General features: G+C 33.6%; 2 protein-coding genes across 3 annotated transcripts; one reads left to right on the top strand and one right to left on the bottom strand.

Moving 5' to 3' along the window:
- The first annotated feature begins 43,588 nt into the window (after positions 1-43,588).
- Positions 43,589-51,871, top strand: LOC140880734 (beta-glucosidase 13-like). Its single transcript, XM_073285427.1, has 13 exons — positions 43,589-43,902; positions 45,851-45,920; positions 47,396-47,454; positions 47,703-47,778; positions 48,074-48,151; positions 48,250-48,337; positions 48,537-48,795; positions 49,455-49,570; positions 49,771-49,985; positions 50,688-50,719; positions 51,040-51,142; positions 51,224-51,326; positions 51,587-51,871. Exons 1-13 carry the CDS (start codon positions 43,744-43,746, stop codon positions 51,756-51,758), a joined length of 1,530 nt encoding a protein of 509 aa, XP_073141528.1. The 5' UTR covers positions 43,589-43,743; the 3' UTR covers positions 51,759-51,871.
- A 638-nt stretch (positions 51,872-52,509) lies between these two features.
- Positions 52,510-56,366, bottom strand: LOC140884804 (uncharacterized). 2 transcript variants are annotated; one of them, XM_073291664.1, is made up of 4 exons: positions 56,287-56,366; positions 53,196-55,612; positions 52,863-53,048; positions 52,510-52,758 (listed from the first exon to the last, which is right to left on the bottom strand). In XM_073291664.1, the coding sequence occupies exons 2-3, from the start codon at positions 54,331-54,333 to the stop codon at positions 52,873-52,875; spliced, it is 1,314 nt and encodes a 437-aa protein (XP_073147765.1). In that variant the 5' UTR covers positions 54,334-55,612; positions 56,287-56,366; the 3' UTR covers positions 52,510-52,758; positions 52,863-52,872. The 2 variants fall into 2 exon arrangements, with proteins under 2 accessions (XP_073147765.1, XP_073147766.1); XM_073291665.1 differs by having other exon boundaries at positions 52,510-52,707.
- Positions 56,367-72,089: the final 15,723 nt, after the last annotated feature.

The following is a 72,089-nucleotide window of genomic DNA, read 5'->3' as shown; positions in this document are numbered from 1 at the left end:
TTCGATGACAAATATGGGATACATTTTTAGGAGTGGGAACGGGCCATAAACCAGGCCCACTTTTATTACATATGACAATCATATTGGGCTATAAACCAAGCCCATTAATAAACACCAACAACAATAAGACAAATGTAAATCACCTAACATACACCTAAAACATTGGTCATGGCAATCGATCATCCTTTATCCATTAATTAATTCAATAATTAAATAATTAGATAATCATGCAAAAGCATCATAATTTAAAAGATAAAATCATATTTTATCTTATCCATCCATAAGATCATATCTTATCATCAATTGTACCAAAATAATTAATTTTATAAAATTTAATTTAACGGATAAAATTTATAAATTTTCCAAAAATTCAAATTTATCCAAAAATCAATTTTAAAATTTTCGGACTCGAACAATTCGATCCGATGCCTCGTGAACCAATCAAAAACAATTTTCGATCGGATCAAAAACTAGAATTTCAAAAAATTAAAAATTTTAATTAAAATTAAAAACAATTTTTTCCGGGCTGCCCGGGACAATCCCGGGCAGCCCGTCGCTGCCCTGGGCAGCGATGAACTTGCTTCCCTGGGCAGCGACGTTCGCTGCCCATGGGCAGCGATCCAATCGCTGCCCTTGGCAGCGACGATCGCTGCCCGATTTGCCCATTAAAATTTAATTTTAAATTTTCGTTTTGTTTCAAAAACCGAGGCTTAAAAATTTTGTACAATCGATTAATTTAATCGTTTGATCTGAGCAACCTGGCTCTGATACCACTGTTGGAAAACGGTGTTCAGATCAATTAGAATTGATACCCGGTGCAGCAGAAGTTTAAAAATTTTATTTTTCTAATATGGAACGATTCCATATCTGGGTATCAAAACCTTTTACGATTAAATTTGTTCAAGTAAAATAAATAATCACAATTAAATATTTTACCTTGTCAAGCAAAGGCTTGATTGTGGACTCCAACAGAATTTAATCTGCTCTTCTTGTAAATCCCGGGAACCGATGACTATCACGATCTATCTCCGGAATTAGGTCCACGAACGAAAAACAGAAACCCTCTGATTGATTGCACTAGAAATCAATCAGAAGTTTTACGTAGAGAATAAACATATATGATCTGTTAATCTGGATTATAATTTTTCACAAAAATCACAAGACCGAATTTTCTCCGAAAGGGACAGAGAATTCGAAAATCCTCTTGGATAATATAGACTGAAATTTCGAAAATTGCTAGACTGAAAAGCTTGTAATTTTCGAACACTGCAGTCTTATTTATAGATAATTTTTAGACTAGATTAAGTTATAATTGCATTATGACTCTAACTCCTTAAAGCCCACAATCCATAACTTAAGCCCAACAAGCCAAGCCCGTTGTTCTAGAAATTAATATAAAATTCATCGTGACTCTGATTGATAAACTGATTTCACCAATGTGCACAGAAACCATTTCTGCATCTTTTAGAGTCAAGATAATTTTTCTGAATCCGAATTCAGTGATTTCCAAAAATGCCCATCCCTATGTCATTTTAGGAAATCTCACTCCCTTTAGTTAAGAAGTCCAACTTCTCTTTCATTAAATTTAACTCTTTAAATTTAACTATCTCTACGGGGTTTTAGTAATCCATTACTTGTGTAACCCTTAATGGTTCAGGAATACAGCTAGCCGTGGGCTCACAACTCCTTGTGACTCGGAACAACAATTTCCGACTTACCCATCGAATCATGGTAAGAGCGCCTAGCAACATCGCCCCATGATTCCCTAGGTATTACTAATAGTGCCTGCAAGAATCAGTAGATTTTGGTTAGCGTACAGTACGGTCCCTTCATCCATATGTCCCGATCGAATCAACAACTATTGATATATCGAGAGTTGTTCGAGATTCGATAACTATGCATAACATCTTGGAGATCTATTAGTGACATCGCATATGTTACTAGGAAAACCCATTAACCTAAAACACATCATGTACTCTGGCCAGAGATTCGTCACACTAATATCTCCTCAGATTGCATAGGATATCCACACTCGCAAGTATGTGGTGAATCCTTTACAACAAAGCATCGACTTCTATATGTTTCATAACTGTACCCAATCCCGACACCTGATGACCCCAATAGAGTCGGTAAACGAGTCAAAGTACAGTACTAGCATATAGAGTCTCAATGATGTTTCAAGTAATAAGGACTAATGGTGACAACCAAAACCGCGGACTTTATCCACTCGATAAGTGATAACCACTTGGAAAGTCCGAATAGGGTAGTTCGATCATTCATCATATGAATATCCATTTGCATGCTTTGAACATCTCTATGTTCCATACCAATAAAACGTGGTACTCGGCATCACAAATGCTAGTCTCAATCTCGAGCGATCCTTATCCTTATTTGCGGACGGCTCAATTGACTAGGAACAGTTTAGAATATACAGTGACTATAAGATGTGTTTCATGATAGCCATCCCCATGTGCTACCACATCTTACATAAACTATAGTATATTCAAGGTCTTTATCAAAACAACAATAGTATATCATAATATAACAATATGAAGAAAGATAAAGTCAATGACATTATAAAAGTGTACATTATATTAAACAAAAGATTGTTTTACATAGAGTCATAAAAGCTCTTAGCCACAAGTTGGCTAACCGGGCACCCACTCTTTCATCTTCTTTCATTTGAGCAATACATGCAGCATTATCTTCATATAACGTCACAGGATTCTTGTTTACTGATAATCCACAAGAATTTTGGATAAGTTGTGTCATTGATTTTAGCCAAACACATTCACGACTTGCTTCATGTAGCGCAATAATCTCGGCGTAATTTGATAAAGTTGTTACTAGTGTTTGTTTCTGTGAACGCCAAGAAATTGTTGTGCCTCCACGAGTAAATACATATCCGGTTTGGGAACGTGCCTTATGTGGATCAGATAAATATCCAGCATCAGTATAACTAATGATACTTTGATTGGTGTCTTTTGAGTACAAAAGTCTCAAATCTGTCGTTCCTCGTAGATAACGAAATATATGTTTAATTTCATTCCAGTGCCTCTTTGTTGGATATGAACTGAATCTTGCTAATAAATTTACAGCAAAAGATATATCAGGTCTAGTACAATTTTCAAGATACATAAGGGAACCAATGACACTTAGATATGGTACTTCTGGACCAAGAATGACTTCATCATCTTCACATGGACGAAATGGATCCTTTTCTATGTTTAATGATCTTACAACCATTGGAGTACTTAATGGATTTGATTTATCCATATTAAAACGTTTAAGGATCTTTTTTGTATAATTTTCCTGGTGAACAAAAATTTCACATTCTTTTTGTTCAATTTGCAAACCCAAGCAATACTTGGTTTTCCCAAGATCCTTCATTTCGAATTCTTCTTTCAAGTACATCATAACTTCTTGAATTTCTTTATTCGTTCCATTGATATTTAAATCATCAACATATACAGCAATAATTACACATCTGGATGTTGTTTTCTTGATGAAAACACAAGGGCATATTGGATCATTTACATATCCCTTTTTCATCAAGTGCTCACTTAGCCGATTATACCACATTCGGCCGAATTGCTTCAACCCATATAATGATCTTTGCAATTTTACAGAATAAAATTCTCTGGGTTTTGAACTTTGTGCTTCAGACATCTTAAATCCTTCAGGGATTTTTATGTATATATCACTATCAAGTGATCCGTATAAGTAAGCTGTAACAACATCTATAAGACATATTTCAAAATTTTCAGACACGGCCAAACTAATCAAATATCGAAACGTAATTGCATCCATAACAGGAGAATACGTTTCTTCATAATCAATTCCAATCCTTTGAGAAAAACCTTGTGCAACAAGTCTGGCTTTATATCTTGCTATTTAATTTTTCTCATTTCGCTTTCGAATAAAAACCCATTTCTATCCAACAGGTTTTACACCTTTAGGTGTGAGGACTATAGGTCCAAAAACATTACGTTTATTTAGCGAATCCAATTCAACCTGGATGACATCTTTCCATTTGGCCCAATCATGACGAGTTTTACATTCACCAAAAGATTTTGGTTCATGATCCTCATTTTCATTTATGATGTCACATGACACATTATAAGAAAATATCTCATCAATATCTTCTATATCTTTTCGGTTCCATATTTTTCCAATATTAATATAATTGATAGAGATTTCACGATTCTCGTCAGTTTGTGGTTCGGACAGAATATTTTCATCATCAGGTATTTCTTCAGGAACACCATTTTCTATTTTATGATCATCGTGTTTCTCTATGCCTTTTATTTTTCGATGATTTTTATCCTTGGAACCGACTGGCCTTCCACGCTTCAAGCGTTTTATGACATCATGAGTGTCTTCAATTTGTTTCTTTGGAATTTCAATTCGAGCAGGGGTATTTACAGCATGTATATATGATTTTGTTACCCCTTTTGTGTCTGCAAATGCATCTGGCATTTGATTTGCAATTCTTTTCAAGTGCACAATTTGTTGTACATCTTTCTAACATTGTTTGGTCCTTGGATCCAAATGTAACAATGATGGTACATACCATGTGATTTCCTTTTCGATGTGTTTCTTTTCTCCCCCTAACTTTGGGAAAATTTCTTCATTAAAATGACAATCAGCAAAACGTGCTGTAAACACATCGCCTGTCTGAGGCTCAAGATATCGAATGATTGATGGGCTATCATAACCGATATAAATACCAATTTTTCTTTTAGGACCCATTTTTGATCGTAGAGGTGGTGCAATAGGCACATACACCATACATCCAAAAATTTTCAGATGAGAAATATTTGGTTATTTACCAAATGCAAGTTGCAATGGGGAGAATTTATGATATGCACTTGGTCTGATGCGAATTAATGCTGCAGCATGTAAAATTGCATGTACCCATATAGAAATAGGGAGTTTTGTTCTCATAATCATTGGTCTAACAATCAGTTGTAGACGTTTAATCAATGATTCAGCTAATCCATTCTGTGTATGAACATGAGCAACAAGATGTTCAACAGTGATTCCCATTGACATACAATAGTCATTGAAAGTTTGGGAAGTAAATTATCCAGCATTATCAAGTCTTATTTTCTTGATTGTATAATCGGGAAATTGATTCCGCAATTTTATTATTTTAGCCATTAATCTTGCAAATGCCACATTCCGAGTTGACAATAAGCATACATGTGACCATCTGCTGGAGGCATCGATCAATACCATAAAATATCGAAATGGTCCACATGGCGGATGAATTGGCCCACAAATATCACCCTGAATACGTTCAAGAAATATGAGTGATTCTTCTTGGATTTTAGCTGGTGATGGTCTTATAATAAGTTTTCCAAGAGAACATGCTTTACATTGAAACTTATTATTCTGAAAGATCTTATGGTCTTTCAATGGATGACCATGTGTATTTTCAATAATTCTTCGCATCATTATTGAACCAGGATGTCCCAATCGATCATGCCAATTGGTTAATATTGAAGAATTATTAACCACCATATTTGATTCGATTGACCTTATATATGTATAATGCAATACACTAGGGAGCATTGATAATTTTTCAACCACATATTTCTTTCCTGATTTATATGTGGTAAGACACATATATTTCTGATTTCCATCAGTTATCGTCTCAGTATCATATCCATGAGAATATATGTCATTAAAACTCAACAAATTTCTTTTCGATTGTGGTGAATATAAAGCATCATTTATCCGAAATTTTGTACCATTTGGTAACAAAAATTGTGCTTTACCACAACCTTCAATCAAGTTTACAGGACCTGATATGGTATTCACCATTGTTTTTGTTGGTTTTATTTCCATGAAATATTTTTCATCTCGCAGAATAGTGTGCGTTGTACCACTATCCGGTATGCAAATTTCCATGATATTATTTCCATGTTTGCTCATAGCATTTTCCATATCAAACTTCATAAAAATGCAATAAAGAAAAATTAAGTACAATACAAATGCAAAATATAACATGCTTTATAATACAAGAATGCATGAAAAATACAAATTTGTTACAATCTAGTTCCACCAATCTTTTAATCAATATCTTCGAAATCATTCAAAAAATATGCAGCATTGAAACTAGTTGAACCAATTAAATGGTCACTATTTTCAATAAAATTGGTCTCTTTTCCTTTCCCCTTTGTCGATTCTTTATAGAGCTTACATAGGTGCTCAGGGGTTCGACAAATATGTGACCAATGTCCTGGAGTGTCACATCTATAACAAACACTCTCAGATCTTTTTGAGTGATTTTCATTTTCACTCGTATTTTCATGCTGCCTTTTTTGTGGGTGGTTCGTGATGTTCTTTTTAGATGAGTTATTGAAATAACTATCTTGATTATTTTCATATCCACGGCCATGACCACGACCACGATAATTTTTACGTCCACGTCCACGCCCACTTCCTCGACCTCGTCCACGACCAAAATATTGTCTATGCCTTTGATTTTGGTTTTCATTTTTAATTATGACATTTTCTTCTGGAAATGTCGTTGAACCAGTGGGTCGAGATTGATGATTTCTTACTAACAATTCATTGTTCTTTTCTCCACAAGAAGACATGCGATGAGTTCAAAATATCTCGAAAATCCACGCACTCTATACTGTTGTTGTAGAGTTATATTTGATGCGTGGAATGTGGAAAATGTTTTTTTCAAGCATTTCCATCTCAGTAACAACATGCCCACAAAATTTCAATTGCGAGACTATTCGATACATCGCAGAATTGTAATCACTGACTTTTTTAAAGTCTTGGAATCTCAACGTATTCCATTCATCATGGGCGGTCGGGAGTATAACTTCCCTTATATGCTCAAATCTTTCTTTCAGCCCTTTCCATAAAATCATTGGGTCTTTTTCTGTGAGATACTCACATTTCAATCCTTCATCAAGATGTCTACGTAAGAAAATCATAGACTTTGCCTTTTCTTGTGAGGATGATATATTATTTTCTTTGATGGTATCACTTAGACCCAATGACTCAAGATGCATCTCTACATCGAGAGTCCATGACATATAATTCTTTCTAGTGATATCGAGCGCAACGAATTCAATCTTTGCCAAATTTGACATGGTGGTACTAGAAAAATAACAATGCATTTTATTAGTTAATTTTTATTAGTACGACAATACAAAATAATGGAATAACGAAGATTACAAGTGCATGTACAAATAGAGAAAAAATATGTGGTGGAAAATCGCTGGTGAGTACAAGACTCGTGAGCATGATGATCATAGTCGTTATGAAAAATAGCCTTATAAATGTCATCATCTTCATCTTCGAAAAATCGAGGAGAAATTATTTTGAGAGAAAGAGTGAATTTGGTGTGATTGAAAATGAGTTTGAGTGAACATATTTATAGGGCAAAAACTAGTCGTTTGTTACCGTTGGGGGTAAGAAAAAATCGAGTATGTGTTGAATAAAAATTCGTGATAATCATGTGATGCATATAATGATAATCATAATTAAATATACGCAATAGAATATATATCATATCACGTTATTATAAGGTCAGTGTCCTAGACAACCTCCTATATAATAACATGAAATTATATATTGATATAGTTAGTATATATACATAATAAATATATATCATATCACATTATTATAAGGTCAGTGTCATAGACAGCCTCTTATATAATAACATGAAATTATACAAATATAATTAAACAATAAAATTATATAAGCAGTAATGTATAATCATATCACGTTATTATAAGGTCGGTGTCATAGACAGCCTCTTATAATAACATGAAATTATACAAATATAATTACACAATAAAATTATATAAGCAATAATGTATAATCATATCACGTTATTATTTAAAAACCTTAGAGACTTTTATACTTGTCGTATCCCTTACTGGGAGTGTGGGATGTCATCTTAACATCCTCCCAGGATTTATAACAAGTTTTTTAAAAAACTTATTATTATTATTATTATTTTTTATCATGTCTGATAATAACATGATATTATATATTAAATATATACACAACAAACAAATAACAATAAAATAAATATACTTACTTGTTAAATATTTTTGTCTTCTCTTTGTGTTTTGGAGCGTCGAAATTATAGAGAACCTTCGAGCGATCGTGCTGATAACGTGTTGTGAAAAGTAAAAATTTATGGTAAAAACTAAAAACTCTAAAACTCAAAATATATATCAAACCAAACACTTATAAAATCTTCTCTCTAAACTTGTGTTATTTCTTCAAAAATGTTGAGGTCTATTTATAGATCCTCAATTGAGAAATGTCCAAAAATAAATATGTCATCCATTACATAATCAAAAATTAAAATATCATCACATCACCATCACAATAATTTTCAATCTAATTTTAATATATAATTTCCAATAATATATATATATATATATATATATATATATATTAAAACAAGTAAATGAAGTTAATTTTCTTGATAATTAAAAATATAAAGTGGGATATAATGTTAATTTTTTAATAATTAAAAAAATTTATTACGTTTACTAATGGAATAAAACTTATTGTATGGTATGAATGATCGCTTGCATATATGTATTTATCAATGAGAAAAAGTAAAAATGAAATTATTTAACAAAATTAATTAAATTTCAAGAAAAACCTAACAAAAAAATATTTATATTTTACTAATATATCCTAGTTATGCTTATAATTTTACATAATTATTAATTTATGATATTGACGTGATGGGTCTTATTTTTTTTTCCCATTAAATAAGAATTAATACTCCTAATTCCACGTTTGACAGCAAGAACTCAAACCCCTAGCTCCTCCAATTATCCAATTATTAACAATATATAAAATAAAAGGAAAACTGTAATTTTGGTCCTTTATATTTGTTACTTTGCGATTTCGGTCCTCTATGTTTTTGTATTTCAATTTTAGTCTTTTATGTTTCGATTTTTGGCAATTTCAGTCATTTTTATTCGAAAATGCTTACGTGACACTATACACGTCAGTTCCATATCTGATTGCATTGATGCCACATTAGTGCCATATCGAAAAAAGAACTAAAAATGCCAAAAAATAAAGATAGCAAACTAAAACTGAAATCTGAAAATATAGAGGACCAAAATCGCAAAATGACAAAGATACGGGACCAAAAAGCAATTTTCCCTAAAATAAATAACCCAAAAAGAAACAAAACTTCCTTGATTCTCTGGGTAGTTGATTTACTAATATTCATATACAAATCATTAATATTACTTGAACAATGATGATAATAATATGCATGAAAGCCAAATTGTACAAGGGAAATTAAAGCTTCATTAATATTAACGAAAACAAAATTCATTCGATATATCAAGAAAAACATCGTCCATCGATCGACCCCGAATCGCCGTGCTGGATTTGTCTTGGATCAAGCATGAGGAGGATAAGTGGGAAAGGGGCTACTTTGAATCGGAGGATAGACCGGATTCTGAGGTGCCGGCGGCAGATTATTCGGCATCGGCATCGGCATGGGCATGGTCATGGAAGCACAAGTAACGTGGAGATCGAAGTCACACTCGGAACAAGAATATGAGAAGCCTTCACCAGCAAGATGGCAAGTGTTGCAAAAATATTTATTAGACTCATAAGTGGGAAATGGAACCAAAGTCAAGGGATGCATGGGGTGAGACGGGTGCTTGATCGAGCGCGCGGCGCGATAGCATTGGTCGTGGAGGAAGTATCGGCATTGCCAGCACACGTAGACGTCGCCTTGAGCCGGGGTCCTGCACCCCGAGCAATCGGTGCTCTCGTATACTCGATGTAACACCAGAGGGTGATTGTGGCTAAAATGTTTGAAATCCATGGGATCAATTTTTTGATGAGTTTGGATTTTGTGTTGATTTGATGGGATCAATTTTTGATTATTTATAAAGAAAATTCTTGTCAAATGAGTTTAATTCAGGCTGGGACGATTAAACAAATGTGAATACATGGGGTGTACCATTGCCATGTTACGAGTTTGGCGTTGAATTTGTCGAGGTTGACTTGTACATGATCATTTAATTTCTTGGTTTTTAATTTCTTCGATCGAGTCCTTTAGATCTGTTTTTATTGTTATGTTTGCAAGGCATCATGCACGTTCAATAGATGAATGACATTTCACCAAATACTCACATGAGTTTTCACGGTTGTTGCTCACCATATCATATCTTTATATATATATAACAATCTTAAATATAAAATTATAAACTATATATGAATTTAAAAATCAGGGTTTACTCGAAATTTGAGAGTGGACTGACTTTACAACGCGTAGTCGTCGTGCTTGAACCATGGATGATGAAGTTTTAATTATTTTTTGATTTATTTTTGGTGATCCAGATTGGCTGTAACTTTTGACTTTTCTACCGAAATTTCGGAACAAGCGAATAAAATCGCTTTAAAATAATGTCTGAATTAGCTAGGACGAAGGTAGGTTGACTTTTTTTTAAAGTTGACTTTTAGTAAGATGCAGTCTTGAATTTAAAAAAAAATATTCGAGTAATTATTTAAATATTTCTGGACTGAATTTCAACTTTTATTTTTTAAAATAAAAAATTAGAAAATTTTATATATTTTTTAAACATTGTATTGCAATTTGCATTAGAGCTCTCAAAGTGGGTTGAGACAACTGGATTGGCCCGCTTCGCCCCGCTATATAGGCGAATTGGGTTGACAAATTTTCAACCCGCCTAAACAGTGGACCGGCCCGCCCCTCCCTACCAAATGGTGGGTTGTGGTAGGTTGCGGATCATCCCGCCAAATAAAACTAAAAATTGGTGGGTTAGCCAGCCCGTTCCGCACCGCCAAATAGGCGGGTTGGGTTAATAATTTCCCAACCCACCTAAATGGTGGGCCGGCTAGCCCCGCCCCTCCAACTGGCGGGTTTTGGTGGATTGCGGTTTGACTCATCCCGTCGGCCCGTTTTGATAGCTCTCATGTGCATGCATACTCCATCCGACGGGAAATACCTTTTTATTCTTAGATGTTTGACAATTTCTTTGATTTTGTCTAAGATATATGTTTCGGTATTTTAGATTTGATCCAATTTATAAATTTTATCAAGTTGGTCCAATTTAATGGTTAAATCTAACGATAGAACATGTGAATGGGAAAAACTTGGTTTAGTCCCATATGTTTGGTATATTTCCAAGTTTGTTGTCAAATGTTTTTGGATTTCCGATTTAATCCTAAATTTTAACAATTTTGATTTGACCGAGTCAGTCATTTCATCAATTTAATAGTAAAATTTTAAAATCGGTAATAGATTTGATATATGACAGTCATGTCCCTAAAATTTAAAACTCGAATCAGATGCTCGAATGTATAATTTTATATTTTTTAAGGATATTGTTGGGTTTTGAAACACAAGTAATCTTGATTTTGATGATAACAAAACTTTTTATTGTATTTCTAACATATTTACTTAAGTGTGTAGTTCATACATCACATTTTGGAAGTGATAAGCTGCTGAACAAAGTTCCATAACACATTCGTTTCTGGCGAGTAAAATTGTTTTGATAATATCTCATAGCTCGATAATCCAAATGACCAACAGCCAAAACTACTGGACAGCCAACTCAAAAAGCTTCAAGTCATATTTCAGACTAGTAGGACTAGATCGGAAGTTATCTAGATCAAACAATTGTCTAAAGACGCTACTGGAGCTGAACCGGATGAGCAAAAAACAGAAACCAGTAGCCGTTGAGCAGTTCTGGTAAATGAGCCATATCTTGCAGCTCGTTTATCCAAATAGAACGATACAGTATGAGTTACGAAGATAAGACAAAATCTACAAATCATATTCAGAATTCAAAGTCTGAATCGGAGCATAAAAAGTTGATAAACTGCATTCATGAATCTGGTTCTGCGCTGAAATTCTACATAGCAAAATTTCGGACATAGTTGAGTATTTTGAGCATATCTATATCATAAAAACTTGAAATGGAGTGATTCTTGATTCTATGGAAATCCAAGACAAAGGACTACAAATTTCATGTTCATCACGTTGCCCAGAATTTAATGAATCAAGAGATATAAGCAAGAGAACCTACTACTGAAAATAGCAGTGCCGAAAACAGAAGTGCAGAAAAGCAGTAGACTCCGAAACGCAGCAGAGTCCAAACCACTAGCCGCTGAAAACCAGTAGCCGATCAAAACCAGTAGCCGAGGCAACCAGTAGTGGATGAAACCAATAGCCGAACTGTTGAAGTGTGCTTCTATCAGCTCCACTGGAAAATAAAAGATAATGGTTCGGATCGAAGAGCAGTGGTCAGATGAACTTAGTGCCAGATAAGTTCATGGTAATATCAACTATTGAGATCTGGTCGAAGTTGATGGACATATGAGTTATTTTAGCATATCGATTGTCCATGGAGTTTGGATCTTGGCGCAAGGAAGCAGATCAAAGCAAATCAAACTGTGAGGGCAGATCGATTGCTTCAAGACGCAAAGAACTTATCGGGTTTGGGCCATGTTGATTAAAGAATGGGCCAAGCAACTAACAGACCTAAAAGCCCAAGAATAAAGTCGGTGGTTTCTCTATATAAGCAGATGGAAGCTGGAGTAACAGAATTACGAAAAACACAAATGATTCTTCAACCTCCATAGTTTGATTCGAGAAAGAAAAGTGAGAAGAGAATTCATAGAGAGAGAACTGAGGGGCAGATTGTGACGGTAAAATTCAAGGATTTGAGTCTTGAATTGAGTCTGTATTTAGCGTTAGATTTGGTCTGATCTGAATTGTAAAAGCTCTGTTTCTGGGCTTGGATTTCTTCTTGTTCGTGACTAATAAAAGTGTTGTGTTTCTCTCTCGTGGACGTAGGCAAATTCATTGCCGAACCACGTAAATACTTGTGTTGTTTAAATTGCTTTCGCGTGAGTTGGTGATTGATCTTTGTGTTGGGTTTTTATCGGATTTTTGGGATTGTGTTCTTGTTATTGCTGTGTGTGTTTGTTTGGTGAATTTCCGGAGAATATCAAATTTGTCCTTTCGATCCTAACACGACCATGAGCTACTGCACCAGTAGAGCTCAAAATTAGCAGAAGATCAAGAAAGTGCCAGAAGCGTGAATATGACTGTTTCAATACCAGAAATAGTACAAGACCTTTATTAAAGGTCATATTCTCGTGTCTAACGTATATATCTCTCTTGGAGACTATAAATACAACATCACTAAGAAAATTAAAGAGAGAATAAGGGCGTCTAAACAAATTCATCAGCTAGTTGAGAGCTTTCCCTTGGTGTGAAGAACACAACATAATTCTTGAGCCTTCAAAGTCAAGTTCTTCACACCCCAACTCATTCACAAACACATGATAGATTATTTGTAAACATTAGTTGAGTGAGAGTCTTCACACAAAGACATTAAAGATTGTATTTGTGGTCTTGGCATAAGAGACGTTAAACATTATGCAGATTGTGAGGTTGAGGCCTACAATCGAGAATGTGCTAGGAGTTTCGATTAGGCAAGTGATAAGTCCTAAGTCGAAATGGATTTGTACAAAGTTGTGTACTAATCAAAGTCTTCTAGTGGATCTTTTCGTGGAGAAAGAAGGGGTGACGTAGGAGATTGAGCTCCGAACTTCCATAAACAAATTCGTCCATCTTTACTTTATTGCATTTACTTATTGTTATTGTTTTTGGATGATTTTTTGAAGCATTTTATATATTCTTTAAAGTACCAAAATATTGCATACAAAATGTTTGATAAAATGCTTCAACCAAACTGTTTTTTATTATCTCAAATTTCAATATTTTTAAACGATTTGGAAAATGCTTAATCGGTTTTTATAAGATTATGTTGAGTGTCTTCCGTTTGGTTTTGTAACCAAACTCAATATAATATCTCGGTACTCGGTTCCTTTTTTAACATTTCAAGAACGAGTTATTATAACTCAAAATATTTAAAAGTTTGTATTCACCCTCTCTACACACGGTTTTCGATCTTATAAATTGGTATCAGAGCGGGTCGTTCTTGAAAGAGCATTTGAAACTAATTTTATCTTCAAAATTTTGATTTTGAGATTTTTCTAACATATATATGTCTAGTTGAGTTTTTGACATCTTGCAGCAACCTTGGGAAAAATGGCATAACTCCTTGCTCGAGTGTCCAAATGACAATCCGCTTTTTGCTTTGCAAACTAGACTCGTAGAGGATCGCATTGGTGTAAAATTTCAGCCTGGAGATACATGAGTAAAATCATTTTATTGGTTTAAGTCAGACCATGTGTACTGAGGCAGAAAACATGGCATGCCCAAAAGTTGATGTTTTTGCCAAGAAACTCAAGGATGTTGCACTCATCAATAGAAAGGACAAATTAATTCGAATTTGAGCCACACATCATCAAGAAAACTCGATACACTCGTTATAAAATTAGCTTTAAGAGAGCTTTTGAGTTTGATTGACATCTTTATGTTCTACTCGTACTAGCATGTCTTGAATTAAGAATGTCTAGTCATTAACTTATAATTGTAAATGTGCTTAATGACTAAATGGATGCTTAAATATTTTATGAATATTTCAGTTGGTATGTCAATCTTTATTTTGTGTTGCTTGCTAGTTCGAGCTAAGTTGGTCCAAACTTGATTAAGCTTGCTAATTGTCAACTTGATTTATTTGTGTTAGTTATATATTTTGCCTTATTTGTTGTTTAATAAAGTTGAGACTGATTTTCTTGTGCATTGCATTCATATTTTTAATCATTAAATGGCATTTAGCAAGGGGGAGCAAGAATGGAAAATCGAGTTGAGTACACTAGATGTATCCTTCTATTTTTTACAAACTTCATTTACTTAAAATTTGAGGGGGAGCACATCGTTTCACATATTTTTGAACCTTTTTGATTTTCACAAAAAAAAGAAGAAATATGTTAGATAAAAATATGATTTTCACTCTTTGCATTTCTTGAGTTTAATTGTGCATATTTTCATCCAAGTTTTGTGATCATTAAAAATGAGAAGATTGTTGGGTTGTGAAACACAAACAATCTTGATTTTGATGATAACAAAACTTATTATTGTGTTTCTAACATATTTACTTAAGTATGTAGTCCATACATCACATTTTGGAAGTGATAAGCTGCTGAACAAAGTTCCAGCATACATTCGTTTCTGGCAAGCAGAATTGTTTTGATGATATCTCATAGCTCGTTGATCCAAATAACCAGCAGCCAAAACTACTGGACAACCAACTCAAAAAGCTTCAAGTCATATTTCTGACCTGTAGTGCTAGATCGGATGTTATCTAGATCAAAATGCAGTCTAAAGATGCTACTAGAGCTGAACCGGATGAGCAGAAAAAAAAAAAACAAGTAGCCGCTGAGCAGTTCTGGTAAATGGGCCATATCTTGTAGCTCGGTATCCAAATGGAACGATTCATTATGCGTTACAAATATAAGACAAAGATCTACAAATCATATTCAGAAATCAAAGTATGAATCGGAGCATAAAAAGCTGATAAACTGCATTCATGAATCTGGTTCTGCACCAAAATTCTACAGAACAGAATTTCAGACATAATTGAGTATTTTGAACATATCTCTCTCATAAAAACTTGAAATGGAGTGATTCTTGATTGTATGGAAATCCAAGACAAAGTGCTACAACTTTCATGTTCATCGCTTTGCTCAGAAGTTAATAAATCAAGAGATATAAGCAAGATAACATGTACTGAAAACAGCGGTACGAAAAACAGAAGTGCAGAAAAGCAGTAGACTCCGAAATGCAACAGAGTCCGAACCAGTAGCGGCTGAAAACCAGTATCCGATCAAAACCAGTAGCCGAGGCATCCAGTAGCGGATGAAACCAGTAGCCGACGAGTAGCTACTGCACCAGTAGAGCTCAAAATCAGCAGAAGATCAGGAAAGTGCCAGAAACGTGAATATGACTGTTTCAATATCAAAAACAGTACAAGACCTTTATTAACAGTCATATTATTGTGTCTAACGTATATATCTCTCTTGGAGGTTATAAATACAACATCACTCAGAAAATCAAAGAGAGGAGAAAGGCGTCTAAATAGATTTATCAGCTACTTGAGAGCTTACCCTCGGTGTGAAGAACACAACATAATTCTCGAGCCTTTAAAGTCAAGTTCTTCACACCCCAAGTCATTCGCACACATATGAGAGATGATTTGTAAAGATTAGTTGAGTGAGAGTTTTCACACAAAGACATTAAAGATTGTGTTTGTAGTCTTGACATAAGAGACGTTAAATATTATACAGATTGTGAGGTTGAGGCCTACAATCGAAAGTGTGCTAGGAGTTTCGATTAGGCAAGTGATAAGTCCTAAGTCGAAATAGGTTTTTACAAAGCTGTCTACTAATCAAAGTCTTCTAGTGGGTCCTTCCGAGAAGGAAGAAGGGATGATGATGGGCAGTCGTCGAGCCAATAACAAGCTTAAAAATTTCTACTCCGTAACAAAATGAGTGTAATGGCGAGCAGGGTCGAATCCACAGGGAACAAATATTTATTTCTTTCAAGTGAATGTAACTGAAAGGGGGGGTTTTTTGGTATTCAATAAAAAATAATAAAAATAAATGAAAATTAAATAATTGAGAAAAACAATTAACTAAAAGTGAAATTCAATTTTTTCCAAACTCTGATTCAAGGGGTTCCCAAATTCAATTATATCACTGGTCATCGGCTTACAAATAATTCATTCATGAGATTTCAAGCAATTAACCTTAGAATAATAGGGATAACCACTATAATTCTTGCGTTTTTCAATTTTAACTGACCAAACCCAGCATCCAGTCAACACTTATCAATAATCAAATGGACACGATAGCGTTCCATATTGATTAAAAATAACTTTTCGATTTGTGAAAACAATTAATCCTAAAATCTAACAATCGAGATAGCTGCAATTGTTAAATTTAGTTTCATTGATTTATTTAGATCAAACATGCTATGATAGCACAACTCACCTAATCTATCGCTACTCAAATACCAATCATTCATGACAATTACGGATCACTGAATTCATAGATAGCGCTAGAAAGTCGAGATCCAATTAATTTGTCAGATTAATCATCCAACTACTTTCATGAAAATAAAACATAAATCAATGAATACTCGAAACTAAACAAGAATATTGATTTAACACAAACCTCAAAGTGATAAAATTAAATTTAAAAAAATATCTCTTGAATCAAAAATAAAACCTTAGTCAATCATAGTTGGCTTCATAATCTCCAAAAAATAGAAAAGATCAAAAATAGAAATTATAAAGAAGAAAAGAAGAAAATCTTGACGTCTTCTTTCCTCTCTGGCCGTTTAGAACGTTATGCAGAAAATCAGAAAAAAAAAAAAAACTAAAACTGAGTGTAGGAAAAGCCCATTAAGAAAAGATAAAACTCTATCTACAATTTAATCTAGAGATTTTAATGGAACAAAAAATCTCCAGAATATCTCTTTATCCAAAATATCTTCGCTCTTCAAAAGTCCTACATATTTTAAATATCATAATTAGGATTCCTAAAATATGGTATTTTCTTCTCAACTTTCGCAAAGCAGACGCAGAGCAGTCACAAGACGTGCCCACGCCTTGTTGAAAATCATCTTTTGAATTTTTTTCACTTTAAGTGTTTGTCATGTGTCTTCCAAATATAACCCAAAATCATCTTTTTAGCTCAATTTTGCTCCAAGATCATAAAACTACAAAATAACACAAATGCATCAATTAAGCATATTAAAAAGAGAGAACACGAGGGATATGATAATAAAAACATAAACTATTACGAGTATGTCAGGTGACGTAGAAGATTAAACTCCGAACATCCATAAACAAATTCATGCATCTTTACTTTATTGCATTTCCTTATTGCCGCTGTTTTTGGATGATTTGTTGTAACATTTTATATGTTCTTTAAAGTACCAAAATATTGCATACAAATTATTTGATAAAATGCTTCAACCAAACTGTTTTTTATTATCTCAACTTGCAATCTTTTCAAACGATTTCCAAAATGCTTAATCGGTTTTTAGAGGATTATGTTGAGTGTATTCCGCTTGATTTTGTAACCAAACTCAATATAATATTTTGGTGCTCGGTTCATTTTTGAACATTTTAAGAACAAGCTATTGTAGCTCAAAATATTTTAAAAGTGTGTATTCACCCTCTCTACACACGGTTTTTGATCCTATCATACATATTATTTGATTTATCACATATTGTCTCTAGAGATGAGTTAAGGCAGTTTTGTGCCATTGCTTGGGGGATTTGGGGTGATATCTGCAAAAGAAAGCATGATAGTTCTTTGGTGATTCCGCCAATTGATGTGAACTGGGTTTTGAGATCAATAAAATAATTTTGCAGTTCTAATGCTGTTCTTTATTTGCCAAATTCGAGTTCTAGATGCAAGGTTATCAAGATGAGAGAAGTTTAGTGTGGGACATTATAGATTGGATGTTGATGCTAGCTTTAATGAGCATAAAGGAAGATTCACCATTGGATCTATTATTAATTCGAGATCACCTTGGGAGAACTATTGTGGCAACCTCTGATAAAATTCGCAACCCAGTTTTGGTAGTTGGTGGAGAGATTACAGCGATTTGGAAGGGAATGTTGTTGTGTAAAAGATTTGGTATAATCCATTGTCAGTTTTTTCGGACTCTTTGATGGCGATCCAAGCCGTGATCGGATCAGAGGAGTTCTTGGGATTTCATCATGTGCCTCGTTCCGGAGTTTTGGTTGCCCATTTGTTAGCAAACTTTGCTTTTAATATTCCTACTGATGTGGTTTGGAATGTTAGTTCTGGATTCCCTTCTTGGTTACAAGAAGGTGTATTTGTTGATATCAGTGTTCTTAAAGGTGGCGCCTAGGACCATCTAGGCTCTAGGCGGTTACCCACCACCTTGAATTTTAGACAGTTGAAGCTTTTGGGAGCTATTACATTAATTGACCGTCTAGACCGCCTAATCGCCGCCTAAACGCCTCAAAATCAGCCTAGACGGTCGCCTAGATTAACATATATATAAATTTTGTATTTTACTTTTTTCAAAAAATATTATTTGGCATATTTGTCCATCAATTTGTAGCAGATGAAGACGAGAAATATGTCATATATTTCAAGTTTGAATTCGATAAAAAGGAATTATTGGAGAAATGTTATGATGAACAAAAATAATTAGATATTTATACTAAAAAACACCACTTAGAAAAATGAATTCGATAAAGACGAATTATTGGAGAAATATTAAGATGAATCGAACTAAAATAATATGATATTTAGCCTAAAAAAACCGTCTAGGCCCCGTCTAGGCGGCCCCCTAAGCGTCTAGGCGGTAGGCGGTGGGTGACCGCCGGCCTACTGTCCAACGCTTTTTAAAACATTGATTGATATTATGGAATGAATTAGATGTTTATCTAAAAAAAAATTATCAGACACTCTGTACTTATATGTTACCATTTTTTATTATTGAAAACACTTCAACTGGGAACATCATTATATAAACGATTGAGCTTTTGTAAGAAAATTGATCCATATTTATAGTAAGGGTGAGATCGGGTCGGGACCCGTCCCGTAACCTTCTTACCCGATTCCCGTCCCAATAAAAATTGAGATATTTTTTCTTCCGATCCCGCACCCGAAAAGTGTCGGGACCCGAATGTTCGAGATCCCGAACATTCGGGATCCCGTCGGGTCGGAAAAGGGTAATCCTGAACAAAATTTTTTTAAAAAAAATTCTATGAAATTTTTTTTAAAAAAAAAAATTATGAAGAAAATCAAACAATTTCTTAGTACATTACAAATAAATTAAATTTTTTTTGTATATAACCATTAAAAAATTAAAATATCTTCTTAGTACATTACAAATAAACTAAAACAACTACTTGATTAATACAATAAAAACATATAATTATTCATAATAATAAAAAATAAATAAAAATTTATAACTCAATGTTAATATTAAAAAATATAAATATAAATATAAAAATAATTATATGGTAGATAATTATAAAACATTAATATTAAAACAAAAAATTATAAAAAAATTTATTTTTTTAATTAAACAATATTATTTAAAAAAATATTATTTATTTATTCGGGTCGGGTCGAGAATCCCGTCGGGTAGAGTTTCCTATCCCGATCCTGAAATTGATCGGGTCGAGAAAAATCCCGACCACTCGGGTCGGAAAAAGTTCGGGACGGGAAAAATTCGGGACGAAAACGGATTGGAAATCGGGAAGGGTCGAGATTTTTCTGAAATTTGCCAGCCCTAATTTATAGTACTGAAAAATAATATTTTTTATATAAAAAATAATATTTATTTATGTGTTAGATTTGATAGAATATTCGTCTCACAAAATTTTTACGTGAAAATTAAGTGTGATATAAAATATTCTTTTCTATATAATAGTTCTTGAGAGAAGAACATTTTGGTCTTGTTATTTGTATTTTTTTTTTCACTTTTGGTCATGTTAATAATGAATTTGTATTTAATTCTAGTAACCATACTTGTATGTTTTTTTTTTCATTTTTGGTCCTGTTACGGTAAATTTTCATTTGTATCTAGTCATATAACTTCTATATCGATCGTTTGTATGTTATTTTTATTTTTGATTTTTTTTATCGAAGTTTATCGTGTTTTATAGTTATGACCAAAAATAAAAACAAATACAAGTTAAATATTCAAAAATAAAAATAACATACATATTACGCACAAGACTAAAATTAAAAATTCACCATAGCATGACAAAAAAGAGTTAAAAGCCATGCAATTTATAGAATTGAAATACAAATTCACTATTTCCCAATATATATATATATATATATATATATATATATATATATATAAATTCACTGTCAACAAAACTAAAAATGAAAAAAAAAATAAATAAAAATTGTCAATTATAAGACTAAAAATATATTCTCTATGTGTTCTTTGTATTAATATGTTAAAGTTTAGATACATGCATACATGTATATAGACATACACACATGTATATAGAGGTGTCAAAATATGTTAGGTCTTTTGGGTTGGTCCGCTCCGCCAAACAAAATTGGTGGGTTGAATTGACAATTTCTCAACCCGTCTAAAAGATGAGCCGGCCCGGCCCGCCCGCCTAATGGTGGGTTGCAGGTTGGCCCGCAAAAACCTACCAATTTATACGTGAGCCCGTCGGGTTGGCCCGTTCCGCGACCTAAAAAAGGTGAGTTGGTTTGATTTTTTCCAAACCTGCCTAAAAGGTGGGTCGCTCTGCCCCACCTAATGGTGGATTGCGACGGATTGTGGGTCGATCCGTCCCCGTTTCCACACCTATATATATATACTCTTACTTATAAAATGTCAGGGACTCACATGGCCTGCCAGTTTATTCACTTCTCTTTAGGCAACATGATCACGTGAAAAATCTCCCTTCATTTATATATGAGAGACAACGTACTCTATATATGGGGACAACCTTTTAACCATTGCTAATGATTTAGCACACTTTACAAATTGTTGTTACATAAATTTTATCTTAGTGATATTAAATATTTTAGCGGAATTTTATCATTTGAAAAGATTACTAATATTAATATTAATATTAAATTTGAAAAAAAATAATACAATTGGTTTCAGACTCGCGGATGTTTTATATATGTTTTTATTTTATGAGCGTTAGAAGGCACGTTCTTTTAGATTTGATCATTATATTTATTTTATTTTTGCTCTCAATTAATTATTGTTATTCGGATATGGTGATGGGATTCTACCATGCTGTTCATTTTTCCAAAGCTCATATATAATATAAGGTTCATGTCTTGCCTTTACGTGAAAAAAAGTAAATTATATAGTGATGATTAGAAATATGTATATGATCGGGGATTAAATAATATACCATTGTAATTTTTTCTAATATAGGTAAATTTTATTTAGAAGTAAAATCATATAGGTTGTTATCTGGTATTTGATTTTTTAAAATGTTTGTTAGTTATTTCATTATTTGTAAAATTTGAAATACATAGTACATAAATATAATATAAAAGCTAGAAGAGAATAATATGTACGTAGGTTAGTGAAAAGATAACGATTACATAATAGGGGTGAATCGGTTATGTCCGGTACTTGAGAGCTATTTTTTTCTCTCGATCTGGTATTTAACAAGTGTTTAGGACTTTAATGTTCGAGATTTCATCAGAAAAAAATGAACTCCATAAATTTTTTTAAATCGATGGAAGTTCTCCAAACACAGATTGAATCACACGCAAAAGTTCTTGTTCGGATTCCGTCAACTTATTTTTGTGACTAAATATTTAAAAATTGATTGATCTTAAAATTTGGTTTGCTAATCGGAAACACAATAATAGTTGTCAATATATATGTACACATTTTTACATAATCAAAACATTTTAAATTTCAATATCAGACTGAAAAGACGATCGCTTGCGAACATATTTGGACGGGGCCGTTGGGACGAGGGCTGCCTTATTCGCTCTGATTCACCTTCCGAATAGGTTTGGAGTGAGTTTTCTAGTCTCCAAACTCCTTCTTCGGCTTTTTAAGAGGAGGCAGCCCACTCCATACCTATAATTATCCGATATTGATGTTAGTGACGATATTGATGCTACTGATGATATCGATCTTGTCCTTCCAATTAGGTAGTTCTAGATATCATTTTTGGCCCTGGGCTAGTCGGCCGGGTCTTTCTCTATTGTTATGTTTCTGCCACGAGAAAGACGCCAACCTAGGGAGGTGACACAGACTCTGAAGCAAAATTTTCTTTTAAAAAAAATAGCAAACTCAAAAAACGAGACGATAAATGAAAAAAAAAAAAAGACAAATTCCTCAAATTTTTTGTCATATGATAGGATTTTATAACCTGGTCAGCGCTTTCCGATTGAAACTGGATATTTAGATTAGAATAGAACAAAATAACTAAAATTTAAAAGTTAGCGCGTGGTTCAATATCCAAATTTTGACTTGTTACAAGACTAAAAGAGAAAATGAGTAAAGTTATCGGACTAAAAGTTAAATGACATAAACATATAAAATATATGTTTTCACTTGCTTTGAAGGTTAAATGCGAAAACAAATAAATAATAATCATTTTTATATTGACCAACTTTTGGTTTATCTATTTTATCCGGCATTGAATGGATTAATTAATATACGGAAATTAAAGATTTTTAGCTCAATAATATTTTAGCAACTTTTAAGTTTCAACTTTGTACACGGGCTTCGGCTAGATAACATTTAGGGAATGTTTTGGAGATTTTTATCTTATTTAAAAATGATTTTTTTAGAAATTATTTTAAAGTTGGTGAAAAGTTAAAGTAGGGGGTACTGTTTGAAAATATAAGTTTAAAGCTAATACAAGCTAAATTTTGAGTGTTTGAAAAATAATTGCTTTCAAACTTAATTTTTAGTTAAATGACAAATATGACATATCCTTTAACTATATAAAATTGATCTTTTAATTATTTAAATTAAATTTTGATACTCACACCATCAAAATTGTATTTATATAATTATTATTGTATTATGATTATTGTATCAAAATTAATTTTCTTTATAACATGAATGCTTGAAAAAATATATAAGATTAATAAAAATATAAATATAAAAAATTACAAAATTTTTATGAACACAAAAAATATGTATAAAAAATTTTTGAAAATGAAAATTATATAAAAATGTAAAATATTAGTTAAAAAGTAAATGCTTGTAATAAAATATTATTGAAAATTTATAAATTTTATTAGAAACTAATAAAAACTCACATGAGAAGTGAAAATTAGGCTAAATGAATCAAGGTATATAATTATGTAATATGATAAATATTTTAAGTATATAAATGTCAACTTGTAATTTTAAAATCTAAACTAAACGGCAGAAGCAGAAAAAAAGACATCAAACTCTTGCATCTAGCTGGTTAAAAGTTATAGAAGAAGCTAAAGTTGACATTCACAAACACTCAAAAGCACTTCCATACAACTAGAATCTAATAAGTGTTTCCTAGAAGTTTTACAAAACACTCTCTTAGCTCGATTGATTAATAAAATTAATGTTATTACTTTGGATCGAGTCAAGAATACCATCTGGAGGAGATTGATCCTTCTTTCGATATTAATCGAAACGGGAAAATTGTGAAAAATCGGGTCGAGAAACTATCAGGTTGGGAATCTTTTGGGATAGGAATGTGTAAGGAGTTTGGGAGATTTCAGCAACCATATTATATATATATTTTGTACTGTGTAAATTTCCGAAAAAAAATTTTATGTGTTGAGGTGTAATAAGTGTCCCTAGTAGATAGAATATATCGAAACGTGGCGGTTGAGCTACTTTACGGTTTAAAAGATTAATTTGAGTTGTATTGTTACCACTATTTATAGTTTTTGATAAAAACAACAAATATTTAGTCATACAATCAATATCAGAACCAAAGTCACATGTTTGGTTCTTATTGATCATTGCAAAGAGTGTAATATTTATTAGGAAGAAAATTGTTGAGATGCAGTAATTATCCTATTATAAAAAACAATCGAAATGTGACGCTTGAAATGCGTTACCATTAAATATAACTATTTTTATTAAATTTTGAACTATAAAAATTCAAACATTGCATTTTATTTATGATATATTTGGAACTTCTGTAGATTTTTTTACAAAAAAAAGAAAGTAGACTTATTTTAGGCAACCTTTACTCAATACGAGGTAATTACTAAAAACCACATTGTTAGTGACCATGTCACGCCCCGCATTCGAAACTTATGTCACCGACGTTGTTTAAGAAATAAACTTTGAAGACTAGCATGAGATTGTCGGGAGAAAAGTCAAGCCTCATAAATGAGGTGGTAGGTGGCAATTCATTAAGCAAATATTGAAGCCAAGTGTACGAATTGAGAATTTTCCTTCTGATGTTTATGAGCGAAGGGGGTTCTATAAATAGAGCTCCCCCTCCTTCAGAATAAGTATCCACAATCAGTTTTTTATCTTGTTCTAAGAATTCAAATAATTTTGAGTGTATTTCTATATATATATTAGTGAGATAGGTTTTCTCCTGTATTAATAGAGTCAGTGTCTCTTTGAAAACACAGAGAGAGGTTGTAATTTTCCAAATATTATAGTGGAATATTTTCATCCTGCCCGTGGTTTTTACCCCAATAATTTTTGGGGTTTTTCCACGTAAATCTTGGTGTCTATTTTATTCTTCAATTTTCATATTTTCTATCTCGCAATGCCGCACCTGGGACCAACTAGTGGTATCAGAGCCTTGGCATAAAATTTCTTAAAATTCTGAGTATGCTCTGTGGTAGCAAATTTGACTGATCTTCCATATCAAAAAAGATTTTTTGAAGATTTTATAAGGCAGGATTATTGAAGTAAAGATGACGGCAAAATACGAGATAGAAAAGTTTAATGGGAGCAATTTTTTATTGTGGAAATTGAAGGTGCAAGCAATTCTAACAAAGGAGCGTTGCTTGGCAGCTATTGGAGATAGACCGGCGGATATCACGAATGATCAAAAGTAGATTGAGATGAATCATAATGTTGTTGCCAATTTGCACTTGGCTATAGCGGATGAAGTTTTGTCAAGTATCTCTGAAATAAAAAATGCAAAAGCTATTTGGGATACTCTGGCAAAACTGTACGAGGTCAAGTCACTACACAATAAAATTTTTCTAAAGAGAAAGCTTTATATTCTTCGGATGGCGGAATCCTCATCGATGACCGACCATATCAACACATTGAATACTCTATTTTCACAGCTCACGTCTATGGGGCATAAAATAGAGGAAAAAGAACGTTCAGAGCTTCTACTTTAGAGTCTACCAGATTCATATGATCAACTCATCATCAATGTTACCATCAATGTTCTTTCGGATAATTTAAATTTTGACAACGTTTTAACTGCAGTTCTTGGAGAAGAGAGTCGTCGAAGGAACAATGAAGATAGGTTGGAAACATCGAAGCAAGCAGAGGCTTTATCGATGACCAGAGGAATATTTACGGAGCGTGACTCTAGTGGGAGCCACAGATATGGTAGATCCAAGTCAAGAAGTAAGAAGAAAAATATTTACTGCTTTAAATGTGGCGGTAAAAGGCACTTCAAGAGAGAGTGTACGAAGAGCATCGATAAGGGATCTCAAGGAAATGTGGCCAGTACTTCAGGCGGTGGTGAAATATTATTCAGCGAAGCAGCAACAGTTGCAGTAGGCAGACACAAACTTTGTGATGCATGGATTGTCGATTCAGGAGCGACGTGGCACATGACGTCAAGGAGAGAATGATTAAATCAGTATGAACCAGTCTTAGGAGGATCTGTATTCATGGAAAACGATCATGCCTTGGAAATCTCTGGAGTTGGTACCATCAAAATAAAAAAATTTGATGGTACTATTCGCACCATACATGAGGTATGACATGTGAAGGGCCTGACAAAGAATATTTTGTCTTTGGAGCAATTGGATGATATTGGGTGCAAAACCCGGGTTGTGAAAGGGATCGTGAAGATTGTGAAATGAGCGCTTGTGGTTATGAAGGCGAAAAAGGTTGCTGTAAATTTGTATGTACTTTTGGGATACATACACAAAGAGGCAGAACTAGTTGTTTCATCAACTGGTTCGGGAGAAGAATCAAAGTGTTGTGGCATAGAAAGCTCGGGCATATGTCAGAATGATGAATGAAGATTCTCTCTGAATAGAAGCTGTTACCGGGGCTTACAAAAGTGACTCTACCCTTTTGTGAGCATTGTGTTACCAGTAAACAACACAGATTAAAGTTTGGCACATCTACCAAAAGCAAATGCTTATTGGAGCTGATTCATTCTGTTGTTTGCCAAGCACCGATGGTATCCCTAGAAGGAGCAAGATATTTTGTCTCGTTTATTGATGATTTTTCTAAGGGATGTTGGGTGTATCCAATCAAGAAGAAATCAGATGTTTTCAAAATATTCAAAGTTTTCAAAGCGCGGGTTGAACTTGATTCTGACAAGAAAATCAAGTGTTTGAGGACGGACAATGGATGAGAATATACCAGTGATGAATTTGATGTATTTTGTCAGCATGAGGGCATCAAAAGGCAGTTCATGATGGCTTGCACGCCTCAGCAAAATGGAGTGGCAGAGCAGATGAACAGAAATTTGTTGGACAAAACAAGGGTCATGTTGAGTACTACGGGTCTAGCCAAGTCATTTTGGGCAGAAGCAGTCAAAACCGCTTCTTATATCATCAATCATTCTCCTTCAGTGACGATTGATTTGAAGACTCCGATGGAGGTGTGGACTGGCAAGCCAGCTGATTATTCTCGATTACATACATTTGGAAGTCCGGTTTATGTTTTGTACAATGAGCAAAAAAGATCAAAGTTGGATTCAAAATCCAGAAAGTGTATCTTCTTGGGTTATGCTGATGGAGTAAAGGGGTTTCTCTTGTGGGATCCCACTGTCCACAAGCTTATCATCAGCAGAGATGTTATCTTCGAGGAAGATAAAGTGAAGGGAGACAAAGGCACATTGAATTCAGAAACTACTATCATTCAGGTGGAAAATAATACTGACAAAGATCAAGTTTTTTGTGAAGCAGTACCGGAGCATGAGGAACAAGAAGAAGTTGAGTCAGCAGTTTTCAAAGTGAGGCAGTTAACTCGAGAGAGAAGACCACCAGGTTGGCTTTCAGATTATGTCATTGAAAGCAGCATTGCATATTGTCTATTAACAGAGCATGGTGAGCCATCGAGTTTCCATGAGGCTACTCAAAGCTCGGATGTATCCCTGTGGATGACAGCTATGCAGGAAGAATTGGAAACATTGGACAGAAAAAAAACTTGGGATCTTGTTACACTACCACGAGGGAGGAAATCTATCGGTAACAGATGGGCCTATAAGATCAAGCGTAATGACAATAACCAAGTGGAGCGGTATCGTGCGAGATTGGTTGTCAAAGGGTATGCTCAGAAATAAGGCATTGAATTCAATGAGATATTTTCTCATGTGGTTCGACTTTCAACAGTAAGAGTATTATTGACAATGTGTGCGGTGTTTGACCTACATCTAGAACAGCTAGATGTGAAAACGGCATTTCTTCATGGCGATCTTGAAAAAGAAATCTATATGCTCCAGCCAGAAGGTTTTGCGGAAAAAGACAAAGAAAACTTAGTTTGTAGGTTGAAAAAATCTCTGTGCGGTCTCAAACAGGCGCCAAGGTGTTGGTACAAGAGATTTAATTCCTATATCATAAGCCTTGGGTACAACAGAATCAGTGCAGACCCTAGTACGTATTTCAAAAGGTCTGGTAATGATGATTATATCATTTTGCTGTTGTGTGTGGACGACATGTTGGTAGCAGGCTCCAACAAAGATCGAGCCCAAGAATTGAAGGCACAGTTGGCTAGAGAATTTGATATGAAGTACTTGGACCAGCAAACAAGATTCTAGGGATGCAAGTTCACCGAGACGGAAGCAATAGGAAGATTTGGCTTTCCCAGAAAAATTATTTGAAGAAAGTCTTGCACCGCTTCAACATGCAAGATAGTAAGCCAGTTTCAACCCCTCTTCCTATTAGCTTCAAGTTATATTCTGATATGTGTCCTAGCAGTGAAGCAGGGAGGATGGAGATGTCTCGAGTACCGTGTGCATCAGCAGTGGGAAGTTTAATGTTCGCTATGATCTGTACAAGATCAGACATTGCACAAGCAGTGGGAGTAGTCAATCGGTATATGGAGAATCCTGGACAAGAGCATTGGATCATGGTTAAGAGGATCCTTAGATACATTAAGGGTACCTCGGATGCTGCATTATGTTTTGGAGGATCAGATTTTACACTCAGGGGCTATGTGGATTCAGATTGCGCATGTGATCCAGATAAAAGAAAATCTACTACTAGTTATGTGTTTACAGCTGCAGGAGGTTCAGTAAGCTAAGTTTCAAAACTGCAAATAGTTGTAGTGTTATCTACAATAGAGGCAGAATACATGGAAGCTACTCAAGATTTTAAGGAGGCAATATGGATTAAAAGGTTATTGGAGGAGCTTAGGCACAAACAAAAAAAGATTCCTCTATTTTGTGACAGTCAAAGTGCCTTGCACATTGGAAGGAATCCAAAATTTCATTTCAGGACCAAACACATTGGAGTTCAATTTTATTTTGTTCGATAAGTAGTAGATAAAGGAAGTGTGGATATGCATAAGATCCATACGAAGGATAACATAGCTGATGTTCTGACCAAGCCAGTGAATACTGATAAGTTTGAGTGGTGTAGATCATCATGTGACATAGCAGAAACGTAAGCAGTGGGAATGGCAAGATTTAAAAGATGTATGGAGATGTGTTTGATTTTCAATCAAATCTCCAAGTGGGAGAATGTCGGGAGAAAAGTCAAGCCTCATAAATGAGGCGGTAGGTGGCAATTCATTAAGCTATTGAAGCCAAGTGTACGATAAATATTGAAAAAAATTCAATTGAGAATTTTTCTTCTGATGTTTATGAGCGGAGGGGGCTCTATAAATAGAGCTCCCCTCCTTCAGAATAAGTATCCACAATCAGTTCTTTTCTCTTGTTCTAAGCATTCAAATAATTTTGAGTGTATTTCTATATATATTAGTGAGATAAGTTTTCTAATGTACTAAGAAAGTGAGTGTCTTTTTGAAAACACAAAGAGATGTTGTAATTCTCCAAATATTATAGTTGAATCTTTTCATCTTGCACGTGGTTTTTACCCCAATAATTTTTGGGGGTTTTTCACGTAAATATTGATGTCTATTTTATTATTCAATTTTCATATTTTCTATCTTATGATGTCGCACCTGGGACCAACAGAGATTCATATAAATCATTCTATATCATAAATTTAAGATGTCTTTACGATGAAAATGATACCATCGGAAGCCTACATCATTCAGCAACATAAGTCTTAACAGAATTAAAAGGTACGTAACAACAATTAAAACATAATGTTTTCATCAGCCTCATAATTGATTATGTTATTCTTCATCAAGTTCATCTTTGTTTTTATTTGGGGTGAGAATGGGATGTGTGTTGCGGAAATAATCAGTAAATAAGGACCGATCTAACACGACACATAACATGATTTGTAAAATATATGTACTTGTAATTTTAAAAAATCACATCACATCATAACATATTCTTTATGCATGAAATTTCATAAGCAAAACATAGTCGCATAACACTGAAATTTATTCTAGTTTCATCATGGATTACTGTTATCATTCTCATATATGTTACTCCTATAAGAAGTAAGGCCATATTAACGATTAAAATTTCAATGTATCGGGGTCATGAACATATATAATACGTACTCCTTTTCCACTTAGATTTCGAGTTCATAATAGAGAACAGAGTTCTTGTTTCAAAAAAATTGTAACAAAATTCATAATTCTCAATCACTTTAAATTGGACATATAGTTTAAATTTAAAATAATAAAGTCAGTTGCAGAAATTGTTTATCAAATATTTAGATTGCAATATAATGGTGAACAAGCCACTAATTTTGGTTCTAATTAAGGTGGGGAGTTAAAAGTATATTCAAATTTTCAAAAGGATAATGCTATGTGTACATAGAATGTTACATAGAAGGCTACACATTACCGTTAAATTAGAAAATTATTCCACAACTTTCTAATAATTGTTTATTTCAAACTACAATTTTTTGTAAACAAATACTTTTATGAAATTTTTTATATTTTTCTATTATTTATTGTCCAATTTTACAAGTATCAAATTGAATGTCTTAATTAAATGATAGAAATTTTCACTTTTTGAATAATATTTATGACTTTAATTTAATATTTTTTTCTCGAAATTTTTTTCCCCATACTTGGCCAATCAAGTTGAGTTATTTGAAAACAGTAAATTTTATTTTTTTTCAAATTTTGATGAGAAATATTGTGATATCTTAGTGATTTCATATAACTATAATTAGTTTAATAATTTTCTCTCGAACTTTTCTTTGTGTACATGGCCAATCAAGTTGAGCTTCAATTTTTTTAAAATAATATATATTGTTGTATGCAATCACAAAGAGATCACAATATTTCTCATCAAACTTTGAAAAATTAAAATTAAATAATATATATTGTTGTATGCAATCACTAATGAAAAAATATTACTCGAAACGAAAAAATTATATATTGTTGTATGCAATCACTAATGAAAAAATATTACTCGAAACGAAAAAATTTATATCATATAATTAAGACACTCAATTTAAATCTTGTAAAAAATCATTAAAGTATTTTTTTTAGCAAGACAAACAATTGTGTTTTGAAAAAAATAATTTTTAGAAAATTTTGGGATAATTTCCTAATTTAACAAAAGCATGTAACTGTTGCGAAATTTTACGCTCGCAAGAGCACGGTTGTCAAGTTTTAGTAAAGAATGAGCAAAGTGTCGATCCCACGAGGAGTAATATGACAATATTCAATACTTGTAATTAAAATAGTCCTAATTTTATTTAGAAAATTAAACTTTAAAGATTTGATGAAAAATTAAATAAATAGTAGAAATTATCAAGCTCACGCACACACAATTCTTAAAAGATTATCAATCAAAAAAAAATGGTCTAGAGGTTTTTATTTCATCTGGTCTCGACAATATTCATTCCTAAATAATCCATTTCATGAATTTCTTTCAATTAATAACCAAGAACACTTAAATTATTCTATTTCCCTCTCCCGAGAAACAAATAGAGTATATCGACTACAGTTCAATTTTAATATCCCTATTAAAAATCTAGCTGTAATGATATGTGTAGCACGATTTTCCTTAAAGGTTCTATTAAAGTTATATACTCTCTCGAGCAATACAAAAAACTAATAGTGTAGTTTCTATTGATCCTATTTAAAATCCCCTCTTCCGAGTGCCGGATTTTAAATAAATATAACAAATCAATTTATGGCCAGTAAATTGAGAAGACATTCAATTTTAGAAACACAATTAATCTGCAAAAATTCAATTCAATAAAATCAAAGATTCATGAATATGTCTCAACCAGGCTACATCAACCTCTAGACTAGAAAAGTTTAGTTCATACTCAAATTCATAACCAACCAAATCATGTTTAATAATTCAAACATAATTCCACAATCAAAAGAAAATAATAAAGATGAAATAACAAATCCGTAGTGTTTCTTCCGTGTCCGGTTGAAAAGCTCCGTCTTCGTTCCAAGTATTCTTCAAATCACGATCACCAAAATCTCACAAAACTATGCTCTCAAAAGTGTTGTGTGTATGGCAGCTAGATAGATCCCCATATGACCCAGAAAAACTCTTTTTATCTGCCCTAAAAATCGTCCAAGATAAGCCTAAGAAAAACCCAAAAGTTTTCATAAAAACTCGGACTCTTCAATTCTGAAAATACGACGGCGCGGGCACTCAATAACACGCGCGGGCGCGCCTTCAGTTCGCAAAAACATTCTTCAAAATTCCCCAGACGGCGCGGGCGCGCCTCTTCCTAGTACTTTCTCCCTAATTCTTCTCAGTTGGCGCGGGAGCGCCTTCTTCTGCGCGGGCGCGCCTTGTCCTCGATTTTGGCCTTTTTCTTCTCTTTTTCAACTCTTGATTTTTCCTTTAAACTCCCATCTTTTAGGCATAATTTCACTTATCTTCATCAAAGTCCATTATTTCCTACAACTACAAAAACAACAACAATTCACGCAATATCTACCGATAAATCACAAAAGTCAAGTAAAATCATATACAAATTAAGTGCACAAAATGCACTTATCAAATTTCCCCAAACTTGAACTTTTGTTCGTCCCGAGCAAAACTAACACAAAACCCAAAACTCATAACACATATGCATCAACAAAAACCATCAAGAAATACTATGGATTAATGGTCTTAGCGTTAATTTCCAAAAACAATTCAAATCCAAACATAATCAACCTACTAACACTTGAAAAATTGTTTATCAAGAAAAACAGCTCAACCTTATAAACTCATAAACTCCGCAACTCACATTTCAAAATACTCTTCTCTAAACTCAATTCAAAAATTCACAGATCATGAGAACTTTTCAAGGTAGCACAGGATCAAAGTAAGGGTATCCAATCAAAAACACTCACAATAGGTAATTCAAATAAAACCAGTGTGTGCGTGTTTCAATAAAAAAATTCATACTCATTAAAAGTGTCAATCGACAATCCATAGGCTAGACTCTCGCAACCCCTCTCTACTAGTATATTGGGAAACTGTGACTCGGTCAATAGGACTTAATCGGCTTATAATATGAGGTATGGCTCATGGCTATAAACGAAGGAATAAGAATTCAAAAAAGAGAGTAAATAATGCTCCATGTCGAATTTTCACTCCTTTTCATTCACACTTTTCACTTTTTCTTCACCTCATTGATTTTTTCATTCTTTTCTTTTTCCACAACATTTTTTTCTTTCTTTTCTCAACTTTTTTTTCTTTCTTTGTTTCTTTTCACTACTACCTTCTTCTTGTTCAATTTTTTTTCATCACACCATTCCATATTCACAAATATAAACTAGGAGCACATAAAATTCTAACGTTCAAATTACTCCCTTAAAGGTAAGAAATAGTGTTTAGGCTATTCATAGGTAGTAAATGTAGGACCTTGAAACGATTTTGAATGGGGGTTTGTCACACGTTTACACGCATGTCATTCGCTTTTCAATAAAGCTCAAACAAGATACTAGGGAAAACATGCATCAATAGGTAGCTTGAAAGGCACAAACGATTTTCGAAAAAATTGCCTAAATAATTCCTAATCATAGCTATGCCCGTATTTCGTCTCGAGGGGTGTCTGAACTAATTCTAGACAAGTCTCAATCCACAATTAAATCATACAAAAATTCCAATCAGTGCAGAATAAACATTCATCAACAGTAAACGATGATTTTCAACAAAATCTCAGCATGTACCTCAAGTACTCATATAATTCGTGAAAGCTTAAAAGGCAACTAGGGATAAAAAAATTTCAACAAAATCTGGCCCAAAAATCCAAACAATGCCTCAATCATCTCTATGTTTGTATGTTTCAAGATTCAGATGCAAGCACAAATCACAGAGTATATAAGAGTTCAATCGTTCACTTGGTTCCATAAATTCAAAATTTTGGTAAGATAGGTAGACAGTCATGGATTTCAGTTACACAACAAAAATTCTAACATCATTGGCCATCTTTCCCTTTCATTCTTGATTTCTAAAAGAATTCACCAAAAACTAACTCACAACGCAACATAATGTCATCTAACCACCAATACAACACAATAATTCCTAAAAACCAAAACAACTAACAGAAAATCAACAAAACAAAACAAAAGCAACAAATTGTCAAATTTGACCACCCCTCACCCCCCCCCCCCCCCACAAACTTGGTACATTCATTGTCCTCAAGGAATAAAACAAGAAAACAGAAAGGACATGTACCTCAAACGACGACAGTCAGTGGTCGTCGCCATCACCAGCATCATCATCATGGGTAGGGTCAGAAGGGCCAAAGGTGGGTGGCCACTGTGGATACGGTGGGAACGGGTGAGTAGAACTAGCAGCATGCGGAAACTGATGGCTCAAAGAATCGGTGAAGCCCATCACATAATCCATAAATACACCAGTCTACTGCTGAAAACTTTGGAACTCTTGATGGTGCTGGCGCAACTCCTCCTCCAAAACAACAACACGGTCAGGCGCGACAGGGGTAGGAGCCGCAGGCCGGGGTGCAGGGCAACTTCTTGCGGCGGATCTCTCATTAAACTCTCTCCTTTCAGCTCGCTCTCTCTACTCAGAAGTAGATACCATCCGGAATGATGCATGACAAACAATAGGAGCGATACGTTTTTACAATTCTTCATTTGGGCTCCACTCCACCCCTGCCTCTTCACATAGATCAGTGATCAGTGCCGACAATACAAACCCACCAATCGTTTTACCAGCCAATATTCCTTGAATTGTTTCTTGGAAAATTAGCCCCAAGTCAATTGCTTTTCCCTCCAAGATACAATACACTAAAATAGCTAGTTCCTTTGTAACCTCATGCTCGTGATCTGTCAGTTTGAGTCGAGCACAAACAAAATTGTACCAGAGATTAGCGTCTGCAATCAGCTCAGTTTTCTTCAATTTTGAGGGCAACTGATCACGACCCAATCGCCACTCTGCTCCTGGAATACAGATTCGGCTCAAGATAGCCGCATAATCCACTTCATTGGTTTTGTACTCCACATACTCGTCATGGAACACTGGCAGAATGTTATACATGGTATTGATGGTATGAGCGTCAAAGGGAACCAACTTCCCATGAACTAGCACCTTGAATTGCATATGTTTTACCTTCAAGTTCGCATAGAATTCACGGACCAATGGGACAACTGCATCCTGTGGTGGCTTAGCAAATTTCTTCCATTGACGAGTGACCACAGCCCGATAAATAGTACTCATGAAATTATCATTCTCAAATCCCATTGACATGTCAAAACCACGCTCTGATAAAATATTCTTCCCTAACCAGCGTTGATTTTGCTCTTCAGCAGTAGCGTTCCAAAAACGCTGGGGTTACCGTATCATGATAGAAATAGATACAAGGCAATATCTTCAGCCTTTAATCGACAGAAATCCAAGTAATCCTCCTAGCGTCCTTGTGTAACTTGGTAAACACCGACCCGCTTCCAGAAGATTATGGGTAAGGAGATGGAGGCTTGATGTTTGAGAGGATGAGAAGGGATAGCCGAGTTGCGAATTAGGAGAATCAGAGGGACCGACGACATTAAGATGGAATAAGGAGGGAGAGAAGTAGAGAGAGGAATGGGGTCAAAGTGAAGAAAGGTAGGGCATGAAATCATCAAATATACGATTGAAAAGAAACGGGGCGGGCGCTCAGTGAGATAGGGCGCGCGCGCGCGCCTTTTTTTGCAGAAATAGGGCTAGCAGTCGGGGCGGGCGCTCAGTAAGATGAGGCGCGCACGCTAACTCTTCGCGAATTCAGAAATTTTATGGGACAACATGGCGCGGGCGCGCTGAAAGCTTGAGCAGGTGCGCCGTAGGCTCGCATTTTATGCTAGAATGGCATCAGGGAGAGCGCGGGGGCGCTGGTAGATGGGGCGGGCGTGCCATAGGCTCGAGATTCTTGAAAAAAATTCATCAAAAAGTATCAAAATTAATTCCAAAACTCACAAAAATAATTTATTAAACTGATAACCAAAAATAAACGAAAATTAAACTAATGTAAAGGCTAAAAACAAAAAAGTTTTGGTTGCCTCCCAAAAAGCGTTTGGTTTAGAGTCGTCAGCCCGACTTGCAATAGTGTTTATTTGGGGTCCTCAAGCAATGTGTTGGGCGCATGTTGTACTTCGTTGCCAAAGTAATGCTTACTCTCTGCCCATTCACCTTGAAAGTTCGTCCATCTGTACATCTCAGTTCGATGGCACCATGCGGATAAACAGCCTCCACGAGAAATGGCTCGGACCATCGCGATTTCAACTTCTCTGGAAATAATTTCAAACGAGAGTTAAATAACAAAAATTTCTGACCCGTTTCGAATTCCCTACGCACAATGTTTTTGTCATGCCACTTCTTTGTTTGCTCCTTGTATATCTTGGCATTCTCATGAGCTTCATTTCGGAATTCGTCCAATTCATTCAACTGTAATTTCCGCAAATCCCCGGATACTTCGAGATCCATGTTCAGCTTCTTGACAGCCCAAAACGCCTTGTACTCCAACTTCAATGGCAAATGACACGTCTTACCAAACACCAACCTATAGGGAGACATCCCAATAGGTGTCTTGAACGCAGTGCGGTAGGCCCAAATAGCATCATCTAACTTGATTGCCCAATTTTTGCGATTCGTCTTAACCATTTTCTCCAAGATTTGCTTGATTTCCCGCTTAGAGATCTCCGCCTGGCCATTGGTTTGGGGATGGTATGCACATGCCACCTTATGCCTGACACCATACTTAGTGAGCAAGGTAATAAAAATTTTATTGCAGAAGTGCGTACCTTCGTCACTGATTATCGCTCGTGGAGTTCCGAACCTTGTAAAAATATTCTTTTGCAGAAATTTTACTACAACACGAGCGTCATTAGTAGAGGTGGCAATTGCTTCCACCCATTTCGAAACATAATCGACTGCTAGTAAAATATAAGTGTAACCAAAAGAAGGGGAAAATGGACTCATAAAATCAATACCCTACACATCAAATAATTCCACTTCTAAAATATTTGTGAGGGATAATTCATGCATTCTAGATATATTTCTCGTTCTTTGACACTTATCGCATGATTTCACTAAGGTATAACTATCTCTAAACAACGTAGGCCAATAAAAACCTGATTGTAGTACCTTAGCAGCAGTCCGGGTTGCTCCAAAATGTCCTCCATATGGCGCTGAATGGCATTGTTCTAGGATTTCATGTGCTTTTTGCCCCGCCAAACATCTCCTAATTACTTGATCATTGCATCTTTTGAACACATAAGGATCATCCCACAGAAAGAACTTGATGTCATGAAAAAATTTCTTCTTCGGATGGATATTCAAATCTGGAGACATAGCACCACAAGACAAAAAATTAGCAATATCAGCAAACCACAGAATAAAGAAACTTATCTGAAAGATCTGTTCATCCGAAAAAACTTCTTTTATGCTTTCCTCCTCCTTTACTTCTTCTAGCTCCAGCCTCGACAAATGATCTGCAACCTGATTTTCGCTCCCCTTTTTATCCTTGATCTCAAAATCAAATTCTTGTAGGAGAAGAATCCACCGTATCAGGCGTGGCTTGACATCCTTTTTAGCAAATAAGTAGTGTATAGCTGCATGGTTAGTGTAAACAACTACTTTAGTGCCAATTAAATATGGACGAAATTTATCAAAAGCAAAAACTACTGCAAGCATCTCCTTTTCTGTGATAGTGTAGTTTTGCTGTGCAGCATCCATGGTGCGACTGGCATAATAGATGGCTCGAAATATCTTATCTCTCCTCTGGCCCAAGACAGCCCCTACTGCATAGTCACTAGCATCGCACATCAGCTCAAAAGGCTCCTTCCAATCCGGTACATCCATGATGGGTGCTGTGATCAACGCTGTCTTGATCTTCTCAAAGGCCTGCAAACAATCATCATCAAATATGAATGTAGAATCTTTTTCAAGCAAATTACATAGGGGTTTAGTGATTTTTGAAAAATCCTTTATGAATCGCCGATAAAACCCCGCATGGCCTAAGAAACTTCTGATACCCTTGATATTCTTTGGAGGTGGAAGCTTCTCAATGGCAACCACTTTAGCTCTATCCACCTCTAATCCATTTGATAATACTTTATGTCCAAGGACAATGCCCTCTTGAATCATAAAGTGACATTTCTCTCAATTAAGAACTAAATTCTTCTCTTGGCACCTCTGTAAAACAAGAGAAAGATTATGCAAGAAATGATCAAAAGAGGAACCAAAGACTGAAAAATCATCCAAAAAACTTCCATCACACCCTCCATCATATCTGCAAAAATCGCCATCATACACCGCTGAAAAGTCTTCGGTGCAGTACACAATCCAAAAGGCATTCTCCGAAAAGAAAACGTGCCATATGGACACGTAAAAGTAGTCTTCTCCTGATCCTCTGGTTTTATCGCAATTTGATTATACCCTGAATAACTATATAAGAAACAGTAATAGTAATAACCAGCAAGTTTATCAAGCATTTGATCAATGAAAGGAAGTGGAAAATGATCCTTACGAGTAGCTTTGTTCAACTTCCTATAATCTATACAAACTCGCTAATCAGTTACTGTACGTGTGGAGATTAACTCATTATTTTCATTTTAACCACAGTAATCCCACCTTTCTTAGGCACCACTTGAACAGGAGATACCCAACTACTGTCAGAAATCGCATAAATCACACCTGAATTCAACAATTTTAACACCTCTTTCTTAACTACTTCTTTCATGGCGGGATTCAACCGCCTCTGATGATCAACATAAGGGGTATACGACTCTTCCATAAAAATTTCATGCATGCAGATTGTTGGACTAATACCCTTAATGTCAGAAATTGATCATCCTAAAGCAGTTTTAAAATTTCTCAAGACTCTCAACTGCTTATATTTTTCGACTGCAGACAGATGAGCATAAATAATGACAGGACAAGTAGATTTCTCACCAAGGAATGCATAACATAAATGTGCAGACAATTCTTTAAGATCATGAATTTTAGCAGATACCTCATGTGCACTATTTTCCATTGCTTCAGATCTCTTAGTACTCACCATTTTTTCTTTTGGAGCTCCCTCAAAGAATGCTTCTTGTTCATGTAGCTCCCAATCTTCTTCCTTATCAAATGCATCATCCGCCACCAAACATCTCTCGAGTGGATCAGTAATTTTTGCACATGAAAAAGATTTATGAGAACCAATAACTTCAATACTTTTACATGTACTTACCTCGTTTGGTCCCCTCATGGTGTGATAAATATTGAAAATCACAGCTTCACCACCAACTCGAAGTTTAAACTCTCCCTTGTGGACATCGATTAACGCTCGTGCAGTAGCTAAAAAGGGTCTCTCAAAAATCAAGGGAGTTTCTTCATCCTCATCCATGTCTAAAATCACGAAGTCTGTTGAAAATATGAACTTGTCGGCTTTCATCAAAACATCCTCCACAATACCCCGTGGGTATGTGATACTTCGATCGGCTAGCTGTAATGTGATGGTGGCCGCTCTGACTTCTCCAAGATCCAAAGTCCTGTAGACAGAAAAAGGCATCAAATTTATAATTGCTCCTAAATCACATAAAGCTCTATTTACTTTAGAACCACCAATAAAACAAGGGATAGTAAAACTCCCTAGATCCTTAAGCTTTTGTGGCAACTTTTTCTACAGGATTACGCTGCACTCTTCTGTCAGATTCACCACTTCATTGTCTTGTAGTCTCCTCTTCTTAGACATCACATCCTTGATGAACTTGGCAGAGTTGGGCATTTGTTCCAAGGAATCTACAAATGGAATATTGATGTGTATCTTCTTGAAGATGACTAAGAACTTGGAAAACTGCTCATCAAGTGCTCTCTTATTGAACCGCTGTGGGTAAGGAAGCTAAGGCTTGTACATTGGTTTTAATTCAGATTCTTTCTTGGGCTCTTCAACAATAATTTCTTCAACCACTGGTTCTTCAACTTCCTTTGCTTTTTTCTGACCCCTCAATCTCTAAATTCTTACCACTTCTTAACTCTACCGCTTTGCATTGCTCTTTTGGATTCACTTCAGTATTACTGGGAAACTGCCCTCGATTATGATCCTTCAAAGCAGTTGCAAGTTGCCCAATCTGTGTTTCCATGGATTTCATCATAGCCCCCAAACTACACATATGTGTCTCCATGCTGTCAAGTCGATTCTCAGTCCTCGACATCCTCTTGCTAGATTCAGTGACAAATGTAGACACAACATCCTCTAAAGACGCTTTCCCTTCACCCTTGTTTGTATTGAATCCTGGAGAGGGATTCAGCACATTTTTGTTGTTGGCATAGGAAAAATTTTCATGGTTACGTAAGCCAGGATGATAAGTATTGGGCGAAGGGTTACCTAGATAATTTCCATAGCCTCTGGGATTTATGTACTGAGCTTCCTCAGGTGGATGAGATTCTTCTATGGCAACCGACACACCTGATGGATCTGCTATACTCACCTTATTCATCGCAGCAATCTGTGTAGTCAATGCAGATAATTGTGCAGTGATGAAAGTGAGAGGATCAACATTGTACACTCCCTTCTTGACTCTCATACGTTTAGATGGCTATTGATAACTATTGATGGTAATTTGTTCCAGCATCTCATAGGCCTGAATGGGGTCCTTGGAAAATATGGTACCACCAGCAGCAGAGTCCACGGACATTCTTGTAGGCGTGTTCAACCCATTGTAGAACAGCTCAATTTCTTCCCAATCTGCAAAATTATGATTAGGAAAACGCCTCAACAAATCTTTATACATTTCTCATGCCTCATATAGTTGTTCTGAATCATGCTGATGAAAGGTGTTGATCTCAATCTTCAGCTGGATGGACTTGGCCAGTGGAAAATACTTCACTAAAAATTTCACAGTCATGTCCTCCCAAGTTGTTATGCTTCCTAGCGGCAATGACTGCAACCAGCTCCGTGCCTTATCTCTGATCCCTGAGAGAAAAAGGAAACAAGCGTAAACGTATAATATCCTCAGAAACATCATTCATTTTTACCGTATCAGTAATCTCCAGGAAAGTGCGTAAGTGTAAGTGAGGATCAGCTGTGGCGCTTCCATTGAACTGATTCTGCTAAACCATGTTGATTAATGCCGACTTCAACTCCAAGTTGTTGGCATTTACCGTCCCTCAAGCAATTCCAGAATATTGAGTCTGGATCGTCGGTCTGAAGTGATATCTGATTGGCACCAAGGGAATTTCATTAATATTTTCTTCAGCCATGTTTTGTTGTTCTTCTCTACTTGCTCTTCTCAAAGCACGTGCAGTTCGTTCGATCTCTGGATCAAAGAGTAAATAATTCGCGCTTTGAGATCTTCGCATAAACTGCAGTTAAGAACAACATCAATTTATTAGTAATAATTCAAGCACAAAATGCACTTATCAGTAACCCTCTATATATGTAACACTCTATATATGTACATATATCATTATTTTTTTTCAAAATTATTACTCGACAACTAAATAGATTTTTTAATTCAATATTAAAAATATGATTTTCAGAGCATCTACAAAGGTCAATGGAGCTGAGCGATCAAGCCAACTTCATTGGCCCTATTCATTCTCACTAAAGGGCGACAAAACTTCACGAGGAAGTTTCTGCGTGCGGTGAAGTTGATGGTCTCCGCACGGAGAATCTTCGCACAGTGAAGCCCACCATCTTTTTTTATTTTTTTAAAAAATAATTATGAACGGCCAGATTGATCTGGGCGTTATAAATATTATTTTAAATTAATTTAATTTTTTAAAAAAAATGAAAAAATGTCTAATTTTTTTTAAAAAAAATTTCCAACATGTCATTTTTAATTATTTGTACTTTTTAATCATGTGTCATTTTTAATTATGTGTATTTTTAAAATTGTGTGTGTGTTCTTAATTCAATTGTGTTATGTTTTGAAAAATTATGTGTAAGTTAATATTTAATTATGTGTAATTGTATTTTTTTTTTCAATTATGTGCAATTTTTAAAATTTTAAATTTAAATACAAATTTATTAAATTGAGTAAAAAAACTTTATAGTTTTTAGAAGTTTCATAACTTTATTTTATTATATTTGTGACAATGCAGAGCCCATATTAAGCTACGAGTGGACATGAGGGACTGCATTTACTTGGGTGTCAATTGATCGGTCTGTTAGGTTCGTAAGTCCAGAGAGTGACGTACCTCATAAGCGGTCATGTCTCATATCATCTTATAGATATCAATCTTATTCTTTAATTTTTGTTGTTGGTGTATTCTTCGATAAATATTAATTAGTTTTATCCATTAATATTTAACGTTGCTCCTTTAGGACTCACCCAACCAACTGAATCATACAACAGTATCAACTATCAAGTTGTTAACAATTCGATTAATAAGTCACCCATCTCAATACTCATCTCACTCAAGCCCAAGCAAATTTAACCTAACAAACAGAATAAAATAAACTTCAAATAATAACTTTAGAAAAAATAAAAAAATATTTACTTCGACCTTATTATATCTCACACTATTATATAAAATATTAAAATTTAATCTACGTGGGAAGAAAATAGAAAATTTGAGATTGTGTTTTAGTTTTTTGTTTTCCTAAAAATAAGAAAATAATTTCTAAAAGGTTTCGGAGCCAAGGAAAGAGTAGAATTAATTGATACGAATAGATTCGTTGACCAATTAATTAATTAGTTATCCTCTCTGTCTGTTCAGATAATAATATCCACAATAATAATAATAATAATAATAATAATAATAATAATAATAATAATAATAATAATAATAATAATAATAATAATAATAATAATAATAATAATAATAATAATAGTAGTAAACCAACTTGATGGTTTATTTATAAATTAATCACCATAATCAACAAGCATTAATTAATGGATGTAGATATTCTTTCCGTATTTAAATTGTTAAATGATCAATAACATAAATACGTTTTAACAAATTATAATATATTTTAATAATAGATTATTTCAAAAAAAATTTAGAATTTTACCTCTTATATTTGTCTCTTTATGATTTTGGTCATTTACGTTATCGAATTCTGTTATTCATCTATAAATTGTTTTTTTTCAATTTCAATCTTTTTTTTTTCTTTTTCAAGTTTGAGTATATATTTTTTATTATTTGACTATCTAATCTGAGACTTGTCTTAAACTTGGAATCTTATTGTTATATATTTCTGCCATTTTCTTTGCAGCATTGATGTGATGTTGATACATCAACATTTTAGTATATCATGTATGAAAAAAAAAAATTGACTAAAATTACAGAACCTAATGCCGAAATTGCCATAAAAATGAAAGATATAAGACTAATACTGAATTTTGAAAACATAACTGACTAAAATTGTGACGATATAAACATAAAATTAAAAGACGACAAAAACAATTTGTTTTGAGCTCGATAAAAAGTTAGCTACAATCTAATATCAAACAAACTCTTTTCTCAAACTTAAAACTTTGGTGCGACATGATCTCGCTTCCCTTGGATATATAATCAATTAGGAATTTGGTTAGTTGCACCTGCCTTCCCTGGCCTCGCTCTTCATATCTACCTATTTAAAAGGGCATCAGAACAAGCAATTTTGCACAAAGAAATCGGAGCAATGAATATTGTACGGTTTCATACAGTTACTCCATTACTCGTGCTTTGTCTCTTCTGCTGTTGTTTGTTTGGCGGCACAACAAATGCACTAAAGTCGCATTTCAATCGCAGTAGCTTTCCTCCTGGCTTTACGTTCGGAGCTGCCTCAGCTGCCTATCAGGTACTCCACTTTTACCATGTTTTCAAATACTTTCAAAAATTAAATACATTGTTTCTGTATTAACTTTCAAACTTTTTCTATGTATTTATATACGTTTATACATTATACATTCATTAAAGTATGGTTTTCGGGCTACACTGAAAATTTTTCGTTCGTTCGTTGGAGCTTTAGATAGTGTTTGAGAGTGCTTTTAGGAATCACTAATCAGCTTCTCTCCTAAACACTACCTTAGTCTCGCAGCATATAATAAGAAAAATCTTGGTTTCGTCTACAGTTGTTATACGTCTAGTTTGTCACTGTTTCGCGTGTATGATATCACGATGAAAAGGATTTAAAATACGAGGATTAATAATAAATTAGGAAAAATTATTTTTTTTGGTCCATTGACTTTCTTATTTTTTTTGGGTACATTAACTTTACAAACTTTGGTTTGGTACACTAACTTTTAATTCTCGACTATTTTGGTTCAATTTCTAATGTGACAGCTTCACATATCAGTATTTTTCGATTATACCTCGGCAATTTGACCAAAATAACTGAAAATTAAAAGCTAATATATCAAAATCAAACTTTAAAAACTTAATAAACGAAAACAGTAAAATGGACGACCTAATTGACCGAACAAACTATTTTCCCAATAAATTATTTGTAAGTCTCGTTATCATGGAATTCGAGTAACACACTGGATCTGAGGCGAGGATGTAAAGTCTTATCCTTCACAACGGTGCCCTAATTGTTAAATAAAATGAATATTTAATGAGGATCATCGCAGGCTCCATTGATGCATTAATTTCTAATGATCCATTTAGAAAGCAATTCATTGTTAAAAAATCAAAAGTAGAAAAAAAATTGCAAATTACGAGAGTAAAAATATAATTTTCTCTTTTTTAAATGATGAATTTCTATCACTTATTCTTAAATAAATTTAAAAATAATAATAATATTGTAAAACTTATATTTAATATGAAATGCCAGTACTACCAATATTTAATAAAGTGGTCGATATTTTGACATCACATATGCCCCTCCATTCACATTAATGATGCCCTTTCCTTTTCATTATCACAAAAACGACTGTTTAATGGTTTCACGGATCAATTTCATAAAACGGGTTTCCTATTTGGATCATCCTTGAAAAAATTATTATTTTTTTATGTCAAAAATATTATTTTTTATTATAAAAATAGGTATGAATCGTATGATTGATCTGTCTTACGGATAAAGCCGTGAGACCGTCTCACAACAGAATTACTCATTCATTATTGTTTGTGGTGAACTGTGTGTGAGTGTGTTTAATAATAATCTTGAAGCAGTTTACCATCTATTAGAAAATAAGATAATCATGATTTTTTTAAAAAAATAAAATAAGAGAAATATATCTTTAAATGACCACTATTCTTTCTCTCTTAGTATCTCATTATATTTAATGAATAAAAGGGTCTTATAAAAACCGACTTTTATAAATTAACACGATCACAAGCAAAATGAAAAAATAAAATAGGCCTTATATTTTAATATTCTACATGTTTTACTTGCCACATGAATTTTATATAAATTCCCATAACTTTTCATCCACTATTTATTTAGGTAGTTTTAATTTCCATTAATTTTTTAAATTACAACTTACTAAAATTTTATTACGAAAAATAGTTTTAGTAAATAAATATGTTAGATACACGCAAGTGCAACATGTGCCCTTCACGCTTGTTTTTTTCAAGTATGAGGCCTTGATAGCTTTAAATAAATAATAATATCCTGTATTTCCCCCAAAATAATTACCTCTAAAATAATATTGATTTACATCATTCATGATAAAATTACTATAATACATAAATACCAAAAATAAACATTATAAAATTAGTTGAAAATTTTAATTTAAATAACAAAAACTATCCTAAAATCAAAACAAATATTTTACCAAATTTCTAATTGTATTTATTATTTATAGTACGAAGGTGCTGCGTTCGAAGATGGTAAAGGACCAAGCATATGGGATAACTTCACTCACAAATTTCCAGGTCTCTTTATGACTTTATCACTCTTTTAAAACTTAATAATTATTTTTCATTCATATTAAATTTTTGTAATATCATATATGCCCACACTAATATATTTTTCTCTCACAAATTTCACACGAGTTATTTCTAAATTATGACGTCCTTTTCCCACGTCGGTGGAAGATAAAGTTTGAAACAGTTTATACTTGGTTGTAATGGACTTTTCGTTTTATATTAATCATTTTCGTAAACCTATGTATACTAAATAATTGTTACATGTGCCCATTAAATAATCGTGCATGATTAGGCTTAGAACGAGGCATGATCGCATGAGATGAATTATCTTTTTTTCCATGCTTTTCGATATTATCTATAGGTTATTTGAATTTGATCTGATCTCACTATTATTTCATTTATCTATTTTAAGATAATTATATATATTATTAATGAAAGTTAAATATCCTTGTATACTAATTAACTTTTGGTATATCTGTACAAATTTTTTTTTATAATTCTAAAAATATCATTTAACCACTTGATCGGATAAAAGTCAATACAAAACATTGTACATATGGTACTGAGTTATGATATTTGAGCACTTATTAGCTTATATTTAGATTAGATTGGGTACAAAAGATTAGATTTTGAGTATAAATTTTGAACAACTTTATTAATATCAACAATTAAAATACATGTTTGGGTACTCGAAAAATCATATATATCAAATCTAAAACTGTTAGTACTCCAATATCATATATTATATTAGTATCATATTTCTAATGTTTTGTACCGATTTTCATCGAAAAAGACAATTATTTCATTAATATCAATACTTTCATACATGTTTTAGTACTCAAAAATCATATATTTGTATCAGATCTAAAATAATTAGTACTCATATATCATATATTAATATCACATTTCACTGTTTTGTATCGAATTTTATCCGAGAAAAATTAATGAGTTCATTAAGTGCAAAAACATATTTATGCAGATTTTGGAGTGCAAATAAATTTTTTTTCCAGAGACCAAATGTAAGTCTCATCAAAATTGGGTCCAATTGAATTATTGTCCATGCAAGTCTCATCAATAATTGCTGGAAAAAGTCAAATAAAATAAAGAAATGCAATAGCCTGTCTGTATCAACTATAACAAAGAAAGCCAACCTGCAAAACAAACACACACATCACAGACAGAAAGAAAATGTCTCTTGTATGATCTATTTGGATGACCTCAACTTTATATCTATATATACATAACATACATACATGCATACATCCATACATACAAACATACTGTTTTGCGTTTAATCTTATATGCTTTTAAACTAAGATAACATATTGCCAAAAAAAAATAAAAGCACGAGGTTTTTCATTTAAGGATTCAAAGAAATTAAAGAATCAAATTTCTTTATTATTTTTGCCACTCTTTAATACAAGCAGCATCATGTTATATATATGACGATGAGTATATACAATCTAAATTTTACTATGCAGAAAAGATAGCGGATAGAAGCAATGGGGACGTGGCCGATGATTTCTATCATAAATATAAGGTGGGTTTATTATTTATATAAACTTGCGCTCTTAATCGTGTACACACGTTACTTGCATGTCTAGTATATATTTTATATAGGAGATGTACAAAAAGATCCATCGACTAGTGAGTTTTAAGCACTTTTTGGTCATTGGCATTAATCATTGTTGAAATCTAACGAAAATCAAATTGGCATTTACAACTCAATATTATAAAATATTCTAATGTCAATGTCAATAAAATCATTAAACTATGTATTGTTTTCAGGATGATGTGAAATTGATGATAGATACCGGACTGGATGCTTTTAGAATGTCTATTTCTTGGCCTCGGATATTACCAAGTAACACCATACCAACATTAATTCGTTAATTAATACTCTTTCAGTCTCAAATATATATGTATGTTTAATTTTTTATTTTTTTTCAGATTGAGAAAATCGTTGGAAAAACAAATTTCTAAATAAACTCCTTATTTTATCATATTATTTATTTCATTCAAATAACAGTTCACGTTTTCTAATTAGAATGGATTACTAGAGATATATATATATATATAAATATATATATTAATAAAATATATATATATATATGCTACATACTAAAGAAAAAAAACTGAACTATATATTTAATTATCAGATGGGAAGCTTAGTGGAGGAGTTAACAAGAAAGGAATTGCTTTTTACAACAATGTTTTCAATGAGCTCCTAGCGAATGGTAATAAATTGCATTTCTTAATATTTTTTTTTAAGTTTAATCAATATATGGTTACATATTATATGCATTAATGTTGAAGTAAATTGAATTACATGCAGGTGTAACTCCATTTGTCACTCTATACCACTGGGATCTTCCTCAAGCACTGGAAGATGAATACAATGGATTTTTAAGTACCCACGTAATGTACGTACGTGCCCCATTTTAGTCATTTTTCAATAAAATTTATTCGAGTATGTAAACTTTCCTTTATGCATGGTTAATAAACGAAAGAGATCTCTTATATATGTTCAATAAAATTACAAAATTTTTACGTTCCACAAACTATATATTGTATCAAACAAGATATTGATGAAATTATATATATTTTGGTACATGCATGCAGAAATGATTATAGAGATTTTGTGGAGCTTTGTTTCAAGGAGTTTGGTGATCGTGTAAAGCATTGGATCACACTAAATGAGGCATATATTTTCACCAACGGAGGTTATGACGGTGGAGTCGCCGGAACGCTTGCGCCCGGTCGCTGCTCGAACCGGACGATTTGCGCCCAAGGTAACTCCGCCACCGAGCCTTATATCGTGGCCCATCATCTACTCCTTTGCCACGCCACGGCTGTCAAGTTATACAGGGAAAAATACAAGGTCAGTTCGTGTGTGTGTGTGTGTGTATTCCAACATTCTTTGAGTAGAGAAATTAATTAATTAATAAATTAAATTGTGTATATATATTACTTGATCGCATCGAAATTATGTTACATGAGAATTATGAGTTGAGGCTATTCAGTTTTTTTATTGGTTATGTATGAAATTTTAAAATAAGGTGTATTTTAGACTACTAGAATATATTATATATTATAATAATAGAATAGTATTTGTAAAATTTTAAATTAAAGTATACTTAGCTACAATAATAATATAGAGATAAATAATCAGTATGATAAAAAAATAATAGTTAATATATTATTTGATTTGATTGATTAATTAAATTTTAAATAAGATGATAAATTATCATTTTGTTCTTTTAATAATTAATAAAATGTGAATAATGTTATTTATTGAGGGTAATATTGTAATTTAAATTAAATGATTTAATTTATGTAAAATAAATAATTAATAATTTGATTTATGTAGGATAAATAATGAGTAGATAGATAAATAATATGACCAAAAAACGATATGAGATTGGAGGAGATAAATAATCAATAGATTAATATTCTGTAATTTCAAACGATGCATTATATAAGGTACTATTTATTTATATATTTTATGAATCACTTACTGAAGAAAATAATTTGTGACAGGCGACTCAAAAGGGTGAAATTGGGATAACTCTAGTTACTCATTGGTTTGTTCCATTCTCCAGTAGCAGACTAGATGTCAAAGCTGCCCAAAGAGCTCTTGATTTTATGTATGGATGGTAAGTAAATACATAAAATTTTATTAAAATAATAAAGGAAATTGTATTTTTTTTGTCATGTACGTACATTAGTCTCATTGCGAGTTTGGTCCCGCAAATAGTCACGTTCAAGTCATTATTAAGGATCAAACTCACAATGCGACCAAAAATTCAAAACTATTAATTTAAAACTAATTAAATTCATCAATTGTATTTCAAAGGTTTGCTAATCCAGTAGTTTATGGAGAGTATCCAAAAATCATGCGATCGACAGTCGGAAACCGACTCCCGGAGTTCACAAAGGAGGAGAAAGAAATGCTGAAAGGATCCTATGATTTTCTTGGATTGAACTACTACACTGGGAATTATGCTGCTCACCTTTCAGCTCGAAATGGCATTGTTAGCAGTTCAACGGATAATATGGTTCATCTTTCAAGTAAGCTGAATAATTTTGCAAATATATATAATGTCATTATATTTAGGGTAATTGTGCCAAATTCGTCCTGTACATTGTCATATTTTGTGTTTTGATTTCAAATTTTGATATTTTTCATGTGAGCAGAGGTTTTATTTTACTTTTATTTTTTTTAGCTCTTAATCACGTTTAACGTGACGTGGCAACATATATGATTTTAACATGACAAAAGTCGTCATCATTGATTTGTCAGAGACCATGTTAGCACTTTTTAGTTTCTACGACTAAAAACAAACAAAAACAAAGATACATGACAAAATCAAATTTTGACCGAGTTAATTTGTTTATTTTTCTCTTAAATTTAATGAGATTCTATATATTCTATATAATTCAATTTTATAAATTCCTAATTACCTAACATAGTGATTGCAAACATAAATTTTGGTCATTGAGATTTAGTGGGCAGTAAAAACTATTGTGTTGGTTGTCTATGTGGTAGATTAATGATACAATCATGATGTTTAAGTTGTTACAAAAGGTTTGTATTTTCATGATTTTTTTATTTGAGGTTGTATTTTCATTATTATTAACAATTAAAAAATAGAAAAAAAAAATTCGAGTTAATTTAATTTAACTTTTATTTTATTAAAAATTAAAAAAACATTAAATTTATGAGCCACTTTATATATTTACAGCTTTTCGTTGCTTTAATTATTTTTGCAGCTGACAGAAATGGAGTGCCAATTGGTAGCCCGGTACGTAATTATATTAGCACAAAAATTGATGCGAGTTGATCTAATGTGTAAATTTGGTGATATGTATCTTTTAATTGATCATCAATAAAAAAGTATTATATTTTATATCAAAATATTATTTTTTATTTTAAATATAAACAAAATTATCTCGTCTCACATATAACTGTATCACAAAAGACTTATTTTTGTTTGTGTTTCAATCATGATTCTCTCTTTGTTACTCGTCACTACACTTCATATTTGGCAAATTTTGGTATAAAATCTTTTAGATATATATATATAATTCTTAAATCAAAATTTATATATTCATGTAATTTCAGACAGGTGTAAGCATCTTCTTTACATATCCAAAAGGACTCTACGATCTCCTTGTGTACACCAAAGAGAAATACAACAATCCCACAATTTATATAACCGAAAATGGTATGTCTAAATAACTTATTCAAGCAAATCAAACATGATATTTTCCTAATTTCTTTTAATTATCATCGTCGTCGTCGTCAGGTTATGGTTCACCCAACAATGGTACGGTAAAAGACGGTACTAATGACCTTGGGAGAGTCAATTTTTACCTACGACATCTTCAAGCGGTTCGAAAAGCAATCAAGTAAGCTTTATACACCTCCTTATGAGTTATATCTCCTATTTATGATTGATATCATATAGTTTTATTATGATGTCCAACAACTATGTTCAACTCCGTGTCCACCATTTACAATAAGTGATTTGACCGATACAATAAGTGAGTTGACTTGTACATAATGGGCACGGGATATAGTTGTTGGGCAGCATAACAAAACTTTGATATCATATTCATTTTGCACTCATATATATTCTAACATCATTATGTGATGTTATAACTTGCAGCCAAGGTGTGAAAGTTAAAGGCTTCTTTGGATGGACGTTTCTTGACACCTTCGAGTGGGGCTCCGGCTACACCCTCCGGTTCGGTTATTACTACGTCGATTTCAAGGACGGTCTTAAAAGAATCCCAAAGAAAACAGCGATTTGGTTCAAAAACTTCCTTGGAAAGAAGTAACCAATATGATCCTTTCTTGTTTGCCGTTCAAAATAAAAATTACCAACTGATTAATGAAAAATAAAGAGCCCAGCCTATTTTAAGGCTTCGTGAAATTCATGGGAGAAATGAAACATGTTCGTGGTGTACTCTTTGCTTTGTAATGAGATAATGTATTGCTTCAGTTCATCATCTCTCTCTTCTTGTTTGCTGGTACAATATACCTTAACAGCCTCGGGATATCACGTAGTCTTTACATAGCTACTGTTGTTAGAGAACAATCGAAACATGATACTCATACGTGCGTGTTACATCATGTGACACCTCGAGCTCCTCACCATCATTAAACTGCGGTTTGATTGGTTATATTTATCCACAAAATACAATTATTAATCTTATCGGTACATACCATCAACAAAATATATACCATCGGGACGCTTCCAATACATGTTTTCTCGAGAAATGGCATAATATAAATGAGATGATTAAAGCAAACACCTTGGAGATCCAGTGTCTCTATATATATATCTGATCTGACCTCCAATCTCCATAGCTATGAAAACACATCTTGTCGAATACTTATATCGAAACATATAATAGCACCTTCAAAGAGTGAGTAACCGGAAACGCAGCATCAACGATGCTGCTGACAATTCCACAATAAAATTTTGACAACCTCAACCCTCAGAAGTAAAGAAATACCAAAATCAGTCCATTTGTAACCCAATACATAACAGTTTCTTATACAACAGTAAAGTGAAGGCATAGGAAAGTCATCTCTACTGATGGTAATAGTTCAAAAGCAGCGAAATCAAGTAACAAATTTTTTACAGCACCGGAAAGAGTAAAACAGCATCAAAACTAAAATAGTCGTGGCTGATGTAGTCGCACTCGCTTTGTGCAGGAAACCATCATTTCCTAAAATTGCTTCTGTTCCTTGTTCTTGATTTCTGCCTCCTCTTGATGAGGTCTAAAGGGTGCATGATAAAAATCATTCAGCAAGTGGAGGGTCAGTTTCCTCCTAATACAAATATTAGTAATACATTACAGAAGTATACAGAAATAGAAGCTTTTATGATAAAAAAAATTTCGCCAAAAAAGCAAAAAACTTACATAACATATTACCTGTACATATTTATAAACAATACAACTCTGACGAGTTATCGCTAGAGATGTGTTCTCCCTCCTCAATCGTTGGTCGGTCTATCTCATCCCTGGTTCTAGCACTTCTATCCCTTCTTGATCTTCGCCTCTCACATTGCGCAGGGTTCTGATACAGCTCAAATGTCAGGGTATCCCAGTAATATTCATCTGCAATTGGGCGAAATCGTCCCTCGTAAGTTTCAATATACTCATCCATGCTGAACCATGGCTGGACAAGTGTCATGGGATCCAACCCACACCACTTCGCTGTACAAATTGCGTGTGAACATGGAATTCCAAAAATAGTCCACTTACCACAAGAGCATTCACGAGTTGTGAGCTGTACAGTTTGGATGTGTTGCCCCCCTCCCGTCGTAACAGAAGCCAATTTTTCCATAGCATCAAATTGGGTGACCGTGTGATTGCTGGATCGTGCAAACCACTGCTCGTACTTATGATATGCGTAATCAGGCCACAGCTGCTTGTTTTGAATCATGCGTTGGATTTCTAATACACGCTGGACGAAATACTGCACACACCTATGGAATGTTACCCACACAATTGCGGAAATAGGAAGCCTTTGGACACCCTTCAACACATCATCCAGACACTCGGACATTTTTGTCGTCATGATCTCACACCTCCTCCCACCATCATGAGCTAGCGTCCACTTCTCTCGCGGAATACCTAATAAATATTTGTGGGCCAATGGCTGCTTGTTTTTTATTGCATCCATCGTCACATCGAACTTGCGAATTTGGTGGTGCATGCCCGCATGCCAACACAGGTCTTTGAGATGAACATCACTGAACCGAGTGTTCAAACTTGAGCACACATGTCTCAGGCAAAAACAATGCATACCATGTGGATGTCTAAAATCAGGTACCTCGTCTACGGCTCTAATGATGGCTCGATGTCTATCAGAAATAAGGCATACACCTCTAACACCACAGACGACATGTCTAGACAGATTCTCCAAGAACCATTTCCACGAGTCATAATTTTCATCGTCTACGAACGCAAAGGCAAGTGGTAAGATCTGGTTGTTCGCATCCAGGCAAACGGCTATCAGCATCTTGCAGTTGTACTTTGAATGTAAATGGACACCGTCCACACAAATGATTTTGCGGCAGTGCGTAAACCCATCAATACACGGACGAAACGCCCAGAATACATAGTTAAGGATCTTTACTCCTGGGTTGTTCGTCGGTAAATGGTTACACTCAACTATGGTACCTGGATTATACTTTACCAAAGCACCCAAATATTTAGGCAATAGATATACAGAGCTCTCCCAAGTACCATAAACACTTTCCATAGCCCGCTTCAAGCTGAGCCAAGCCTTTTCATAAGAGATATCATAGCCGTATCTATCTTTAATAAGCTGTTTAACATTTTTTATCTCATACGGTGGATCATCGCGAACGATACCTAACAACGTGCTAACCACCATATTCTTGTCTAGGTTGTGATGGTCAAGATCAACTTGACTTGAGATACACGTATGTGGACCGTAGTATCTAGTAATCTTCCAGTACCCCAACCTCTTCTTTAGCGACGCTCAAAGACCCCACCTACAATTCACACCAGAAGACTTATTTTTTGCATTGTACTTTCCAAAAGATCGGGGAGCTTTGAACAACATGGTATTCACGTTTAACCACTCTGACAGAGTAATCTTTAACAGAACCGATCAAATGCTTCTTGTCTTTAAATGTCATGCTCGCATAGCTCACCTCTTATATGGTCGTAGCTCAACCGCGGTCTGGATGGAACACCAATAGAATCTGGAATCTGTTCTTCGGTGACTAAACTAAAGAATGGAGGATATTTATACGTGCTTGGTGCAGCTGTCCCATTGTGATTATGTATCATGGCATAGCACAGTGTAGCAGATGATGCAAGCTCCCCTGGATTTGCATGCAATCGATCGCCAACATCTGCACCCATCTTGTCATCGACGGAACAATGATCTTTTTCCAATTCACTCGATGATGTATCAGGTTCCCTGTCATTCCTGGCCACATCATCATAATCATCCCCTACCAAATCACGCCTTGTCTGATCCTGCGACGAGGGGGCAGTAGGTACATGACCCAAATATCGCGCATCTGCATCCTGTGAAACCTCATGATCTGTAACATTTATGCCTAAATAAGCGGAAGCTCCTACATTAGAATCCCAACCACGTGCATTGCTTGGCCACTGAGGAACTCCTTTATCCGACTAATTCACAATATACTGATCCCAGTCGCCAGTACCATGCTCCTGATATGAATTATCTCGACGTGCATCAACACTCCGAGCAACAGTGGAAGTACCGACATCCTCGCCCAACCCTATCGTGTTGAATCGTTGAGTTGTCAAGGGATTGTAAGTTTCTAGTCCATCAAGCTCTGTATTCTGTGCTATTGGCTTAGAGTTTACATACAAATGTAGGCACTGGAGGTCAGTGTCATCTAGCATAAACGGCAAGCAGTCGTCATTGTCCACGTTCAGATGCACTCGCATCACACGCGACCGCTCCATGTAAGCATATCTGGTTGATAGTTTCAGGCTGAATTTTGTGCTGTCGATTTTTAACTTCTGATGCAATCTTACAATCAACTCAGATAAATTCATAGATCGTGCTATACGCATTATAGTTGTTGCAGGGGTACTATATTCCACCGTTCCATGTCCCACTACTACATTACCACCTACATACAAAATCACCGAGACAGTGTCCATACCTGCGCGTAAGCAAAACAAACTTTTATTCAACAATAATAACAATATCAGTGATTTTAAAAATAGTGATAATAATGATGAAGTGATAATAATACCATCCAATATTAATTATGCTGCTTGTAGCAACAATTATAGTAATAATCATAGCACTAACGTATTAACATTAACAATAGTACAAGGATAAAAGTATTACTCCGTAGTAATAATTAGAATAATAATAATAACAACATATATGATGATAAAGATAGTAATATTAATATGAGGATAGTAACAACAATGATATCAAAAGCTACATTTATATTCCGTTCTTTTTTTGCTATTACTTTTTCAAATGTTCTTTCTTTTCAGTCAAACATTTAGCTTTTTTCCCCTTTCAATCCACCCAATTCTGAGAAGAGAGCAATAGAAATAGAACTCCACGGATTTTTGCTAAATAGTTCAAAGTCTTCCATAATGCAAACGAAATTTGAAACAATATGAGCAGTGAAATTCGATTCCGAGGTCAGGAAATATACACAAATCTTAAATTTCTAGTCATTCCCACTAAATATTCTATTTACATCGAAATGTGCTTCAAATAAACTTGTTGTTTCAGCATGATAATGGCGGGACACACGCACACAACTGAAGCATTTTGGGGGGAAAAAGAGTGAAAATTAGCCATTGAAATTCTCACCCCAAGTCTTAAGGAGTCGTGATGCGTCTGCTCTTCGTGAAAATGGCCGCCATTGAAGAGTCGTGCGAAGACGAACGGCGCTTTGGAGGGAAGAAAGAGGGTGAAAGTTGAACTCTTTTCTTCTTCAAGTGAATGCGAATAAATTATTATTTTTTTAAACAAAAATGTCATTCCTAATCCTAAATTAATTAAACAAATATTGGTTATATAAATATTATTACTAATTTTGTACAACTAATTATATCACATTTCATAATCGCCCATAACACATTCGCAATGGCGGAGTCTGGATTTCAGCACCACCCGGGCTAAAAAATTTTAGCGAGAAATTCAAAAATCATGGAAGCTGGAAAACTTTATAAGATGGAGAGTGAAGAATATGACACTAACACAATAGTAGATTTGAATAAAAACCCATTTTTTATTTTTTTTGGACTAGTTTTGAAAACTAAAATGTGGGTTACTTCATTTTTTTAATTGAGCTACTCGGGCTAATATAACATTAGCCCAAAAATAACACTTAAAATTCATTTTTAAATTTTTGGGCCATATAAAAAATTTTAAAAAATTTTGACCCTTTAAAAAAAAAAATTTAATGACCCTTGACTTGAGTATTTTTGTTTATGTTTTGTTGTTAAGTTTATGGACCGTCGGTTACGATTACTTTACAATTGACATTTTTCCTAAAACAAATAATTTTAAAATTATATGAATATGTTTTTCTTTGTAGATGGATCATGAAATGACTCACTTACATCCTTTCTCAAATTAAATAAGAATGATGAAGAATTAGATAACTAGGAGCACAATATGTTTAGAGGCTGGTGATGACTGATGATGCATGTTATTACCCTTGAAGTTCTATTAAGTTGTGTTATTTTAAAGTTGTACGCTTCCACATTTGTATGTGATATTTTATCGTTGTAAAAGAAATTTATTAATGAAATATACTTATTTGGTAAAGTCTGATATTTTTCATTTTTTTAAAAAACGCTAGTGTCATATGTTGTAGCCTTTTAGGCATAGTGTCTGGCATTAATTTAAGTGATAACATGGCCAATCAGGTTCATAATGTGGGAAAAATACAATATGAAGGAAACGTGTGATAATAAAATGAAAGATAAATAGTATTGTGTGATAATTTATTTAGTGTTTGACCATATTTTCAAAATCGGACCGGAAAGGTCGTTCGACCGGGAACCGATCATTGGTCCAGTCACTTTAAAAAACTGTTTTAACGGTTGAATCGGTCAGAATTGATAAAAAAAACCGGTCAAGAACCGGTTCAACCGATTTTGAGATTTTTTTATGTTTTTTGAAAAATTAGTTTTTTTATTTTAAAACTTTAATTTAATATTTTATTTTATATATATATATATATATACATTATTATTTGAAATTTGTACTTCGTTAAAATATTATTTAGTAATATTAGAGTATTTTAATTAATTTATTTATTAAAAAAATATAAATATAATTAATATTTTGAATATATTTATATAGTTATTTAGTTTTCAAACTATGATAAATATATTTTTTTTGTCTATTATATACATCTTTTATATTTTTAAAATTTAAAACATAATATTAATTATATTATATTACATTATATAAACGGATTTTCGGTCCGACTGTCCGGTTAAAACGGTGCGACTGATTGAACCATTTTATTAATAAAAACCGGTTCGATCGCAGGTCCTGCTATGAAAACATTGGTGTGTTATACAATATACATAAATATAATTTTAAAATGATGGATTATTTTTATAATTGCATTACAATGACCAAAATATCCCTATCATATATTAATAAACAATGATATTTACCTTCCACAGTTTACTAATCACACCCCATATTTAATTTTAATTGTTTTAAGGGTAAATGATTTTAAAATCCCTACCAACCCTTCAAACTTTATCTTAACTCCCTAACCATAATTTTCTTTATTTCAACTCCTTAGTGGTTCCCATTTTTGAATTAAATATTATTTAGCAACTAATCTTTTGTACGTGGCATTGTTAACCTATCGAACCAGTCCCGGCCATGCAAGACTATCAGTTACGCAAGGTTTTCAGTCGATATACTCCGAATTAGGGTCCAACATGCTTCCATAAGATGAATTAAATTCAAAAACCTCTTTGACCAAAATGTCGTCGGGTCATACCTGCCGAGTTTTATGAAGTGCTCCTCACACTCCAACCACGCAGTCGCAACAGATGGTTTTTGCACAAGCTCCTTCAACGACACTCAGCACAGTCTTAATTCATTTTCTACCTTAAGACGTATGGTATATGAATTTAATTATAAAATATGAGCATGAGAGAACAGAAGACTTTAAAAAAATTATTCAGACATAATATTATTACATAAATCAACTCATTTGAAGAGGAGAAGACAACTTGTTTTGCTACTCATAGTAGCCTTGTTCTTGAAAATGATCTTCCAACGATCATTGGAAACAGATCACAGGGATTTAAAAGGAAGAAATTCAGAAATAATCCTTATAATAAAAGAATGAAAAGTTCTTGGAAACCAACTACATTTTGGTCCAAACAAAAGGCCAGATCCTATAGATCGGGTAGAAAAGTGGACCTACAAGAACATCCCCAACAACAGGCTTATCACAAAGCAGGGGAAGAACACCATCAAGAAGAACTTTCAAAAGAACTCATACAAGAGCAAGTGAAAGTTTCAAGGATTGCAATTGCTGGACATGTGGAGCAAAAGGACATATATCTACAAATTGTCCAGAAAACGAGAAAAAAGGAGTTAAACTTTTTGAAGCAACACCAGATATGGATGATACGGTCTTCTTTCAAGATCTAGTCCAAGTTTGAGGATAACCCCTCAGATGAAAGCATATACGAAGAAGAGATATTGTTTAGTCGAGAAGTTTCTGAGTATGAATCAGAATCAGAATCAGAGTAAAGAGGAAGTGTTTCGGCATGAAACACATGAAAGTTTGGCTGGGTTCTTTAGTCAAACCACGATATCTCATAATATGGTCCAAATGATTATGAGAGAAAATCCAACATTACAAAAGTACCAAGGATTTTTGGCAGGACAAGTTGAAAGAGTCTTAGAAAATCTAGGGCTAAGACAAAGAAGACATAATTTGATTTATAAGGTATCCAGAAGGGAAATGGCGATCCATATGGAATTAACCAGTAATCAAATTGAGATGCAGTTAATTTCCTTTGAGGAAATTCGAGAGGAATTACATAAATTAAAAGCAGAAGTAGCAAAGACAATGTCTTGGATTCATATTGGAGCAATCCAGATTATGATCAAAGCTACTTTTAAAGAGGGAATAGATTCACCCATAGATATCGTAGTATGCGATAAAAGAATGAAGAATATACAAGATGCGGTTCTAGGAACTATCTCGGGAAATTTGTGTGCAGAAAAAATTGTGGGAGTTATTTATCCAAGAATAGCCTACAATTTAGCTGATAGAGATTTTAGTCGAGCCTTGACGTTGCATCAAAACATCAAGAAAAAAAGACTAATGAAGGAAGGAAATAGGCCATATTCTATTACGTATCAAATTTCATATGCTCTTTCTAATACTCACCATTCTGAATTATTTATTAGAAATGAGTTCATTGAAATTCCAGAGATCTTTGGAAAAGTTGCTCAAGCAATATACCTGGAAAGAATCGAGTTTCCTTTAATTCAGGAAACATACATTCAAATTCAAGACAGACCGGTTCTATACAGAGACCTTAAAATAGAACCCCGAAGATTATATTTCCAAGGAGACAGAATGACAAGCAAGAGATGGGACAAATCTCCTATTCAAGAAATTCCACCAGAAGAAAAAGAGTTTTCTATAATAGAAAAACTTAGATCTCCAGAAGGATGGAAAGAAGTGAAAATAGTATTCGAAATTACAAGTCATCGGAACCAGTTCCCTTGTAACTCGATTTACTATTTGGAACAACAGAAAAAAGGAACTTACCAAGGAGTGATAAATATTGGAGAATTGGAAGTTCAAATCTGGGGAATTCCAGGAAAAGAAATGGATAAGCTCATTCTTGGTCTAGAATTTCTGGTGAACCATAAATCATGGAAACGCCTTGAAAAGGGAATAGAGTTCATGGCAAAAGAAAAGACTTGGAGGATTCAATAAGAATTCTACGAAATGGAAAACCAAGAGAATTGGATAAGGGACAATCCCTTAATCAGATTCGAAAACTCTGTTCACAAACAGAGGAAGAAGCAACTGCTGAAATTAGTAAGTCATGAACATGATTTACTAGAACGCATTGAAGAAGTAAAAATGTGTAACCATACTCTACCTTCTGAGGCCTTAGAAAAACTAAAGGTAAATAGTCTTAATCGGATTACTAAATTACAACACAGTCTGTTAAAAATGGCGGGGCCATTTAGTAATCCCTTTAAAAATGACAACAAGTCCTTTCTCCATATACATTCCGATAGGGATGTTGTATGAACAATAAAAGGCTGAGTACTTTGCAGCTTATATTGACTCGGGAGCATAAATTTGTACAGCAAAAAGAGAAGTCTTCCCTGAAGAATGTGAAGAAGAATTGCCAAAAATTGCTGGACGAGATTTCTCTCTCAGAATTTTAATTCTTTGCAAAAAAATAAAACAAGCAGAGATCCTTATTGGAGGTGCAGGTCAAACACCTTGGTACAAGGTAAAAACACCACCAATCTATTTTCATGATACAGGAGCTGATATCCTGTTAGGAAATAACTTCTTACAAAGGTTTAAGAAGTACACACAAGACAATGAGTCAAGAAAACTTATGTTCACTACAATTTGTGATCATAAAATTATAGTTCAAAGACTCAAGGTTGCTTTTTATCGACAATTGCCGATAATATTTCGCAGCCAGCGTGGTGATAAAGGACAACTTTTTCACCCGAAAATGAAAGATCCAAAAAGGTTTGGAGAAACCATGTTGAAAATAACAACAGAACAAGAACTCCAAACAGAGGATATGGAGCTTCTCAAGGTAACTCTAAATCACAGAGATATAGAATTAGAAAATGAGGTATCCCTTGAAGATGTCAAAAAGAGACTCAAAGAAAGTTACAACGAGCATCCTTTGGCATGGTGGGATAGAAATCAACTCAAAGTCAGTCTTACTTTAAAGGAAGGCAAAGAGTATGAATTCGTCAAATATAAGCCTATCCCGATGAACATAACAGATCAAAAGGATATGAGAATGATTATCAAGGAACATTTTGACCTTGGTTTAATCAAAGAAGGAGTTTCACCATATAGCAGCCCAGGTTTTCTGGTTAGAAATCATGGTGAAATAAAAAGAGGGAAACCCAGGCTAGTTATTAACTACCAAGGTATTAATAAAATCCTGGAGTTTGATGGGTACTTCATACCAAGTAGAGTACACCTAATTAGTTGTGTACGAAATGCTAGAGTGTTCTCAAAATTTGATTGTAAGTCTGGATTTTATCAGATTCGAATGGAAGAAGGCAGTAAGAAATTCACAGCCTTTTCCACTCCACAAGGACACTATATTTGGGAAGTTATGCCTATGGGATTGGCTAATGCACCCCAGATATTTCAAAAAAAGATGGATAACCTTTTTAAAGATTATTTCAACTTTATGTTTGTTTATATTGATGATATTATGATAGCATCAAAAAACATAGACGAACACGTTAAACACTTAGAGATTTTCTCTAAAATTTGTAAACAAGAAGGACTGGTCTTATCTGAAAAGAAAGCAGTCATAGCAACAAGGAAAATTGAATTCCTTGATGAAAATGGAATAATTCTACAACCCCATATTGTAGAAAAGGTAAAGAATTTTCCAGATAAACTCAAAGACGTAAAACAACTCCAGAGTTTTCTTCGAGTAGTTAATTTTGCAGGAATGCTCATTAACAACCTAGCAATGTACAGAAAGGTGTTCAGTCCTTTGTTAAAAAAGGATGCTAGGTTTATATGGACCGATGACCATACTAAAGGGATAAACCAATTAAAAGAGATATGTAAGAATCTCCCAAAAATGGCTATACCCTTAGATGAAGATGATCTGATATTATTTACGGATGCCAGTGACGATTGGTGGGCAGCAGTCCTTACCAAGATCACTCCAGATGGGGAAATACCATGCAGATATTGTAGCGGTCTTTTTTCAGAATCAAAGGCCATCAGATGGAATATCAACGAAAAGGAATTTTACGCAGTTAAAAGGGATTTTGAAAAATGGCCATTATTTTTACTTGCTAAAAAATTGACTCTGAAGGTTGATAACACCCAGGTAAAAGCTTTTCTAAGAAATAAAATTGAATCTAAACCTGAGAAAGCTAGGTTATTAAGATGGCAATCATTATGTCAAAATTATATTTTTGATAATGTTATTATTAAATCTCATGAAAATATTCTTGCAGATTTCTTAACAAGAGATGGAAGGCAGTGATGTGGATTCCATCATGAAAATGCAGAGGCATCTCAGGGAACACCTTGGGTTGCTTCAAACCGAGTTCAACCAGTTAGCCATTAATGTTGAAATGGCCGGCAGGTTACAACAAGCTGATTGGATCAAAGTATCTAATCGAATTACAGGATGTATGCAAGCTCAAACACAACTATGGGCTGCTATTCAAGGGCCAATTGTCAAGGCTATAGAGAAACCATTGGTTTCTCATAAACAAGATATGATAAAACCATTGATTTTACAAAAACAAGAAATACAACCACCGGTTGGGAAACAAGATGTTGAGGAAGCTAAAACTCAAGAAACAAGTGCTAATCTATCATCAGCTTTTGATGATCTAGCTGAAGCAACAATTGATGAGGATTCCTCATCAAGTCAACTCTCCGCCTCTGAGGTAAAAGAGGAAGAGATCAATCTTAGGTCCAACACTGACAAGGGCAAATCTAAGATTGATACTAACCCAACTATTATTTCTCCATTTCAGGTTTATCAACAAAGGTGAGAGAAATTAAGTACAAGAAGTGAAATTAACCCTAACACTTGTAGGGTTGATGTGGCAGGGATATATCCAAGGGTTTGGCTAAAAAACAATGTCAATCCTAAGGATGTAAAGCTCTGGTATGAATTTGGAGCTTTGGCCTCAGTTTATACAACATCACCAAGCTTCCCGGAGATATCACAGTTACCGAAATGGATTCAGGAAGGAGTCCAATAAACATGGGCAAATAACGACCATTTGTCCAGAGGAGATGTGCTTGAGTTATACTTTTTTAGTGCAGCTCCGGAACCAACAGTGAAAGGATCACACGAACCCTTTCATTTCATCAAGCTAAGGAGACCTGATATAAATAGTCACAAATTTATTAAGGATCCTAAAACTGAAGAAATACCCTTAGTGTCCACTTTCGGAGAAAATGAGATCTCAACCAGAAGGGCATGGGGTATTTGGGTCTGTCTTACTGAGATGGACAAAGTCAAGTTTCCATTTAAATTTTATCAGAATTCTGTGAATGGATCGTTCCTGTTAAACACAATGACAGGAAAAACTACAGCCTTTGCGGAAGAACTCTTTGAAAAGAAGAGAAATCTTTTGTGAAACAACAAGCTGCAGGGGAGTAAAGAAACTCGCCGAAAATTTTGTAACATGACTCATATTAGACGATGATCAGAGAATATCTGCTCAGAATGCCCAAATCAGAAGGAGCCAGAATTTGGAAAAACCTTTAGACCCCGAACGGATCGAAAGGATTTTTCCGAGACAAGCAAAGGTGGACAAGGACCACTGAAGATGCGTTTTCACAGAGGCCTACTTCAAAAGCAAAAGATGCCCCGACAACAATAAAAAAAAACATGTGAGGAGAATAAAGTCAAAAGAAAGTGGCAGACATGCGATTCCTCCACTAGTAAAAGATGCCATCAATAATGGCATAAAGAATACAAGACAGCTGCCTCCTCCACTAGTAAAAGATGTCATCAATAATGACATAAAGAAATACAAGACAGCTGTAAGATTCCCTGAAGTTTCTCGGTGAAACGAGTGGAACCTCAGCTATAAATATAAGTGTTCAAGGAAGCTGAAGATATCGATCATTCCCTTCAGTTTTCTTACAAATAAATTACAACACAAAGGTGTACGCTTATTTATACCCCTTATTTTCTTGTAGTTCTTCTGTAATGCTGCCATATGGCACTATTCTGCTAATTTTCCTTTCAAAAAAAAGGCACGTCTTGCCAATGTATCAAGATTACCTGGAACATATTCTTTGATCAATATTTCTCTCCAGGGACTTGACATTTTTGCGAAAAATAGCTGAATAGCTATATTTTTCTTGAATCCCAAATTCCATCTGTATTTAGTGAATAACATAATTTATTCATCAACTAAACAGATATCATGTAGCTCGAGGCTATAAAGAGCTTGAGTATATCTTCTCTTTTTCTCTGTATCTTGATTATTGAAATAATCTACTCCTATGAATTGTGCTTTAAATAGGGTGGCCATTCTTTCTCCAATCTCGCTAAGGGATTCTCCTGCTAAGATTGATTCCTTAGTTTCTGGCATAGTCATCTCCCATGCGATCTTAACAGATCCCATTAGACTCATTTCTAGAAGTTTAATGAATCCTTCTTTATTGAGATCTAATGTCACTGCTGCTATTCTCATAGCTGACGTCCAATCATCTATAAGATCTTCTCTGTTTTTTAAGTCCAAGACATCAAGGTTTAACATAACCTCGTAAGGATGTATTGGATCTAAAACAGTTTTTCCGTAAGGAGTTTGATGGAGTGGGATTTTACTTCTTCTTGATCTGGTTCCTGCTGGATGTGAATTTTCTCCAACCTAAAACTCACTATGCGGTTCTTCTGTTTTAACCACATATCTTGGGGGATTCCCTATGGGTTGTTCACCTTCAGGGGAATTCATTTTTAGATCTACTATTTTCAGATTCGCAAATGAATCCGCAAGATCTTGTAGATCCTCGAGATTTAATCTTTCTAAAGTAGTCATCAGATAGTGTTTTTCTATGATACTGCTTTTATAAGATTAATCATCATTTCATCATTGGTTAAAGGTTTTTGAACCATTTTGGTTTTACCTTTCTGATGTAACAAAGGTTCGATACCAAATGAGAGTGGTAACCTTCCTCCTGTATTTCCTTTTCTAGAACCCAAAGTATGTTCTAGATTTATGATTTTATTTTGAAGATCCTTTAGAGTTCCAAGAATTTTTTCTTATTTCTTAAGGATTTCATCAATTTGCCGAGGTATTTCATACAGCTGATTGCTGTAATATTGTACCGTCTTTTGAATTTCTCTAAGATCTCCGGAGAGTTTAGAGGAATCTGGGGTAATCTCTAAAAATTGAGAGTTAGAAATCATTTTTCTTTATCTCTTCAAAATTAAGAGCATTAATCACAACCTGTTATAAGTAATCTATTGTGAATAGATTAACTTGTTTATAGGATTTCATATGAATAAAATCCTCTTGATTCAAACCTTCGTTTGAAGTCATCTTTTGTAGAAATCTTCTCCTCAACAAAGAAAAGCATGAATTAACGAATAATATTACGTCTGAATAATTAACTTAAGGCTTTGATACCATTTTTACCATTTTTGCGCATAATTCTTTATACTGCAAATGAGCTGCAAATGAGCACAAAATCTCCAGATTCAAGCATAAAACCTTTACAAGTTAAGCAAAGAACCTATAAATTTCAAGCATAGATTAGCATAAATCCAGCACAAGAATTAAATATTAAAATATTCAAGTTTGGTGGTCCTAGGGAGTTATAGTAAAGAATCTTTTGCCTAGGGAGTTATAATAAAGTTAGGAAGGGTATTAGAGATTTTATGATAATTCACTCTTGTTTTAATACCAAAACAACACTTACTCCTTTAATCTTAAAATGGTAATAACATCACAAATCTTTGGTACAATTTCTCATTTCTATATTTTATTTTAACAACAAAATTTTTAAAACAATTTTTGAAATTCATTCGATGAGAAGAGAAAGAAAATAATAATAATCATAATAATAATAATAATAATAATAATAATAATAATAATAATAATAATAATAATAATAATAATAATAATAATAATAATAATAATAATAATAATAATAATAATAATAATAATAATAATAATAAAACTGATTATTTGTTGTTTAATATTTAAAAAAATATTGAATCTTCAAATTTTCATGTAATGTTACTTTCATGATTAATATTATTAATTTAAATAATAACTAAAGATACATTCGAATGTATATACAACTTATTTGGTTATAAAATTTCATTTTACAAATTCAAAATTTTGGTTGCATTATATTATTTATTTTAGCGATGGTAGTTTGTAAGCAAAGCATAAATTTATGTACGTATGTCGTATTTTAAAAATAAATTCAAAGGTAAAAATTGACATTTAATTAATCAAGTAATTAAAATCTTCGAATAAAAAATAGTGCTTCGCGGTCTTGAATTGCAAGGTTTTTAGCAAGCTCCAACTCCTCTTCCACATGAGTTCCACTCTTTCCCTTTCCCGGACTTCATTAATTACCGTCTCCTTCTCTAATTTTGTCTAGGTTTGACGAGCTAGGGCAAAGTAGTAAATATTTCATACTAGGTTATTATTATACTATGTGAGAATTAGGTAGTGTTTTGGATAGATTCAAGGAAGGAATTCTCATCTTTTACTTCACAAAATTTTTCAAAATTTCAAAATTTTGTGAAGAAAAAGCTGAAAAGTGATTCTTAGAAACTCTCTCAAACACTACCTTAGAGGTGTCGAAATAGAATGGGATGGACCGATCATAACCCTCCAACTATTTTGTTGAGTTGGAAAATTAACAACCTAACTCATCTATATATTTTATATGGTTGACGAACTAACGCGACAAATATAATTCATTTTACCACCTCTAGTGAGAGTAGATATGTCTCTAGTAGTCTAGTGTAAAATAACAACGCCCATGAATTGATAGATTATTTGTGCTATGCTCGAACCAAAGAAAGGATACTTGTTGGATTTCACGTCTTTATATCTCCCCTAATGACTGGTTAGGGGCTATATGCATGGGATAAAAGTTGGGAGCTACATTTTACACACACACAAAAAAAGACTTGTATTTTTAAGTAAAAATTTTAATTAGTTACTCTCAAAATAAAAAACTTTAATTAGTTTGCCATTCTCAAAAAAACATAAACAAAAACAAAGGTTGGTTAGCCTTGCTTTTTTTTTCGATGGTTAGCCTAGCTAGTTAAGCTAGCTCCTAGCATTAATGTATAGGCGATCCAAAAATTTTGTTAAAAGAACAATCAGATAGATAACCAAATATCACAAATATATATATGTATATATATATATATATATAATTTTTAAGCTGCCCAAAAATGTTTCCTCACTTTATGCCCGACCAATAAAACTCAGTGGTGGGTTTTAGTGGTGCGAAAAATCAAAAACAAAAATAATTAAAACCCATCACCAGGTTTTAGTGGTCGGGAATGAAATGGGCAGGAATTTCTTGTGCAGCTTTCTTGAGTCTAGGAGTTCTGGGATAGACAATCGTGTGTAAGTCCTAGTATTGGAGTGGGCTGTTGCAAGTTGATTGTAATAGTCAAAGTCTTTTAGAGTGAATTCTTCCGAATTGAAAGAAGGAGTTATGTAGGCTCGAATCTTTGAAATCTCCAAATATCCAGAAACAAACCCATGTGTCATCTTATTTTCAGTTGTGCATTCTTACTTGCTGCTCTGATCAAGCCATTGAATCACTAGTTCTAATTTGTTAGTTGACATCATTCTGCACAATACACTTATTTGCCAATTAACATCGACATACGATAAGATATCAGTTCAGTTGACTAACCGCAACTGAACCAAACTAAGGTTACGAGGGTCAATTGCATGCTATAGTAATATCGAGAAATCAGTTTATCAAGAAGTTTACAACACCCCCAACCGATCCTGGTAGATTGAATTAAACTTATAGATAAAGATAATACTGAAAATTAAAAATCAGATGGTATTATAGCTAAACAACAAGGTGTAGACCCCAGAGCAGTTGAGATGATACGAGACATAAATCAAAGATTGATAGAATACTCAGTCAAATATCGCAAAGACCATAACATTCAAAGTAATATCAAAAAGGGAGAAATTGTTGAATAGTTTCGATAATATCAAAAAGGGAAAAGTTGTTGGAACTTTACACAGTTTTGATATTTGCGAAACTGATCAAGCAAAACCAGTAGTAAACTGCACGCGCTCAACAAGCAAAACCATGCCAAAGAAGAAGAATGGTCAAGTCTCGGAGTTAAACTGCTTACATCAACTGAGTTGACTTTGACCAAGAGTTAAACCAAAGATCATCAAGCTATCAAGTGGTATCAAGCAGTCGAGTAAATGAACTAACTTCAGTTAACAAACTGCATTCAGTTTACGGAGCTAAACTGAATCAGTCCCTCGAAAGCCAAACTGCTCTAAGCTAAACTGCGCTACTACAATCGAGCCAAACTGAAATGCTAAACAGAAACTGTCCAGGAGATTGCTTAATGCTATATCAGTTTAAATCTTGTGGATAAGATCAACCGTACAGTTCTGACACCGCAAAATCAAACCACAGCAATGTATTATCTCGTCAGAGAATGTTGCAGAAAAGACAAGCTGATGGCTTTAATTTGAATTTGAAAGAGCCGTTGTCCGCCAAGTAATAATAATAATAATAATAATAATAATAATAATAATAATAATAATAATAATAATAATAATAAATTAAAAAAACTGATTATTTGTTGTTTAATATTTAAAAAAATATTGAATCTTCAAATTTTCATGTAATGTTGCTTTCATGATTAATATTATTAATTTAAATAATAACTAAAGATACATTCGAATTTATATACAACTTATTTGGTTATAAAATTTCATTTTACAAATTCAAAATTTTGGTTGCATTATATTATTTATTTTAGCGATGGTAGTTTGTAAGCAAAGCATAAATTTATGTACGTATGTCGTATTTTAAAAATAAATTCTGAAATGAATTAATTATTCCTTGATATCTTTTCATGTTTTAAAAAATTATAATAATATGTTTTGTCTTTTTAGGATTGATAGATAATATTGTGTTTGTTATCTATATGCTTGATATATTTTAAACTAGGAATTGTTTTGATTTGAATTGAGACAATATAATATTCCTAGATTTAAACTATGGTTGATTGGATTATAGAATGATATTTCCTATATTTGAAAGAGTTTAAATATTTCTATATTTACTTGATTATTTTGTAAGAGATATTATGCATTTATCATAATATATCTTTATTTCTAACTTAAATATTATTTCTTTATCTTTGTAGATTGGTTCGAGTTTGAAAGGAAAGAAGATCAAGGTTTATTGGAGATAAGATTGTTCACGCTTAATTGGGTGTCCTTCACGTTGAATAAATAGGAGAGCAGATCGAGAAGCGAGAAGTGCAGAACGTAGTGCAGAATAGAGAGAGCGGGAGCAGAGAAACATATAGAGTGCACAAGAGAGAGTTTCAGATCGAGAAGCGAGAAGTGCAGAACGTAGTGCAGAATAGAGAGAGCGAGAGCAGAGAAACATATAGAGTGCACAAGAGAGAGTTTCATGTAGAAAATTCAGAGACGCATTCATGAGAAATCAAGAGCTCTGAATGAAAGAAGAAGATTGAAGATTGCACAACCGTGGTTGCTGCTTTTCTGTATTGCCGTGAAGCTTTTCGAGAACACTTGAATTTTACACTTGCAAGAGTGTTGGTCGAAAAACGTTTTGTTGTTCTCAGATTTTGGCAATCAGGATCGACTCCCTCTGATTTTATTATTCTTCCTTGAGTTGATTTTTAGGGAGTTGTTTTATTTGTTTTTATTTTCTCACTTGTTTTTGAGAAAATTGATTTTGAACATGTTCACTAGTTTTAGGGTTTGTAAAACTCTTTGATTTATTTTCTACCGAAAGTTTTGCCTTGAGGCGCTGCAAGAGTACTGAATACTCTTGCTTAAATATTTGAGTCTGATTATTTGGTTATCTATTTTATTCATGATTTCAAAAATTCTAATGCATGTTAATCAAGGTGTTATTGAAGATGTTGTCAACAACTAGTGACAACATCTGATTCTGATAATTTTTATGTACGATGATAACCCTTACAAATTCAAAGTAAAAATTGACATTTAATTAATCAAGTAATTAAAATCTTCGAATAAAAAATAGTGCTTCGCGGTCTTGAATTGCAAGGTTTTTGGCAAGCTCCAACTCCTCTTCCACATGAGTTCCACTCTTTCCCGGACTTCATTAATTACCGTCTCCTTCTCTCCCTAATTTTGTCTAGGTTTGACGAGCCAGGGAAAAGTAGGAAATATTTCATACTACGTTATTATACTATGTGAGAATTAGGTAGTATTTTGGAGAGATTCAAGAAAGCACTTCTCAACTTTTTCTTCACAAAATTTCTCAAAATTTCAAAATTTTATGAAAAAAAACTGAAAAGTGTTTTCTAAAAACTCTCTCAAATACTACCTTAGAGGTGTCGAAACAGAATGGGATGGACCGATCATAACCCACCGACTATTTTGTTGAGTTGAAAAATTTCAACCTAACTCATCTATATATTTTATATGGTTGACGAACTAACGCGACAAATATAATTCATTTTACCACCTCTAGTGAGAGTAGATATGTCTCTAGTAGTCTAGTGTAAAGATAACAACGCCCATGAATTGATAGATTATTTGTGCTATGCTCGAACCAAAGAAAGGATAATGGTTAATGGATTTCACGTCTATATATCTCCCCTAATGACTGGTTAGGGGCTATATCAATATGCATATATGGGATAAAAGTTGGGAGCTACATTTTACACATAAAAAACAATTGTATTTTTAAGTAAAAACTTTAATTAAGTTACTCTCAAAATAAAATAAAAAAACTTTAATTAGTTGGCCATTCTTAAAAAAACATAAACAAAAACAAAAATTGGTTAGCTTGCTTTTTTCTTTATTTATTTTTTTTTTTGAATCGATTGTTAGCCTAGCTAGTTAAGCTAGCGCCTAGCATTAATGTATAGGCAGGTCCAAAAATTTTGTTAAAAGGATGGTCAGATAGATAACCAAATATCACAAATATAATATATATAATCATCATGTTACAAAATTTCAAATGTAATAATAAATTTAAATAATATTGTTGAATTTCAAATTTTACAATTGGCTCCTACAACTTAACATTTTTTGAAAAATAATTAATAATAACTTCATTCGATGAACTACGAAATATATATTTTTAATATAAGTAATTAAAACATCATTCAAATATTATTCTCTCATTCGATTACGAAAACGATTCTTAATAATCTTCATATCAAAAAATACACTCCACTATAATGCATGGTTGTCGTCACGGGTAAAATCAAAATTAATGTCACAAAACTTTGTAAGCTAATGCTATGTCATATCTCTTCTTGTTTGAATCAATTGTTTTAAGGTTTCAAAAACTTAAAAATCTATTTAATTTTTTTTTAAGCTTAAAAACTTAGTACTTGGACCTCAATTTTTTTTTTTAGAATATGAGCCACATATTTTCATACCACTTTGCAGACATTAAATAATGAAGCCTATCTTAAATTTTCTAGCCTTTCTCTTGTGTTGTCAAACAATATATTGATTATTTTTTAATAAAAAATTGATGAATTGAATGTTTTATCAATGATTAATTGTATTTTGTTCATACATATGTTTAGTGTATTTGTGCAAATACAGGTTGTTTGAGCAAAATGTAGCATGATATGGAGTACCAAGTGTAGCCCAGGATTTCGTCTCTTAATTTTTCTATCTCATGATGTTAA

The sequence above is a fragment of the Henckelia pumila genome, chromosome 2 (genome assembly GCF_033568475.1).
Source record: "Henckelia pumila isolate YLH828 chromosome 2, ASM3356847v2, whole genome shotgun sequence".
NCBI lineage: Eukaryota > Viridiplantae > Streptophyta > Magnoliopsida > Lamiales > Gesneriaceae > Henckelia > Henckelia pumila.
This window is presented reverse-complemented; position numbering and strand designations above follow the sequence as displayed.

What these genes read in the sequence shown, in the direction of transcription:
- LOC140880734 (XM_073285427.1), top strand. Translation starts at nt 43,744, where the DNA reads ATGAATATTGTACGGTTTCATACAGTTACTCCATTACTCGTGCTTTGT. An exon ending in CTTCACTCACAAATTTCCAG is followed by an intron (nt 45,921 to 47,395) that starts GTCTCTTTATGA and finishes TTTACTATGCAG; the next exon opens with AAAAGATAGCGGATAGAAGC. An exon ending in CTTGATTTTATGTATGGATG is followed by an intron (nt 49,571 to 49,770) that starts GTAAGTAAATAC and finishes TGTATTTCAAAG; the next exon opens with GTTTGCTAATCCAGTAGTTT.
- LOC140884804 (XM_073291664.1), bottom strand. Translation starts at nt 54,333, where the DNA reads ATGGTGGTTAGCACGTTGTTAGGTATCGTTCGCGATGATCCACCGTAT. An exon ending in AACTCGTGAATGCTCTTGTG is followed by an intron (nt 53,049 to 53,195) that starts GTAAGTGGACTA and finishes GCCCAATTGCAG; the next exon opens with ATGAATATTACTGGGATACC.